The sequence below is a fragment of the Cetorhinus maximus genome, unplaced genomic scaffold (genome assembly GCF_964194155.1).
Source record: "Cetorhinus maximus unplaced genomic scaffold, sCetMax3.hap1.1 HAP1_SCAFFOLD_1345, whole genome shotgun sequence".
Taxonomy (NCBI): domain Eukaryota; kingdom Metazoa; phylum Chordata; class Chondrichthyes; order Lamniformes; family Cetorhinidae; genus Cetorhinus; species Cetorhinus maximus.
In genome coordinates, this window is record NW_027597286.1 from 18,399 (window position 1) to 89,000 (window position 70,602).

The window sequence follows — 70,602 nt, forward strand, 5'->3', positions numbered from 1 at the left end:
AGTACTTTTACTATCCCATCCTGGCTGTTGTTGGTGTCTCTGGTAAGTCTCTCTATTAACTCTGTCCACCATGTTTAACTGTATTACTGTTCCCATCATTTACTCTGCCCTCTTTGCTGCTGTTGCTGCTGGTGACTCTCTATAATCAGTTATTAACTCTATACCCCATTGCTAACTGCATTCCTGGTTTTGTAATTTTCTTTCACTTGTGTTGCAGTTGGTGTCCCTGATAATTCTGTAAACCATGATTCATTCTCTTATTCTTTCTCATTAAACTCTTGGGAAGACTGAAGTCAGTGTCATCGGTCCCCACTATAAACTCCATTCCATACGCATGAAGTGCATCCACTTCCCTGGCCAATGTCTGAGGCTGAACCAGGCTGATGCAACCTTTGATTTCTATTCGACCCTGAGCTGATTTATGACCCCATATAAACTACTGCTCATCCCAAACTCTGCTTCCCATGTCCTACCTCATACCGAATCCCATTCACTCATCATCCCTGTGCTCACTGACCTCCACCGATTCCTGGTCTTGCAGCTCCTCAATTTTAATATCCCCATTCCTGTGTTCAAACCTCCCCATGCCTTTTCCCCTCCATTTAGTTTCATTCCCCTGTTAATTTCCCATGTTCCTGCATATCTTTCCCTTCAAGTGTTTATCCAAACCTCTTTATAAAATCAGTTTCTTTCCTTCTCTTTCTTGGTCATGAATTTTGTCTCTCCAGCATCAACAATGTTCCAGAAGCCTTGATTCTAAGAATATTGTAAACTGCACAACCAGCCACTCCCAGGATGTGGACTTAGACAGCTTGAGTGAGTGGGCAAATACATTGACATGATTTCACTGTCTCCAGCTCCTTCTCTTGGACCACTCTATTCTTGTACAAGACCAGAAAGCACCTCCTCCCTCACTTCCCAGAGTTCAGCTCTCAGCCTCACTCCATTCAGACAAAGTTTCACCTTTGTACTACTTACTTCATGGGTCTGTGAAACCTCCTGTATTTATACCAGTTGAAATCCTAGTCAGCTGATTCAGCCACTTATGGCTAGGAAACTAGTTCTGACTAACTACCTAATTAACAAATTACAAACAAAGGCAAGTGGAGTGCAGCTGAGATAACTGAGTGAAGACTTGGAATTTGGTGGTTGGGCGTGCGGGGGTGTTAAAGTGTTAATTTTTACTCTTAAATTTTGTTCTTAAAAGCTAATCTAGTCTGTAATTAGCAGTAACTGGAAAGTACTGTGCAGGCAGGCTGAGTTCTTTCATTCTGGCAATTGAGACAAGGTAAACTCACTCTCAGCTGTAGGAGCTGAGTAGTTAACTAGCTACCTGCCTGAACCTGGTTACTGAAGCCGCAGTTCAGTCTACAATGGATTCAGGATTCTTTAGTGCAGCCAAGGCAAACGGAGTTCAGCTGAGCTAACTGAGTGGAGACTTGGAGATTGGTGAGAGGGGAAGTTCAGTGAAGCAGGGAAGGAGATGTTTATTTCCTCTTTCTATCTTTCTCATCCCATAGGAATTGGTTCTTGCTCCAGTCCAGGGAAAGGAGTGAGCAATTTGGCGAGTATCGGGCTAGTGAATAAGCTCCATTCTATCCCTAAGGCTTTAAAAGGTACACAAATGTGTGGTAAAGTTAATAAAATATACAAGGAAATGACATAGGTAAATGATTAATATAATTGAGTAATTATTTAAAACACATTAAGGATGGCAGGGCAGGTGGTGTGTCGAGGCTGCAGCATGTGGGAGCTCCTGAATAACATTGTGATCCAGGTCAAACACGTCTGCAGTAAGTGTTTGCAGCTTGAGGAGCTTTGGCTCAGAGTCATTGAGCTGGAGGCTGAACTGCAGACACTGCGGCACATCAGGGAGGGGGAAAGTTACCTGGATGCTTTATACCAGGAGGCAATCACACCTCTTAAGACAGGGTCTTCTGATTTGGTCAGTGGCCAGGGACAGGAGGGTATGACTGCGAGTGAGGAAGATAAGGGGACCCAGAGGGCAGGAGTGCAGGAGTGTGAGCCTCAGCAATTATTTAACAGGTTTGAGGTTCACTCAGCTTGTTTGGATGAGAGCAGAGACAGCAGTGTGGATGAGCAAACAGACCACAGCACCGTAGTACAGGAAGCCATTCAAATTGGGGGAGCAAAAGTGAACATAGTGGTAGTAGGGAACAGTATAGTGAGGGGGATTGACACTGTTCTCTGTAGCAAAGAGCGAGAGTGCAGATGGTTGTGTTGCCTGCCCGGTGCCAGGGTTCTGGCATCTGCTCAGGGTTGGAGAGGAACTTGCAGTGGGTGTGGTGGTTCCAGTGGTCGTGGTCCATGTGGGTACCAAGAAAAAGGCAGGATGAGGAAGGAGGCTCTGCATAGTCAGTATGAGGAACTAGTCACCAGACTAAGAAGCAGAACCTTAAAGGTAATAATCTCTCTGTGGTAATTATAGTTTGGATAAACTTAGGACTGTAGCTTTAAGAATGATCCTGTGTTGTAAGATCACATGATTTGTGTAAACCAACATCTCAGCAGCACAGGGAACCTCTAGGGGAGAGTTCTTCTTTAGTTATGGAGTATGATGCACATATGTAAGTTGCTGCTGCTGTCTTGTAAATAAAGTTCACTGTGTCCACTCAGAAAAGTTGTCTGGAAGATCAACTCTATAACAAACTGGTGATGAGGAAACATCAGATGCGCTGCTGTAACTTGCCCAGAGATTGTCGGTATCTAAGTTCATTAAAAAGAAAAGAAGATATTCTGATCTGAAATGCCACAGTTTGGCAGAACCAAACCCTTTGAACCAATCACAAACGATTATTCTCAATATATAGATCAACTTGCGTTCTACTTTCAAGCCAACAAAATCACAGAGGTGGGAAGGAGGAGAGCGATTCTCTTGAGTATTTGTGGAGGCAAGACCTACAGTTTAATTTGAAGCATGAAGGCCCCCAGTGCCCTGGATTCATAGACTTTCATTCAATTAATAGACCTCATTCAGGGACATTTTCAACCCAAGCCCTCAGTCACAATGCAGAGATTCCGGTTTAATTGATGGAATGGAGTCCCAGGAGAGTCCATTGCTATCTACATGGTGAAATTAAAACAACTAACGGAAGATTGTGAATTGGGTGAAACCCTGAATGACATGCTCAGAGATCGTTTGGTATGTGGCGTGCAGGAGGATGCTATTCAGCGAAGATTGCTGGCTGAAGTGGATCTTGATTTTAAGAAAGCGTTAGAAATAGCGCTGGTGATGGAAATCTCCGGAAGGGATTCACAAGCAATTCAAGGGGCACAAAATAGCACTGTCCTCCTAGTTGGGCGGGAACAGTCAGCAGAAAGTGGCGTGAAAAGCCGGAACTCTGCTACGAAGTGGGAAACAGCCCCTGCAAACCAAAAAATGCGAGGAAATCGCTCAGCAACAAAATCAAAAACGAATTTGTATCGACATGGAAACAATCATTCTTCTAGCGATTGGCAATTTAAGAAAGTCGAGTGTTATTTTTGTCACAGGAGTGGACACATATTGAAACATTGCAAAGTGAGATTTAAACAGGCCTCCAAACAACAATCGAAGTTCAATGAAGTCTGTAGTGTAGAAGAGCCGGAAAGAACCAATTCTGACATTTATTCATTATTCAACATGAAAGTTGGAAAGACAGAGCCAATTATTGTCACAGTGCAAATGAATGGTAAACAATTAAAAATGGAAGGAGACACAGGTATTTCTCCCACTGCTATAGGAGAACACACTTTCAGATATTTAAATAAAGGTGATCAACAATTAAATTTGGAACAAACATCTGCCAAGTTGAAAACATATGCAGATGAAGAAATCCAGGTAATAGGTATCACTAGAGCAACTGTTCATTCTAGACACCAATCGGCACAGCTACCAGTGATGGTGGTAGGAGGTGAAGGACCAAGCCTTCTAGGGTGTGATTGGTTGAAAGAGATTAAATTAAACTGGTCCGAAATCTTCCAGTTACGAGCAGGGAGACCACTCGAGCTGCTAATAGAATATGACACTGTCTTCAAGGATGAACTGGGAAAAATCCAAGGCCTACAGGCCAGGATTTATGTGGGCCCAGAAGCAACCCCTCGCTTCTTGAAAGCAAGACCGGTGCCATACGCCCTGAGAGAGAAGTTTGATGCTGTGTTGAACCGGCTAGAGAGGCTGGGTATCAAGATTGGTCCAGTTCTCAGAGTGGGCAGCACCCAAGGTCCCTGTCCTTAAACCAAACCAGACCATCCGGATCTGCGGGGACTATAAACTAACAATCAACGGAGCAGCCAAACTGGACAGGTACCCCATTCCCAAGATTGAAGACCTATAGTAGGAAGTACAACGTATACAAAGCTTGACATGAGTCATGCATATCAGCAACTGGAGTTGGAAGATGCCTCCCGGGAATTTGTGACCATAAATACCCACAAAGGGTATCAACATACATGCCTGCCCTTCGGTGTCTCCTCGGCCTGTGCCATTTTCCAAAGGACAATTGAGAGCTTACTACAGGGCCTACCTCAAGTAATGGTCTACCTGGACAACGTACTGATAACTGGGTTCACAGAAAAGGAACACTTGGCGAACCTGGAGGAAGTTTGGGAACGATTTATGGAAGCAGGAGTGTTCCTGAAGAAGGAAAAATGCACTTTTCAGGCAAACAAAGTCATTTATTTGAGCCTTTGGGTAGATGCCCAAGGGTTACACCCTGTTGTGGAGAAAGGTAAAGCAATAAGAGAGGCACCTGCACCTAAGAACATCTCTGAACTTAAAGCATTTTCAGGGATGGTAAATTATTATGGGCGATTTCTACCAAATTATTCCACAGTTCTAGCCCCTCTACATTCTCTGCTAGGAAAAAAACAGGGTTGGTTTTGGGAGTCACCCCAAGAAGAAGCCTTTGTGAAAGTAAAACAGCTCTTATACTCTTCAAATTTGTTAGTGCATTATGACCAGACAAAGGAATTGGTGCTAACCTGTGACGGGTCCCCCTATGGATTGGGAGCGCTCCTATCTCACAAAATGGATGACAGCACCGAGAGGCCATTAGGCTATGTATCCAGGACACTTATCACAGCTGAAAAAGGATATTCTCAGCTCCAAGAGGAAAGTGTGTTCATTATTTTTGGCGTAAAAAATTCCACCAATACGTGCACAGGCGACATTTCACGATCGTATTAGACCACAAACCACTTTTGGGTCTTTAGTGAGGAAAAGGCTATACCACTCATAGCGTCAGCACGAATATACAATGATGGGCCCTAATTTTGGCAGCATATGAATAACATTTGTACATAGACCAGGGATTCATATAGCAAATGCCGATGCCCTAAGTCGCCTTCCTTTACAAGAGAACAATGACCACATCCCAATTCCTCAAGCACTCATATTAGTGATGAATTTCCGAGATTCCTCGCCAGTCTGTGCCAGGCAGATAAGAAACTGGACGTATTGTGATCCAGTCCTGTCTCGAGTGAGAGACTAAGTGTTACATGGCTGGTCCCAGAAATCAGTCTCTGATGAATTGAAGCCATTTTGCAACCGAAGATACGAGATGAGCAGTCAAGATGGTATTCTATTATGGGGTGTACGAGTGGTAGTTCCTTCACAAGGAAGGGAACCACTCTTAGTAGAGCTACACATGCCCATCCAGGAATCTCACGCATGAAGACGATAGCGCAAAGTTATCTTTGGTGGCCGGGGATGGACGGTGATATTGGACGGGGGGTAAAGCACTGTGTGCAATGTCAACAGCTGCAAGAGTTACCAGTGGCAGTCCCGTGACACCCATGGGAGTGTCCTGGTAGACCTTGGGTGCAATTGCACAGAGATTACGTTGGTCCTTGCCTCGGAATCATCTTTCATTCCAAGCACTTAGACGTATTGTCGGAAAGGCAGATGAGCTTAGGGCGTGGATTGGCACATGGGATTACAACATTATTGCTATTAGTGAGACTTGGTTGCAGGTGGGGCAGGACTGGCAGCTCAATGTTCCGGGGTTCCGTTGTTTCAGACGTGATAGAGGGGGAGCGATGAAAGGGGGAGGAGTGGCATTACTAGTCAGGGAAAATATCACAGCTGTGCATAAGCAGGACAGCCCGGAGGGCTCGTCTACAGAGGCCATATGGGTGGAGCTGAGGAATGGGAAAGGTGTGACCACACTAATAGGGTTGTATTATAGACCGCCCAATAGTCAGAGAGAATTAGAGGAGCAAATCTGTAGAGAGATAGCAGACCGATGTAAGAAACAGAAAGTTGTGATAGTAGGAGATTTTAACTTTCCACATATTGACTGGGACTCCCATACTGTAAAAGGGCTGGATGGCTTGGAGTTTGTCAAATGTGTTCAGGACAGTTTTCTAAATCAATATGTAGAGGTACCAACGAGAGAGAATGCAATACTTGATCTCCTATTAGGGAACCAGACAGGTCAGGTGACAGAAGTATGTGTAGGCGAACATTTTGGGTCCAGTGACCACAATGTCATTAGTTTTAAGCTAATTATGGATAAGGATAGGTCTGGTCCTCGAGTTGAGATTCTAAATTGAAGAAAGGCCAATTTTGTGTGAATGAGAAAGGGTCTAGGAAGAGCGGATTGGCATAAGTTGTTTTCTGGCAAGGATGTGTTCAGTAAGTGGAAGGCATTCAAAGGCAAAATTTTGAGAGTGCAGAGTTTGCATGTTCCTGTCAGGATTAAAGACAAAGTTAACAGGCATAGGGAACCTTGGTTTTCAAGGTATATTGGCGATCTGGTTAAGAAGAAGAGAGAGGTGTATAGCAGGTATAGGCAACAAGAAGCAAATGAGTACTTGTAGAGTATAGAAAATGTTAGAAAATACTAAAAAAGAAAATCAGGAAGGCAAAAAGAAGACATAAGGTTGCTTTGGCAGATAATATGAAGGTAAACCCTAAGGGTTTCTACAAGTATATTAAGAGTAAAAGGATAGTAAGGGACACAATTGGTCCCCTTGAAGATCAGAGTGGTCGTCTATGTGTGGAGCCTCACGAGATGGGGGAGATCTTAAACAGTTTTTTTGCATCAGTCTTTACTCAGGAAACTGGCATAGTGTATAAGGAAGGAAGGGAAACAAGCAGTAGTTTCATGGAACATATAGAGATTAAAGAGGAGGAGATGCTTGCTGCTTTGCAGCGAATAAAGGTAGATAAATCCCCCGGGCCTGTCATGATATTCCCTCGGACCTTGAGGGAGACTAGTGTAGAAATTGCAGGGGCCCTGGCAGAAATATTTAAAATGTCCTTAGCCACGGGTGAGGTGCCGGAGGATTGGAGGGAAGCTCATGTTATTCCGTTGTTTAAAAAAGGCTCCAAAAGTCAACCAAGTAATTACAGGCCAGTGAGCCTGACGTCAGTAGTAGGTAAATTATTGGAAGGTGTTCTGAGAGATCGGATATATAATTATTTGGACAGCCAAGGGCTGATTAAGAATAGTCAGCATGGCTTTGTGCGTGGTAGGTCATGTTTAACGAACCTTGTAGAGTTTTTCGAGGAGGTGACAAAGAAAGTAGATGAAGGAAAGGCTGTGGATGTTGTCTACATGGACTTTAGTAAGTCCTTTGACAAGGTCCCACATGGGAGGTTAGTTCAGAAGGTTCAGACACTTGGTATCCATGGAGAGGTTGTAAACTGGATTTGAAATTGGCTGTGTGGGAGAAGACAGAGAGTGGTAGTGGATGATTGCTTCTCAGACTGGAGGTCTGTGACTAGTGGTGTGCCTCAGGGATCTGTACTGGGACCATTGTTGTTTGTTGTCTATATCAATGATCTGGATGATAATGTGGTGAATTGGATCAGCAAATTTGCTGATGACACTAAGATTGGAGGAGTTGTGGACAGCGAGGAAGGCTTTCAAAGCTTGCAGAGAGATCTGGACCAACTGGAAAAATGGGCCAGAAAATGGCAGATGGAATTTAATGTGGAAAAGTGTGAGGTGTTACATTTTGGAAGGTCAAACCAAGGTAGGACATACACAGTAAATGGTAGGGCACTGAGGAGTGCGGAGGAACAAAGGGATCTGGGAGTTCAGATACACAATTCCCTGAAAGTGGCGTCACAGGTAGACAAGGTTGTAAAGAAAGCTTTTGGCATACTGGCCTTCATAAATCAAAGTATTGAGTATAGGAGTTGGGATGGTGAGGTTGTATAAGACATTAGTGAGGCCAACTTTGGAGTATTGTGTGCAGTTCTGGTCGCCTAACTACAGGAAGGATATCAGTAAGATTGAGAGAATGCAGAGAAGATTTACTAGGATGTTGCCGGGTCTTAAGGAGTTGAGTTACAGGGAGAGATTAAACAGGTTAGGACTTTATTACTTGGAGCGTAGAAGAATGAGGGGAGATTTGATAGAAGTTTACAAAATTGTGAGGGGTATAGACAGAGTAAATGCGAGTAGGCTCTTGCCACTTAGATTAGGAGAAATAAACACGAGAGGACATGGCTTTAGGGTGAAAGAGGAAAGGTTGAGGGGGAACATTAGGGGGAACTTCTTCATTCAGAGAGTGGTGAGAGTGTGGAACGAGTTACCATCTGATGTGGTAAATGCGGGCTCACTCTTAAGTTTTAAGAATAAATTAGATAGATACATGGATGGGAGAGGTCTAGAGGGTTATGGACTAGGTGCAGGTCAATGGGACTAGCGGAATAGTATTTTGGCACAAACTAGAAGGGCCGAAGGGCCTGTTTTCTGTGCTGTAGTGTTCTATGGTTCTATGGTTTATGAGGTAAAATCACCAACGCCAGAACTTCGCCAACCATGGATTGCCAGAGGTAATTGTCTGAGATAATGGTACTACGTTTATGAGCGCTGAATTTCAATGATTTATCAACATCAATGATATCAACCACGTGAAGACTGCACTGGACCATCCGTCATCTAACGGACTGGCAGAAAGGGCAGTACAAACTTTTAAAGTGGGAATGAAAAAGTTAAAGTGAATCACTGGAAACTAGACTTGCTCATTTCCTATTTCACGACAGAACAACCCCCCCACCCCCCCCACTACAACAGGAGCAACCCCTGAGAATTACTGATGAGGCGTTGTCTTCGAACAAGATTAAGCCTGATACTTCCCAATTTTGGAGGGAAGGGTGGAGAAAAGTCAAGGAATCCAAAAAGAGATTCATGATTTGCATAATCGTGAGCTACAATTTACTGTTGGAGAAGCAGTATATGTAAGGACTTTCGGTCGAGGACTGAAGTGGATAGCTGGTAGAGTGAGCTCCGTCACTGAGCCATTATTGTACCATGTGGAAGTGGAAGGCCGGATCAGCAGTAAACATGTGGATCATTTAAGAAGAAGAGAGATACCCCAAAAAAAAATGTTCCACATGTAACCATTACTGAACCAGTGGTTCCTGTTGAAGTCGCTCAACCAAGGACAGACATGACCAATGCCTCTGTTAGAGTGGAAGACACTGAACTGCATGTGCCTAATGAGGTATCTGATGTTAATGCAGTTCCAGAGAATGTGTTCCCTGCAAAAGAATTGAAGTCGTGAAGCTATGGATCAGAAAACCACCTGAAAGACTGAACTTGTAATTTCATGACCTGTGTAAGTATTCTAAGTTCATGAGATAAATATCCTTGTAAATGCAAAATGTACAGAAATGTTAAAGGGGGAGGAATGTAGCAATTATAGTTTGGATAAACATAGGACTGCAGCTTTAAGAATAATCCTGTTTTGTAAGATCACATGACCTGTGTAAACCAATGTGTGAGCAGCACGGGGAACCTCTAGTAGAGAGTTCCTCTTTAGTTATGGAGTTTGATACACATCTGTAAGTAGTTGCTGCTGTCTTATAAATAAAGTTAACTGTGTCCACAAAGAAAATTATCTGAAAGATCAACTCTATTACACGCTGGATTATTACCTGAGCACATGCAAATTGGCCTAGGACAAGTAAGATGAGAGAAATGAATGTGTGGGACAAAGACTGGTGTGTGAGAAGTGGGTTCCGGTTTGTGGGGCACTGGCATCAGTATTGGGGAATGTGTTATCTGTACCATTGGGACGGTCAACAACTGAACTGTGCTGGGGCTGGTATCCTCGTGAGCTGCATAACTATGGAAGTAGAGATGGTTTTAAACTGAATAGTGGGGTCAAGGCATCAAATCTGGGAAAATGTGGTAAAGCAAAGAGTAGAGATAAGACAAGAGGGAAAGCTATTAATGTGGGAAATGATAAACCATCCATGACAGAAAGGGACAAAGAGTGCACTCAGAGTAAATCAGCAGATAAGGCTATACACTACAAAAATAATAAATGGACAAAACTAAAGTCTCTGTATCTAAATGCACGTAGCATTCAAAACAAAACGGATGAACTGATAGCGTAAATAGAAACAAATAAATACGATCTGATAGCAATTACAGAAACATGGCTACAGGATGATGTAAGATTGGGATCTGAATATTTAACAGTGTGTGACATTTAGGAAGGACAGGAAGTTAGGAAAAGCTAGAGGGGTGGATCTGTTAATTAAAGATGATATTAGCACATTAGAGAGGGATGACCTAAATTCAGGAAACCAGGATGTTGATGCAGTTTGGATTGAGAGGAGGAATGATAAACGCGAGAAGTTACTTGTGGGAGTGGTTTGCAGGCCCCCCACACAGTAGGACAGAGTACAAAGGAAGAGATAATGGGAGCTTGTCAGAAAGGTACGGCAATAATCATGGGGGATTTTAATCTACATATAGACAGGAAAAGTCAAATGGGCAAAGGTATCATAGATGAAGAGTTCATAGAATGTTCTCGGGATAGTTTCTTAGAACAGCACGTTCTGGAGCTAACCAGAGAACAGGCTATACTAGACCTGGTATTGAGCAATGAGATAGGATTAATTGATAACCTCTTAGTGAAGGCACCCCCTGGGTAACAGTGATCATAATATGATTGAATTTTACATCCATATTGAGGGACAAATGATTACGTCCAAGACTAGTATTTTAAACTTAAATAAAGGCAATTATTAGGCCATGAAAGCAGAGCTAGTTAATGAACTGGAAAATGAGGTTAAGGGATAGGTCAATAGAGGTTCAGTGGCAGACATTTAAAGGGATATTTCAGAATACACAGAATATATACATTCCAATGAGAAAGAAAAATTCCAAGGGGAGGGCCCACCATCCGTGGTTAATTAATAAAGTTAAAGACAGTATCAAACTTAAAGAAAAAGCATATAATTACGCAAAGATGGGTGGCAGCTTGAAGATTGGAAAGAATATAAAGAACAGCAAAGAATGGCAAAAAGATTAATAAGGATGGAAAAATTTGAGTATGAGAGAAAGCTAGCTAGTAACATAAAGACAGATAGTAAGAGCTTCAATAGGTATTTAAATAAGAAAAGAGTTAACAAAGTGAGCATTGGTCCTATAGAAAGTGCGTCTGAGGAATTGCTAGTGGAAAATAATGGATGGTGGATGAATTAAACAGGCATTTTGCTTCAGTCTTCACTGTAGATAAGACAAGTAACATCCCAGAAATAGCTGTGAATCAGGAAATGGAAGGGAGGGAGGAACTTGGGAAAATTACAATCACCAGGGAAGTGATATTAAGCAAATTGTTGGAATGCAGGATGACAAATCCACATGTCCAGATGGACTTCAGCCCAAGGTCTTGAACGAAGTGGCTAGTGAGATAATTGATACATTGGTTTTAATTTTCCAAAATTCCCAAGATTTGGGGAAGGTTCCATTAGACTGCAAAATAACAAAGGTTATTTATTTATCTTATTCAAAAAGGGAGGGAGACAGAAGGCAGGAAACTACAGGCCAGTTAACATCTGTCATAGGGAAAATGTTAGAAGCTATTATTAAAGATGTTACAGCAGGGCACTTAGAAAAAAATCAAGGCAATCAGGCAGAGTCAACATGATTTTGTAAAAGGGAAATCATGTTTCACCAATTTATTGGAGCACTTTGGAGGAGTCACATATGCTGTGAATAAAGGGTAGCCAGTGGATGAACTTTACTTAGATTTCCAGAAGGCATTTGATAAAGTGCCACATCAAATGTTATTGTGGAAAATAAAAGCTCATGGGGTAGGGGGTAACATATTGACATGGATAGAAGATTGGCTGACTAACCGGAAGCAGAGAGTAGGCATAAATGGGTCTTTTTGTGGTTGGCAGGATATGACGAGAGGTGTGCCAGGGATCAGTGCTGGGCCTCAACTTTTTACAATTTATATAAATGGCTTGGATGAAAGGACCAAAGGAATGGTTGCTAAATTTACTGATGACACAAAGATAGGTAAGAATGTAAATTATGAAGAGGACATGAGGCTACAAAGTGACATAGATCGGTTATGTGGGTGGGAAAAGATCTGGCGAATGGGCTAGAATGTGAGCAAATGTGAAATTGTTCATTTTGGCAGGAAGAATAAAAAGGAAGCTTATTAACTAAATGGTGAGAGAGGGCAGAGCTCTGAGATTCAGAGGGATTTTGGAATCCTAGCACATGGATCACAAAAGCTTAGTGTGCAGGTACAGCAGGTAATTAGGAAAGCTAATACTATGTTATCATTTATTGTGAGGGAAATTGATCACTAAAGTAGGGGGGTTATGCTTCAGTTGTACAGGGCATTGGAGGGACCACATCTGGAGCATTGTGTACAGTACTGGTCTCCTTATCCAAAGAAAGATGTAAATGCATTAGGAGCAGTTCTGAGAAGGTTTACTAGATTAATACTGGGAATGGGTGGGTTGTCTTATGAGGAAAGGTTGTAATTTCGAAGAGTAAAAGGCGATTTGCTTGAAACCTTTAAGACCCTGATGGGTCTAGACAGGGTGGATGTGGAGATGGTGTTTCCTCATGTGGGAGAATCTAGAACTAGGAGTCACTGTTTGAAAATAAGAGGTCGCTCATTTAAGATAGAGATGAGGAGAATGTTTTTCTGTCAGAGGGTAGGGAGTCTTTGGAACGCTCTTCTTCAAAAGGCGGTGGAAGAAGAGTCTGAATATTTTTAAGGCAGAGCTAGCTGGATTCTTGATTAACAAGGGGTGAAAGGTTATCAGGGGTAGGAAGGAATGTGGGGTTGAGGTTACAATCAGATCAGTCATGACCTTATTGAATGGTAGAGCAGGCTCGAGGGGCTGAGTGGCCTACTCCTGCTCCTAACTTGTATGTTCGTATGTAAAGCTACCTCTTAGTAGAGAGCTTGTAACATTCACTCCACACAAATGCCCACCATCTTCACCAAGAGAGAATCTAACCATCCCCCCTTGATATTCAATGGCATTACCATCACTGCACCCCCCGCCCCCCTCTATCAACATCATGGGTGGAATTTTCCCAGGATGGCACTAAGTGCGGTAGCGGGTGGGTAAAATGATGTTTTACCCATGGGCCTCGATGTCGGGTTTTCACACTGTATCATCCCAAACCCGGCACATTATTTCTGCATTCCTGGGAAACCGGCCGTTTCCATGGCGAACGGGCTCCCATTCACCCGCCTGCCATCACCCAGCCGCTGCATCTCGCCAGGCGCCATGTTTAAAGTCCAGCCACAAGCACATATCTCAGTTCATCCAGACCACCACTGCTGCATGGAAGACATGGCCCTGAAACTAAAGAGAACTGCAGCCCCAGATTCATCCACACGTTCCTCGCGAACCTTTTGGATGCCGTAGAGACCTGCCAGGATGTCCTCTACGCCCGCTCTGGCCACAGGATGGACAGCAACAGCAACAGGTGCTGAAGGTGGATAAAGGATCAGATACTTTAACAGTTTTATGGCTGCGTCTCTATGATATGACCCTGATCACAAAGAACAAGTGAGCTGCCCTCGGCCAGACAGGAGTCAGACATTCTTAGAGGCTGTGTGAAGATTTATGGAGTGTGCGCAGTGCATGGTCATCATCATCTTGCTGCAATTGAGTGACTATTAGGGCCTCCCCTGCGTCTCCATGACAGGAGCATTCTCACATTCTGCCATAAGCCAGACGGGAGTCAAACGTTCACAAGTGTGATGTGAGGGACTATGGTGTCTCCTCACTGCATGTCGTCATCATCCTCCACAAATCTAGCAACTATGAGGGCCTCCCGAGCGTGCCTGCCTCGTCTAGCCTGTGCGAGGTCTTCATCCCCGTCATCATCGCCTCCGAGGACCTCCTCAGCCTCATCCCCTTCAGCGTCCTCCTCATCGGAGGAGATCTGCAGCTCCTCCAGCTCCTCCTCAGTCAGCTCGTCTCCCTGTTGGAGCGCCAGGTTGTAAAGGGCACAGCAAACGATGACGATGTGTGACATCCTCTGTGGACTGTATTGCAAGGCTCCACCAGACCAGTCCAGGCACCGGAGCCTCACCTTCAGCATCCCGATGGTTACCTCCAGCAAGTTGCGAGCTGCAGCATGAGCCTCATTATACTGTCGCTCTGCTGCAGTCTGAGGCTGCCGCTCGGCATCATCAGCCATGGACTCTGCGGGGAGCCCTTGTCCCCGAGGAGCATCCCTGCAGCCTCAGTGGATCCTGGAAGACTCCAGGGATCTGTGACCGACTGAGGATGTAGGCATCGTGCACACTCCCTGGAAACCGAGCACACACCTGCAGGATGCGTTTCTGGTGGTCGCACACCAGCTGCACATTTAGCGAATGGAACCCCTTGCGGTTGATGTAGTCCACCGTGTGTTGTGACGGATATCTGAGCACCACGAGTGCAGTCGATCGCATCCTGCACCAGTGGGAAACCCGAGGTCTGGGCAAATCCATTGCTCTTGCATCCTGGCTTTCCTGGTCCCGGGCAAAATGGACAAAGTTGTGTGCCCTCGAAAAGATGGCATCCGTGACCTCATGGATGCATTTATGGGTGGAGGCTTGTGATGTCCCACAGAGGTCACCTGTGCAGCTCTTAAAGGAGCCACTGGCGTCGAAATTGAGCGCTGTGGTCACTTTCATGGCCACTGGCAGTGGGTGCCCTCCATGTCCCCGTGGTGCCAAATCCTGCAGTAGCTGGCAGATGTGACCAACCAGTTCCCTAGAAATGCACAGTCTGCGGAGACATTGGTTCTTGGTCATCTGCAGGAATGAAAGGCGGCGTCTATAGACCCTGGGTGTCACTAGGCGCCAACCAGCCAGGGCTCGCTCTGGCTCTTGGGCTGCGTGTGCGGGAGCCACAGCCCCACTTCTTCCTGAGGTTGCTGGTCCCCTCCTCTGCGCAGCCAGGAGCCTCAGTCACTCTCTCCTCCGTCGTCTTCGCTCTCTGTAGGCCATCAGGCATACAGCTAGTTCACCAGGCTCCATGATCCTAATGTACTCCTCCTGCTGGGTTAAAGAGAGAGACACCTGGTTAGCATGGGTGTACTAAGAACCTGTCCTGGTTAAGTGTGACGGCCCCTTAACATTTCCCGGAGAGAGCTGATCCCCACTTGGATGGCCAGAGATTAGTGCGCTGCATGGCTGCCCTGTTAGCTTGAACCATGGGGGAGGCTGGTCCAAACCGGGATGTTTACATTGCAAGAGGCTGTGAACACCTCCAGCAGTGACTGCTCCATGGCCAGCTTTAGCGAGGAGATTGTACAACGTGTGCAGTCCAACTGCTCTGCAGTCCACTAAAGTGCTCCTGAATGTGCAGTCTGTGCTGGGGGGAGCTCTGGAGAACTTGGTGGCTCTTTGATGCCTCTGCGTTGCTTGAGTGGGCAGATAAGCTCGGAGCCTGACCCCAATCATATCAATGTGGCTGTGCCTGAACTGTCTGAGTTTCAGAGGAATGGTCACTTCATACAGGTTTCCCTAATACGAGGTATTCAACTCCGAATTCCCCTCAAAGTGCAGCTGCCAAGTGCAGGTCGATTCTGTGCTGTTGTGAAACACGTCGGCGTGCTTTCCCAACGACCTGGACGCACAATCCAGCGGGAGAGGCGGTGGGGGAGGGTGATTCCGGCGGCTTAGCCGGAAAATGATGGGCTGATGTATGACAATGAGGTTCCCGATGTCCGATGGCGGGAAACACGGCCGCTGTCGGCAGGCTGAGCGGACGGTCGAGAACTGGTTTCCCGCCATCGTGGCCATATTGTCCGCTCATGCCACCGATCACGCCCAATGCCAGCGGGCATGGAAAATTCCACCCCATGGGCGGCTGACCATTGACTAGAAATTGAACAGGACCAGCCAAAAACATACTGTGGCTACAAGAACAGGTCAGGGGCTCGGAATTCTGCAGTGAGTAACTCACCACCTGATTCCCCAAAGCCTGTACCATCCACAAAGCACAAGTGCGGCGTGTGATGGAATACTCTGCACTTCCCGAGGTGAGTGCAGCTCCAACAACACTCAAGAAGCTGGACACCATCCAGGACAAAGCAGCCGGCTTGATTGGCACCCCATTCACCACCGTCAACATCCACTCCCCCCACCACCAACGCACAGTGCCCGCAGTGTGTACCATCTACAGGATGCACTGCACAAACTCACCAAGGCTCCTTCGACAGCACCTTCCAAACCCACAGTCACTAACACCTTGACGGACAAGGGCAGTAGATGCATAGAAACACCACCATCTTCAAGTTCCCCTCTAAGCTACACACAATTCTGATTTGGAACTATATTGCTGTTCCTTCACTATTGCTGGGTCAAAATCCTGGAACTCCCTTCCTTGTAGTACAGTGGGTGAAGCTACACCACATGGACTGCAGCGGTTCAAGAAGGCAGCTCAACACCACCTTCTCAAGGACAATTAGGGAAGGGCAATAAATGGTGGTCCAGCCAGTGATGCCCACATCCCATGAAAGAATAAATGACTAACACTGAAAGAAACTACAATTTTCTGTTACACTTAAGTTAAACATAATATGCAAACTCAACTAGATTTTAGAAAGGAATCAATCCTTAAAATTCTTTCACTTCCCAAATTCCCGGAGCTAAACACTTAAACTCGCTGCCCTCAGACAAAGCTTAATGCTGTGGACTCCTTGTGTGGCTCCAGTGTCACCTTTTGTTTAATAATGCTCCTGTTAAGAGTCTTGGAATGTTTTAATACACTGAAAGTGCTGTGTAAAGATGTTATTGTTGTTGAAATAGTCAGCATGGCTGGAAGAATCTATGGAGCGAGAAACAGAGCTAATGTTTCCGGTCCATGGATCTACATCATTACTGGGGGCACTTGGGGAATTTTAATTATTTTAGCCAGACATTGAAAGGCTGGAGAGGAGCATTTGGATCAACACTGACATCATCAACAATTTCAGTATCATCCTTTTAGCATTTAATCTGTCCTGCCTTCCATCATATCATAGACCTTCCCTTTGAAAGAACATTTGTTCTTTCAGGTACAATCATTTCAATGAAATGACAGCAAAATGCTGCAGATGCTGGAAATCTGAAATAAAAACAAAAACTGCTGGAAAAGCTCCGCAGACCCGGCAGCGCCTGTGGAGCAAGGAGCAGAGTTAACGTTTCGAGTCCGTGTGACTCTTCTTCAGAGCTGCTTTTTTTGTGAGGACTAAAGGAGGTGCTGATAGCGGCAGAATGTGTTAATAGCAGAACAAGGGTCAGCGCTCTGTGAAAGCACAACATAGAAACAAGTGACAGAAAGCCCTGTGGGAGCAGGGGTGGGGGGAAAAATCAATGAATAAATAAAAATAAATAAATAAAAATAAATAAATAAAAATAAAGAAGAAGAAAAATTGAAATTAAAATTGAAATAAAACAAGTGGGATTAATAAAGGATTAGAGATGGTTGAGAGAGTTTATGGTCTGAAGTTGTTGAACTCAATGTTCAGTCCGGAAGGCTGTAAAGTGCCTAATCAGAAGATGAGGTGATTTTCCTCCAGTTTGCGTTGAGCTTTACTGGAACATTGCAGCAGGCTAAGGAGAGACATGTGGGCATGAGAGCTGGATGGTGTGTTGAAATGGCAAGCGACAGGAAGGTCTGGGTCATAGAAACATTGAAAATAGGAGCAGGAGTAGGCCATTCGGCCCTTCGAGCCTGCCCCACCATTCATTATGATCATGGCTGATCATCCAACCCTGCTCCCGCTTTCTCCCCATATGCTTTGATCCCTTTCTCCCCAAGAGATAGATCTAACTCCTTCTTGAAAACATACAATATTTTGGCCTGAACTACTTTCTGTAGTAGCAAATTTCACAGGCTCACCACTCTCTGGGTGAAGAAATTTCTCCTCGCCTCAGTCCTAAATGGTCCACCCCGTATCTTCAGACTGTGACCCCTGGTTCTGGACTCCCCCACCATCGGGAACATCCTTCCTGCATCCACCCTATCTAGCCCTGTTAGAATTTTATAGGTTTCTATGAGATCCTCCCTCATTCTTCTGAACCCCAGCGAATATAATCTTAATCAACTCAATCTCTCCTCATATGTCAGTCCCGCCATCCCAGGAATCAATCTGGTAAACCTTCACTGCACTCCCTCTATAGCAAGAACATCCTTCCACAGATAAGGAGACCAAAACTGCACACAATATTCCGGGTATGGTCTCACAGAGGCCCAGTATAATTGCAGCAAGACATCCCTGCTCCTGTATTCGAATCCTCTCACTATGAAGGCCAACATACCATTTGCCTTCTTTACCGCCTGCTGCACCTGCATGCTTACCTTCAGCGACTGGTGTACAAGGACACGCCGGTCTCGTTGCACATTCCCCTCTCAGAATAAATAAAATTTATTAACTCATTCAACAGATTTATCTTTAAATCTGTCGCTAGGTTAAAATCCGGGTAGGGGGAGGGAAAGAGGATCTGATTCTCCCACTCCAACAACCTCCTATCCACCAGTCCTCCAATAGCCCAGCGTCCATCATGCTCCTCATCCTCCAGTCAATTTATCACCATTCAGGTAATAATCTTCCTTCCTGTTTTTGCTACCAAAGTGGATAACCTCTCATTCATCCGCATGATACTGCATCTGCCATGTATCTGCCCACTCACTCAGCTTGTCCAAATCACACTGAAGCATCTCTGCATCCTCCTCACAGCTCACCCTCCCACCCAGCTTTGTGTCACCTGCAAATTTGGAGATATTACATTTAATTCCCTCATCTAAATCATTAATATATATAGTGAATAGCTGGGGTCCCAGCACCGATCCCTGCGATATCCCACTAGTCACTGCCTGCCATTCGGAAAAAGACCCGTTTATTCTTACTCTTTGTTTCTGCCAACCAGTTTTCGATCCATCTCAATACACTACCCCCAATCCCACGCGCTTTCATTTTTCACGCTAATCTCTTATGTGGGACTTTGTCGAAAGCCTTCTGAAAGCCCAAATAAACCACATCCACTGGCTTCCCCTCATCAGCTCTGCTAGTTACATCCTCGAAAAATTCCAGTAGATTTGTCAAGCATGATTTCCCTTTCGTAAATCCATGCTGACTCTGTCCGATGCTTGTGGACAGGCCGAAGGTGTTCCGCAAAGCGGTCACCCAGTCTGCGTTTGGTGTCCCCAATGTAGAGGAGACCGCGTTAGCAGCAGCGAATGCAGTCGACCAAATTGAAGGAGGTGCAAGTGAAGCACTGTTTCACCTGAAAGGAGTGTTTAGGCCCTTGGACAGTGAGGAGGGAGGAGGTAAAAGGGCAGGTGTTGCACCTTCTGTGATTGCATGGGAAGGTGCCGTGGGAAGGGGATGGAGGAGTGGATCAGGGTGTAGGGAGGGAACGGTCCCTACGGAATGCTGATAGGGGGGGTGGGTGAGGGGAAGATATGTTTTGTGTTGGCATCATGTTGGAGTTGGCGGTAATGGTGGAGGATGATCCTTTGAATGCGGAGGCTGGTGGAGTGAAAAGTGAGGACAAAGGGGACACGATCATGGTTCTGGGAGGGAGAGGAAGCGGTGAGGGCAGAGGTGTGGGAGAGGGGTCGGACATGGTTGAGGGCCGTGTCAAGGAAGGGAAGGGAAGTGTCAGAATGGACCATGTGAAGGTGAGAGAGGGGTGGAAATTGGATGCAAAATCGATAAATTTTCCAGGTACCGATGAGAGTACAAACCGACACCGATACAGTCATCAATGCATCGAAAATAGTGATGTGGGAGGGGGCCTGAGTAGGACTGGAACAAGGAACGTTCCACATATCCCACAAAAAGACAGGCATAACTGGGGCCCATGCGGGTACCCACAGTATCACAGTATCTTTACAGTGTAGAAGGAGGACATTCGGCCCATCAAGTCTGCACTGGCTCTCTGAAAGAACATTCTACCTCTTCCCTCTCCCCTGCATTATCCCCATAACCTTGTACATTCTCTCTTTTCCGTTAGCAATCCAATTGCCTTTTGAATACCTTGATCGAACCTGCCTCCACCACCCTCTGGGTGAAAAAAATTTTCCTCACATCACTTCTACTCCTCTTGCCCATTATTTTGAATCTGTGCCCTTTGGGTCTTGATGTTTTCTTGAGTGGGAACGGTTTCTCACTATTTACCCTGTCCATATCCCTCAGGATCTTGAATACCTCTATCAAGTCTCCTCTCAGCCCTCTTTCTTCCAAGGAAAAGTGTCCCAACCACTCCAGTCTATCCTCATAGCTGCAGTTGTTCATCCCTGGAATCATTCTCATTAATCTCCTTTGTACTCTTTCCAATGCCTTTACATCCTTCCTCAAGTATGGTGTCCAGAATTGGACCCAGTACTCCAGATGAGGCCTAACTAGTGTCTTATGCAAGTTCAGCATGATCACCTGTACTCAATGTCCCTATTAATAAAGCCCAAGATACTATATGCTTTATTAACTGCTTTCTCAACATGCCCTGCCATCTTCAATGACCTATGTACGCATACACCGAGGTCCCTCTGTTCCTGCAGCTCCTTTAGGTGCTCTCCATCTTTTTCCTGCCACTTCTCTCTTCTCTGCATTGAACTTCATCTGCCACTTGTCTGCCCAATCCACCAACATGTCTATGTCCTTTTGAAGTTCAAGACTATCCCCATCACAGTTGACAACATTTCCAATCTTCGTATCATCTGCAAATTTGGAAATCATGCCCTGCACACCACAGTCTAGGTCCTTAATATATATCATGAAGGACAAGTGTCCCAACTCTGATCCTGGGAGACTTCACTACAAACCTTTCACAATCAGAAAAACCACCATTTAACACTACTCTCTGTTTCCCGTCACTCAGCCAATTTCTTATCCAAGTGCCTACTTTCCCTTTTATTCCATGACCTAGAATTTTTCTCACAAGTCTGTTGTGTGGCACTGTATCAAAAGCCTTTTTTAAAAATCCATATACACCACATCAACAGTGTTTCCCTTATCAACCTTCTCTGTTACTTCCTCAAAAAATTCTAGCAAGTTAGTTAAACATGATTTTCCCTTAATGAATCCATGCTGGCTTTCCCTCAATATCATGTACTTGTCTAAGTGACTATTGATTTTACCCCATACTGTAGTTTCCAGAAGTTTCCCTACCACTGAGGTCATTCTGACTGCTCTGTAGTTGCCGGCTTTATCCTTGCACCCCTTTTTGAACAAGGGTGTAACATTTGCAATTCTCCAGTTGTGTGGCACATCCCCTGTGTCTAAGGAAGACTGGAAGATTATCATTATTTACTCTGCAATTTCCACTCACTTCTCTCTGTACTCTTGGATGCATCTCATCCGGTTCTGGTACCTTATCTATTTTAAGTAAAGGTAGTCTTTCCAACACCTCCTTCCTCTTGATTGTAAGTTTTTCTAGTGTACCAGTTACCTCCTCTCTCACCTTGGCCTGGGTAGGATCCTCTTCCTTTGTAGAGACAGATGCAGAGTACTCGGACAACACCTGCACTCTTTCTCCAGCCTCCATATGCAAGTCCCTTTTTTGACCCTAATCAACCCTACTCTTTCTTTTACCACCCTTTTATTATTTACATGCTTGTAGAAGACCTTGGGATTTCCTTTTCTGTTCGCTGCCGGCCTCTTTTCATGCTCTCTCTTTGCTTTTCTTATTGGTTTTTAAATTTCCCCCCGGTCCTGCTATATTGAGGCTGATTTTACATTGTATTTTCGACCTGACATCTGTTGTGTGCGCACTTTCTCCTTTTCATCTTCTATCTCTCTCATCATCCATGGTTCTCTGGATTTATTTGTCCTAACTTTCCCCTTCAGGGAAGATCCCTTGACATTTGCTGCAATACTTTTTCTTTAAAGGTGGCCCATTGTCGGCCACCGTCTTTTCTGCCAACATTTGATTCCCACTCACTCATCTCTGATGCCTTCTCATCCCACCGAACTTGGCTTTCCCACAATTAATTATCCCCGCTCTGGATTGTTCCCTGTCCTTTTCCATGATTAACCTAAACCTTATGATACAATGGTCACTGTCCCCTAGAGGCTCTCCCACTGATATTTGATCCACTTGGGCCAACTCATTCCCCAGAACCAGGTCCAAAAGTACATGTCCTCTAGTTGGACTGGAAACATACAGATGCAGAAAATTATCTTGAACACATTCCAGGAACTCTTGCCTACTTTTCCCTTTGTACTATTCCTATCCCAGTCCATATTCGGATAATTGAAGTCTCCCATTCTGATTACTCTATAACTCTTGCACCTCTCCATAATTCCTTTGCAAATTTGTTTCCCCATATCCCTTCCACTAGTTTGTGGTCTGTGTCGTATATAATCAATGTTACTGCACCTGTTTCATTCCTTACCTCCAGCCAGAGAGATTCTGTCCTTGACCCCTCTGGAACATCTTCTCTCTCCAATCCTGTAATGCCATCTTTAACCAGAATTGCCACTTCCCACTGCCACCCTAACCCCCACCACCACATTTTCTTCCTTTCCTGTCTCTCCTGAACACCTTGTACCAGGAATATTTAACCCAGTCCTGCCTTTCTTTGAGCCAGGTCTCTGTTATAACAATAGTATCATAATTCCATTTGTTAACCTGTGCCTGCAGTTCACCAATCTTATTAACCACACTCCGTGCTTTCACACACATGCACAATAGTCCTGATTTAGGCTTTTTATCCTCTCCCCCTCATTCTGGCCCCATCTAATGACTTGCTGTTGCCTACTCTAGTTCTAACAAACTCTCCAAGGTTCTATTAACCTTGATACAACTGGCTGATATATCCTTGGTATCAGTTGATGCTTCCCTACTCCCCACTGCCAGTTTTTCTCCTCTCCACTCTGAATTTCCCCTCAGGGTCCCATCCCCATACCAATCTAGTTTAAACCCTCCCCAATAGCACTAGCAAAGCTCCCCGCGAGGACATTCGTCTCAGTCCTATTCAGGTGTAGATCGTCCAGCTTGTACAGGTCCCACCTCCCCCAGAACCTGACCCAATGCCTCAGAAATCTAAAGCCCTCCCTTCTCCTCCATTTCTCCAGCCACGTGTTGAACTGCTCGATCTTCCTATTCTTGTGCTCGTTGGCACGTGGCACTGGGAATAATCCTGTCATTACTGTTCTTGAGGTCCTGCTTTTTAATTATTTTCTTAACTCCCTAAAATCTGGTTTCAGGACCTCATCCCTTTTCCTACCTATATCATTGGTACCAATGGGGACCACAACCTCTGGCTGTTCACCCTCCCCCAAAAGCATGTTCTGCAGCTGCCCTGTGACATCCTTGACCCTGGCACCAGAGAGGCAACGTACCATCCTGGAGTCATGTCTATGGCCACAGAAATGCCTGTTTGCTCCTCTAACTATGGAATCCCCTACTACTTTAGCACTCCCGCCCTTCCTCCTCCCCTCCTGTGCAGCTGAGCCACCTGTGGTGCCATGAACTTGGCTCTTGATATCGTCCTCCGAGGAACCATCTCGCTCACCAGTATCCAAAATGGAAAAGCAGTTAGAGAGTGAGGTAGCCTCAGCAGATTCCTGCACTACCTGCCTGCTTCTCCTAGATACTCTGCCGGTCACCCATTCCCTCTCTGTGTTCTTCGAACCTGCTGTGTGACTACCTCTCTAAAAGTGCTATCCACGTAATCCTCGGCCTTGTGGATGTACTGCAGTGACTCCAGCAGCCACTCAAGCTCCGCAAATCAGAGCTCAACTTTCTGCCACTAGTGACGCTTCCTGCAGATATGATCATTGAGTCCACTCTGTGCCTGCACGACTTCCCACATCCCACAGGATGTACATTCCACATGGCCGAGCTGCGCTGACATACCTTAAACTTTGTATGAAGCATTTACTACGGTATTTATTTCATAATTTATTCTAAATTACTCATTTAAATCAATTATTTTCTTCATTAATTTGGAATATTTCCCACGTATAGTACAGTACTATGTTTATTAAAGGCTAGCATCACCCACAATTACAACTAAAAGTTACACATTCCTTAATTACACGGGAATGTGTTTTAAGTATTTATTTTAATTATTTTATTTTAGCTATTTTATTTTACTTATTTTGCTGTATATATATTTTTTATTTTAAAGTTTTACTTCTTGTTATTTACAAGACCTACTTTAACTCCTGCATTCTAAGCTGGCTTTTAACACACTAACCCTTACACCAAGCTCTTACCAGCCAATCAGCTTACTGGTTTCATGCGATGTCACAGTTGCTTTTACCACTCAGCTTCTACAGAAGCTGAAATTCTCCTGGTTCCAGACTTGCCTCTGCTCCGCTCTCAGGCAGGAAAGGCTGTGCTCTGAGCAGAAGTATCTATTTATGCTGATCCTGGTTCCTGACCGGCCTCTGTTCCGCTCCTATAGCCACACCTTTTAGTTGGAGGAAGTGAGACAAGTTAAAGGAAAAGTTATTCAGTGGGAGAACAAGTTCAGCCAGACAGAGGAGAGTGGTGGTGGATGAGGATTGTTTGGCCCTTGTTTCAATATATGACTGAATTCAATAACAAATGTTAAAACCGTAATAAGTTCTCAATCAAGCTAGCAACATTGCTCTCAACCTGATGTATTTTACCCCACTTTATTTTCCTTCTTCACAGTTAACTTAATGGCGATTCGAATACTGTCTCAGCAAAAGTGTGGTCTCTCCAAATGTGTTACTTGCTACCTGGTGGCCATGGCAGTGGCAGATCTACTGGTCATTATCCTGGACCTGATATTAAGACACATACCAATTGTTTATGGGGAGCAGTTCCGGTTCCTGTTTTCCATTCCCGTGTGTAACATACACGCTGTTTTCCTTTATGCAGCCACTGACTGTTCTGTCTGGTTCACTGTCACTTTCACCATTGACCGATTTGTGGCCATTTGTGTCCAGAAGCTGAAAAGTAAATATTGCACTGAGAAAACAGCGACTGTGGTTCTGGGAACAGTGACTGTGCTGAGCTGTTTAAAGAACATTTTCTGGTATTTTATGTTCATAGGTGAATATTTGCTGTTGAACGTCCCCTGGTTTTGTGATGTAACAGGGGGTATTCAGTATTCTCAAGTCTGGGGATCAATCGAGTTCCTCCATAATATTCTAAACCCAGCGGTCCCATTTGTTGTGATTTTGCTGCTCAACGTTTTCACTGTCAGACACATTTTAGTGAGCAGCAGAGCCCGCAGGAGACTCCGGGCTGACAGCAGTGGGGAGAGTCCCAGAGACCCAGAGATGGAGAGTCGAAGGAAATCCATCATTTTACTGTTTGTTATCTCGGCAAATTTCATCCTGTTATGGACGACGTTAATGGTTTATTCCGTGTGGTACCGGATGTGGGATTTGGGATATGGTTCTGTTTGGATTGATGAAGTTGTGCTGGAACTGGGCTTCATGCTGCAGCTCCTGAGTTGCTGCACAAACACTTGTATTTATGCCGTGACCCAGACTAAGTTTAGAGAACATCTGAAGGATATGCTGAAATATCCCTTCACCCAAATTGTTCGACTCATTCATTGATCAGAAAAACGGAATCATTGAGAGCTTCAAGCACCTTCTCATTTTATTTCACATTTCCAGCAGGGGCCATGTCCTGTTCCCCATGGTGATAGGGAATGGGGGTGGGTCCTGTTTCCCACAGTGACAGTGAAGTGAGGGTACAGCCTGCGGCCAATAGTGATGGGAGACTGAGGGTGGGGCCTGTTCCCTTGGTGAAAAAGCATTAGGGGAGAGGCCTGTTGCCAAGGTGACAGGGGACTGGGAATTGGGGGATTTCCACATGGTGACAGGACGTAGGGGAGGGTATTGGGTGATCTCTGGCACGGGATCAGCTCACTCAACGCAGGCCCGGGATGGAGCCAGGGCCCATCCTGCTCCGTGTGTGACTCAGTATCACACACAGGGGGATCAGCTCACTCAACACAGGCCCGGGATGGAGCCAGGGCCCATCCTGCTCCGTGTGGCTCGCTATCACACCAGGAGACTTCAGCTAACACAGCATAATCTGGAGCCTGGGCCTGTCCTGCTCTGGGGGCTCAGTAACAAACCCCATGAGATGAACTTTTAATAAACACTGCGGTGTATTTAACTCCTTGTCCAACACTGTGAGGCATCTTTCAGTTTTTAGGTTGATTTCACAGGCGATCTCCAGCTCTGAATTCCTCAGCAGAGAGCTTCTGATCTTCGGATAGTCGGAGTCCGGATGGATGTACCCCGGAAGATGCGCCATGGGACATTATCGGAAGTCCCAACGCACTGACTCTGCGGGAACTGCCAGGGAAGTTTGAACATCTGATGGGCAATTCACCTGCTCACTGGGACCCTCCGCAAAAGTCTCCAACTTCAGACAGTTCCCACGTACTTACCTGAATAGATACCCAGGAAATGTTAGACCGATGAAAACCTAGTCTAACTCCTGGGTAACTGCACAGCTGACCGACCAATCACTCACAATGTCCCCCCAACTTGACTGCCTCGTGACCCCCAACTACCCCCGACCCCTGACTCCCCATTGACCTCCCAAAACCCCCAACTCGACCTGACTAGCTGCTCCACCCGACTCCGCCGACGCACCCTATTCCCCCGACTCAACCTGACCACCCTTTGCCCCAGCTACCCGCTTACCCACCTGCCAAACTACCCACCTCACCCACCTGCCAACCTTCCCAGCTTCCACCTTACCTACCTGACACCCTATCCCCTTACCCATTTACCTCACACAACCTACCCCCTTGCCCGCCCACCCCTATTATTCACTTACCTTCTCTCCGTAGCTTTCCAAAGAAGCTTTGGGACATTTAAACTCTTTACTTACTGGTCAAAGTCCTGGAACTCCCTTCCTAACAGCGCTGTGCGTGTACCTACACCACGTGAACTGCAGTGGTTCAAGAAGGCAGCTCACCACCTCCCTCTCGAGGGCAACTAGGGATGGGCAGTAAATGCTGCCCCGGCCAGTGAAGCCCACATCAAGTGAATGAATAAAAGAAAATCCGGCAGCTGGTGTTGTAAAAAGGGGGCGTGGCCTGTCCTCTCCCAACGATCCGACGCTAGGAAGAAGCAGTTCCATTTCAGACTCGCTCCGCATTTCTGGAGAAGCCGGGATGGGAAGACCTGGTCAGGAACGCCGCGCTCCTGTGTGCTGGAGGAAAGTAGGAGTGGGGTGGCAATCCGACAGTGATTGACATTCCTCGGAAGACTCCGGCCTCATCTTTCAATTCGATACTTTACAGCCTTCCAGAATCAACACTGAGTTCAACCATTACAGACTGGAATCTCTGTCTCCATTTCTTTTCATGTTTCACTCTTACTCTTGTTCTCACATTCGGAATGCAGCACAACTGCTCGAGGCACATCTTTTGTTTCTTTACTTGTCCCATTTCCACTCCCTTTGACTCCGCACGACTAGCTCTTCTGTCATTTAATCTCTCCCTGTCTTACACCCAATCACAGAGCTTCCCTATTGTCCTTTTTCTCACCCTCCTGTTGCTTAAAGTCGATGACATTTCAAACTTGTCCAGTTCTGATGCCTGAAACGTTAACTCGATTTCTCTCTGTACAGATGCTGTCAGACCTGATGAGTATATCCAAGGATTTCTGAATGTATTCAGAGGAATTCTCTGTTACTCCAGCCCGGGATCACGGATGCAATGGATGTTATTGAAAACAAGTTCCCTGGGCCATTTTGTTAGAGCTTGGTTGCTTCTAAAATTGTATTTTTACTCTTCTGACATTGTCTCAAATTAACCATTAACCTTCTGACATGGATCCATGTATCCATTTAGCATGGGTGGATGATTGGACAATGGAGAAGTAGCAGAGAGTAGGGATAAACGGGACATTTTCGCTTTCTCAGCCGCTAACTAGGGGATTTCTGCAAGGATCAGAGCTGGGGCCTCAACTATTTACAATCCCTGTTAATGATTTAGACAAAGAGATCAAGCTGAGAGAAGTAGGGAAAGCGGAGGGGTGAAATCAAAAAGGAAATTAGGACAGTAAAGAGAGGGCATGAAAGAATATTGGCAAGCAAAATCAACACAAAGATGATTGATCAATTTAGAGTAAGAGGATCACGAAGGAAAGAATGGAGCTCATAAAACACCGAAAAGGTAACCTGTGGGTGGAGGCGGAGGATGTGGGTTTGGGTCTGAATGAATTCTTTGCGTCTGTCTTAACAAAAGAGGGGGAGAATGCTGACATTGTAGTTCAGGAGGAGGAGTGTGAAGTATTGGATGTGATAAACGTAGGGAGAGAGGAAGTATCAAGGGGATTAGCATCGCCAGAAGTGGATAAATCACCAGGGCTGGATGAAATGTACCCCGGGCTGTGTCCGCTCCAGTCAACAAGGATCTGACTACTCTAATCCCATTTTCCAATGCTTGGCACATAGCCCTGGAGGCTATGTCAACGCAAGTGAATATCTAAATACTTCTTAAATGTTACGAGAGTTTCTGACTCAATCACCCTTTCAGGCAGTGAGTTCTAGACTCCCACCACTGTCTGGGTGAAAAAAATATTCCTCAACACCCCTCTTAGCCTTCTACCTCTTACCTTAAATCTATGCCCCCTGGTTATTGACCCCACTACTAATGGAAAAAGTGCCTTCATATCCACCCTATCTATGCTCCTCATAATCTCATACACCTCTATCAGGTCCCCTCTCAACCTTCATTGCTCCTAGGAAAACAACCCCAGCCTATCCAATCTTTCCTCATGGCTCAGACACACCAACACAGGCAGCATCCTGGTAAATCTCCTCTGCGCCCTCTCCAGTGCAATCACATCCTTCCTATAATGTGGTGACCAGAACCGCACACAGTACTCCAGTTGTGGCCTAACCAGCGTTTTATACAGTTCCAGCATAACCTCCCTGCTCTTGTATTCTATGCTTCAGCTAATAAAGGCAAGTATCCCTCATGCCTTCTTAACCACTTGATCTACATGCCCTGCTACCTTCAGGGATCTATAGATATGCTCACCAAGGTCCCTCTGATATTCAGTGCTTTTCAGGGTCCTACCATTCATAGTGTATTCCCTTGCCTTGTTAGCCATCCCCAAGTGCATTACCTCACATTTTTCTAGGTTGAATTCCATTCGCCACTGCTCTGCCCACCTGACCAGTCCATTGATATCCTCCTGCAGTTTACGGCTATCCTCCTCGCTATTTACCACTCTACCAATTTTCCTCTTATCTGCAAACTTCTTGATCATACCCCCTACATTTAAATCTAAATCATTTATGTACACCACAAACAGCAAGGGCCCCAGTACCGAGCTCTGTGGAACCCCACTAGAAATAGACTTCCAGTCACAGAAACATCCCTCTACCATCACACTCTGCTTCCTGCCTCTCAGCCAATTTTGGATCCAACATGCCACTTTGCCATGGACCTCATGGGCTCTTACTTTCATGCCCAGTCTGCCATGAGGGACTTTATCAAAAGCCTTGCTAAAGTAAAATGCATTATCCTCATCAACACTCCTGGTTACCTCCTCAAAAAATTCGGACAAATTTTTCAAACACGACCTTCCCTTAACAAACCCATGCTGACTGTCCCCGATTAATCCTTGTCTCTCCAAGGCCAGATATATTCTGCCCCTCAGAATTCTTTCTAGTAACTTCCCCACCACTGAGGTTAGACTGACTGGCCTGTAATTTCCTGGTCTATCCCTTCCTCCCTTTCTTAATATTGGAACAATTTTAGCGGTCCTCCAGTCCTCTGGCATCACACCTGTGGCCAGAGAGGATTTGAAAATTATTGCCAGGGCCCCTGAAATCTCTTCCCTAGGCTCCCTCAACAGCCTGGGATATATCTCATCCGGGCCTGTGGATTTATCCATTTCTAAGGCCGCTAGACCTGCAAGTGCCCCCTCGCTCTCTATGTTAATTTCCTCTAATATTTCACAGTCCTCCACCCTGATATCTGTATCTGAGTCGTCCTTTTCCATTGTGAAGACCGACGTAAAGGATTCATTGAGGACTGCACCCATGTCTTCCGGGTCCACACACAGATTACCTCTGTTATCCCAAATTGGCCCTACTCTTTCCCTAGTTATTCTCTTACTCTATATATATTTAAATAACCCCTTTGAGTTTTCCTTTATTCTATCCACCAATGCTTTCTCATGCACTCTCTTAGCTTTCCTAATTTCCTTTCTAAGTTCCCTCTACACTTTTTACATTCCAGGAAGGACTCAGCTGTATTGAGCCCTCGGTATCTGCCATAAGCTTCTCTTGTTTTCTTCATCCTAACCTTTATGCCCCTTGACATCCAGGGTTCTTCAGGATTGGTTCCCCCCACCCGTTGCCTTTATGGGAACATAATTGCCCTGTGCTTTTGCTATTACCTCCTTGAAGAACCCCCACTGCTCTGACACAGTTTTATCTGCAAGTAGCTGCTCCCAGTCCACTTGTGCCAAATCGCATCTCATCTTAGTAAAATTAGCCTTTCCCCAGTTTAGAACTTTTATTCCTGGCCCAACCTTATTCTTTTCCATAACTATCCGAAATCTAACTGAGTTATGGTCACTATCTCCAAAATGTTCCCCTACTGATATGCCTTCCACCTGCCCGGGCTCAGTTCAGAATATTAGGTCCAGAACTGCCCCTTCCCTTGCTGGGCTTTCTACGCACTGTCTAAGAAAGTTCTCCTGGATGCAACTTCAGAATTTTACTCCCTCCCTACCTTGCACACTGAAACTATCCCAGTTAATATTTGGGTAGTTAAAATCCCCTACCATTACTGCCCTATTATTCTTACACTTCTCTGAAATTTGTCTACATATTTGATCCTCTATCTCTCCCTGACTGTTTGGGGGCCTATAGTACACAGGTCATATCTGACTAATTAGATTGAAGTTTTTGAGGAAGTAACAAGTAGGATTGATGAGGGTGGTGTAGTTGATGTGATACACATTGATTATAACAAGGCTTTCGACAAGGTTCCACATGGCAGACTGCTTAAAAAAATAACAGCCCATAGGATCCAGGGGAACGTAGCGAGCTGGATACAAAATTGGCTCAGTGGCAGGAAACAAAGGATGGATGTTTTTGTGACTGGAAGGCTGTTTCCAGTGGGGTTCTGCCGGGCTCAGTACTGGGCCCCCTGCTTTTTGTGGTCTATATTAATGATTTGGGCATAAAAGTAGAATGATCAAGAAGTTTGCAGACAGCAGAAAAATTGGTTGATAGCGAGGAGAGTTGCTGTGGACTGGAGGAAGATATCAATACACTGGTCAAGTGGGCAGAAAAGTGGCAAATGGAATTCAACCCAGAGAAGTGTGAGGTGATGCAATTGGGGAGGTCAAACAAGGCAAAGGATTACACAATAAATGGGAGGAAACTGAGAGGTGTAGAGGAAGTGAGGGGTCATAGAGTGAATGTCCACAGATCCCAGAAGGTAGCAGGACAGGTTGAGAAGGTGGTTAAGAAGGCAGATGGAATCCTTTCATTTCTTAGCTGAGGCATAGAATATAAGAACAGGGAGGTTATGCTGGAACTATATAAAACATTAGTTAGGCCACGACTTGAGTACTGTGTGCTGTTCTGGTCACCTTGTTACAGAAAGGATGTAATTGCATTCGAGAGGGAACAGAGGAGATTTACCAGGATGTAGCCTGGGCTGGAAAATTGCAAATATGAGGAAAGATTGGAGAGGCTGGGGTTGTTCTCCTTAGAACAGAGGAGGCTGAGGGGAGATTTGATTGAGATGTACAAAATTGTGAAGGGCCTGGATAGACTGGATGGGAAGGGCCTATTTACTTTAGCAGAGAGCACATTGACGAGGGGATATAGATTTTAAGAGATTGATAGAAAGATTAGAGGGGAGATGAGGAAAACCTTTTCTCACCTAGAGGATTGTGTGGGTCTGGAACTCACTGCCTGAAAGGGGAGTAGAGGCCGGAACCCTCAACTCATTGAAAAGGTGTCTGGATATGCACCTCAACTGCCGGAACCTGCAGGGCTACGGACCAAGTGCTGGAAAGTGGGATTTGGCTGGGGGGGTTCGTTCTTCAGCCGGGGCAGACACGATGGGCCGAGTGGCCTCTTTCTGTGCTGTAAACATTCTACGATTCTACGGTACATTCAGACGGTTGCTATGCAGCCATTCACACCTCATCTGGACACATCTTTTGTTTCTTTACTTTACCCATTACCACTGCCTCTGGCTTTTGTACCATGAAACCTTTTATCCTTTAATGTCTCCTGCCCTCCACCCTATCACACACCTTCCCTTTTGTTCATCGACATCATTCCCTCCCCAGACCAACTCCTATTGGTCCAAATAAAATCGGCCTTCCTGGTAATAAATCCATGAGTTCTGTCATTGGTGGAGATTGTGGAGATTGGGGCTGGTTAATTGGTTCAATGTTGCTGCTTCTGGTCTCACTGGTGTCAGGTGAGTGCGGCTTGTGTGTATAAAAGGTGCTGCTCGGTGGCTGAAGGGATGGTTGAGTTGTTTGGTATCATGGGGGATTTTGTAGTGAGGTCTTTGTTCCCAGGGCTGGTGTTAGTTGGAGCTGTTTGTGGCTCTGATCTTGGCAACTGTTTCTCGGCCAGAGGTTTCCATGGAGCAGAGTCAAAGCCACCCCTGTGCCTCAGACATTCTCTCCGCCTGGGCCTCCCTTTGGTTCCCATTTCCGTGTGTCTGAGGGTGGAAGTGTGTCTCCACTGCAGACTGTGATGGTGCAGTGTGGAGAGGACAAGCTGCTGCTCAGGGTCCAGCTGGATTTATTTGGAACCTGGCACCTGATCAAAGCTGCTGACCTGACCCTGGGGACAGCAGGTTGTTGGCCAACCAGGATCTACTCTCAGAACCACACTGTCCTCTTTGACTATGGACTCCATGAGTGTGGCAGCAGGTTGCAGGTAATGGGAATCCTCAGCTCTTGCTCTAAGCTTGGGCTGTAGGTTGTTCCCCACTCTTCATTCCAACACTGGGTGAGATGTCAATGATATTGAGGAGATAGCTGTCTCCTGCTTTATAAAACTACAAATTAGCTTTCTATCTTGTATTGTACTTTACTTTAACTGGTCCCTGAGTCTCTCCAACCTATGACATCAGCCCCATTGGTCTTGAACCTTCTCTTTGGATCCTCCAAGCTTTTCCTTTTGTTGTTTTGAGGATTTTCAGCTCTATTCCCCTCATTCAGATCAATCCAACTGGAGGTTTCAGTCCAGTTTAATCGAACCAGGTTTAGAATGAGATGTGATGAAAATTTGCTTTTTCATATAAATTTGGATAGCTTGAATTTCCAAGCAATGGTGGGATGTGACACCCAGCTTTCAGAAACTAAGCTGAAGTGTTAATTTTTTTCAAAAGGTTATTGATAAATTAGTACTAAAGTTTTATATTATGAAAAGTGAAGTTGCAACAAGATATGGGAACAATGGAATTTACCTGTAGAGAGGATGAGGCTGAGTCAGTATTGAAGACATCCTAAGATCTTTCATAAATGTGAGAAGCCTCCAGCCTCTGCATCAAGTTCCTGTCTAAAGGAACCAAGGATGTGTCAACTCGTATTGAATTCTCCTGTCCAGGTGGTGTTGCTTTGCCTGGGTCTGTACAAATCTGTTTTTTAACTGTTGCCTTAATGAAGGTGTCACTGGGAGCCAGATTAATCAGAATTTTGGGAGTTCTTATAGTAATTTGTAGACATAATGGATGTGCTTAATCTTTTCTTTAAATGTTTACATTTTTATCTAAACCTCCTGAATTTGTGGCAGTCTTTGCTGTTCCTGAATTCCGGGCACTGATCTCAAAATAAAATACTAATTGCAAAACAGTTGAGTGCCTAATCAAGTTTCCCTCGTGGATTTGATCCACCTGACTAGCATCATCTGCCACATCATAACATTCCCTTCATTCCCCAAAATAAATCCATCTGTCTCCAATGTACTCGGTGACTGAGCATTCACAGCTCTCTGGGATAGAATCCCAAACATTCACCACCTGCTGTATGAAGTAATTCCCTGTCACATTAATCTTAAGTGACCCCCTGACCTGAGATGCCTACCCCTAATAATCAACTCTCCTCCGGCTGGGGGGAAGCAGCCTCTTCACACTGATCCTGTCCATCCCCCTCAGAATTGTTTTCAGGGGATGGGATGACTTCATTGTTAGCCCCTGTGGAGAACATTCTCATTTCAGATCAGTTCTTCATTCCTTCACCTGATTCTTTCAGATGATTGGAGATTTCCTCATCTACACCACCCACCTGAACCACACCCCAGAGTATCATGGATCTGTCATTGTGAGAACAAATGGAGCTGTCGTTCCCATTGAGTGTCGTTATTTGAGGTGAGAATCTTTATTCGCTTTGTCAATAAGATCTACAGCTGCTGGTGGTCTCTGAAGATGTCCTAAAATGACTCCCCTGCCTTTCCAGGAAGGGCAATGTGAGCAGTGACCCCATCAAGCCCACCTGGATCCCATTCAGCTCCACCAAGTCTGGAGAAGGGCATCTGTCATTCTCTCTGCGCCTAATGAATGGTATGTGATGGGTGGATGGGGAGTGATTTCCTGTAGTCACTCACTGGGAGTTACAGCCACTGTCTCTAACCCTTGTCCTCTTGTACTTCAGGTGACTGGCTTACAGAGCGCACTTCGACTGTCTACTACCTGGGTGAGCTCATTCACATTGAGGCCTCTGTTTCAATGATCAACCACATGCCCCTGAAGCTCTACATTGACCGCTGTGTAGCTACACTGAGCCCAGACAAGGACTCCACCCGGAGATACAGCTTCATTGACCACAATGGGCAAGGATCTCTCTGCTTTCTCCAGCTGGTCCCATCTCAATGGCTTCACTTGATTCACTTCCTGTCCCTTTTTAATCTTTCTTCAGTTGCCTCCTGGACAGCAAAGCTGAGGACTCCTTTTCAACTTTTGTGTTGCCAAGAGACGAGCGGGAGCTGGACAAGCTCCGCTTTGACCTGGATGTGTTCCGTTTCCTTGGAGATGACCGTTCCTTGGTAAGAGGAAGCTGATCATTGGGGTCTCCATGTTGGGAGGGAGTCACTGAATCATGACTTGTGTTGAATGTGTCCCTCAGATTTTCATCACCTGTCACCTGAAAGTTGCTCCATTGGATCAGAGGGATTCCAGGAACAAAGCTTGTACTTTCCAGAAGGTGCAGAATGTGTCAGTTCCCCCTCTCTCTCCCTCAGGGATGTTGTGTGGGGATGTGATGCACAACCTGGTTGATGGGCTCTTTCTCTTGTTTAGCTGGACCCCATTGGAGGAATCGAGCATTGACATTTGTGCCTGTTGCCATGTGGTGCCACAAGGGAGTTGTGGTTAGGTCCCAGAGGAAGGAGAGATCTTGTACCTGAAGCTGGTGGGACATTGATCCTCTAGATGTTGGACGTCCCCCTTTCCCCTCTCTAACTGGAATGTTTGATGTTGCAGAGAGTGAAGCTGGATTGAAGTGGGAGGGTGAGGCCTCACTTGGACCCCTGCAGGAGATGAGAAGTGGTATCGCACACTCCTGCAGAAACAACAGGTCAGCTTTGACCTTGGCAAGGTAGTCCAAGGTCGCAACACATCGAGTAGTAGATTTAATGCTACGCACATTTCTGGATACAATCTTTACACCCATTTTAAAGCATTTAGTCTCTTACCAAACCTGTTGCCTCTGAGAGTCCCAGAACTTTGGTCTGCTCCTGCTTACCCATAGTGTTCACAAATTGCCTCACTTTGGATGGGCTGAGGAAACTGTCCTGAACCTCCCCATTGGAGATGTTCTGCTCAGGTGGCATCTGGGGATTCGTGTAGAGAACGGGATTTGAAATGTCCTCTGTTGGAGAAGCTTCTCCAATCCTCTCCCCCTCTTTGGCGTTGCTGCTCCCGGCTTCCCGGAGCTGGGGTGCGCTGAGCGCTTCACTGCTCCCAGATTGCTGGGGTTGGGGTGCACTGGCCTCTTCAGGTTGTGGGCAAAGTCGGGGTGCGCTGGTCTCCTCATTGTCGCCAATGTTCTGGAGCTCGGGTGTCTCGTCCTCCAACTCCCTAGAGCTTTTCCGCTTCTTCTGTAGGTGCCGCCCTTACCTTTCTTCGTCTGAAGAGCAGCTGTCCTTGTCATCCGTGTCGGATAGGAGACGCCTCTTGCCACTTGTCTGGGAAGTGGCTTGGTCCCTTCTTAGCCCCTTCTTCCTTTTGGCTCTCTTCACCAGCTGCCACTCCCCCTGCTGATTTTCCGCTGCTTCCTCCTCCATTGATTCGCTCTCCTGAGGAGTGGGAGGTTCAGGGGGTAGTGCTGTTGATTGGCTGTCTGCTGCCTCAATCTTATCCTCCACCTTGTCTCTCTCTGTGTCCTCCTTTGTCCCGTTGTTCTCACTGGGGGCCATGGTGTTTGGAGTGTTACAAGAGTCCTTGGTAGTAGTGACACGAAGCATTTCTTCTGCTTCCCCCTCATTGGCGTTGGCTGCCCGTGCATAAGTGAGGCAGCGTTTGGGGCAGGTCCTGTAGAGGTGACCTGCCTCGCCACACAGGTTACAGCACTTAGTCTGTTTTCAGTCCTTTGTCTGGTGCCCTTCCTGTTTGCAGTTCTTGCAGAGGGCGGCGCTGCAGTTGGCCGCCACATGACCAGACTTGCCGCATGAGTGACAAAGTTTGGGTTGTCCAGCGTAGACCAGGTAGCCACGGCTTCCCCCGATAGCAAATCTGGAAGGAGGGTGGAAGACGGCTCCCTTACCGTCGGTCTTGAGCGTGACCTTAACCTGGCGTTTGCTGGTCCAAATCCCGAAGGCGTCTCTAACCTCGGTGCAGCTCCCAACCTTGTCGACGTACCTGGCGAGGAAGGTGAACACGTCAGCGACAGGGACGTGGGGGTTGTAGAGATGCACCGTCACCACACGGTCCCGTTGCAACGGCAGAGCAAAGAGCGGCTCCACCATCAGGATCTTCATCTCCGGCTGGTCTCTCTTCTCCTCGAACACCTTCAGGAACTTGACGCAGGAAGCAACATTCCTGAAGGTCACGTCGAAATATCCAGCGCTGGGGAAGTCTTGCAGGGAGTAGCTCTCCTCCGCTTCCAATCCAAACGCCTTCAACAGGATCCGCTTGATGAGGAAGGCCCGATCCATGGGTGCTCCTCCTTCACTGTCCTTCACTGTCACCCGAACGGTGTTACGTACCCCCTGGTTTGGGGCTCCTTTGGTTTTAGCCGTCGCTTCACTACAACTGATCTTAGCCAAAAGGCCGAGAAGCGATAACCCAGAAACCCATGCACCCGTCCCGTCTTCCTCGGCCTCCGGCTTCACCGTCCGTTTTGCTGCGTGTGGCCGAACACGGGCTGAAGACCCGACAGCCAGCATTGAGCATCAGGACCTTTCTTGCTTGATGCTGCCTCCCTGAAGCAGCGCCTGCAACAGCTTCAAAACCCAACAGGGGGCATCGTCCAGTCCCGGGCTCCGCCCTGACAAGCAGCACAAGTGCACACCAGCAGCAGCCCTGCAGTTGTACCAATATCCAACAGGGGGCATTTTCCAGTCCAGGATTCCACCCTGACAAGCAGCACAAGTGCACACCAGCAGCAGCCCTGCAGTTGCACCAAAATCCAACAGGGGGCATCGTCCAGTCCCGGGCTCCACCCTGACAAGCAGCACAAGTGCAAACCAGCAGCAGCCCTGCAGTTGCACCAAAATCCAACGGGGGGCATCATTCAGATATAAAAACAAAGAACTGCGGATGCTGGAAATCCAAAACAAAAACAGAATTACCTGGAAAAACTCAGCAGGTCTGGCAGCATCGGTGGAGAAGAATAAAGTTGACGTTTCGAGTCCTCATAACCCTTCAACAGAACTGAGTAAAACTAGGAGAGGGGTGAAATATAAGCTGGTTTAAGGTGGGGGGGTGGGGGGAGAGAAGTCGGGCGGGGGGGGGTGTGGTTGTAGGGACAAGCAAGCAGTGATAGGATCAGATAACCAAAAGATGTCAGAGACAAAAGAACAAAGAGGTGTTGAAGGTGGTGGTATTATCTAAACGAATGTGCTAATTAAGAATGGATGGGAGGACACACAAGGTACAGCTCTAGTGGGGGTGGGGTGATATAAGACTAACAGGGCATAAAAGGTATAAATTTAAAAATAATGGAAATAGGTGGGAAAAGAAAAATCTATATAAATTATTGGAAAAAATAAAAGGGAGGGGGAAGAAACGGAAATGGGGGTGGGGATGGGGGAGGGAGTTCAAGATCTAAAGTTGTTGAATTCAATATTCAGTCCGGAAGGCTGTAAAGTGCCTAGTTGGAAGATGAGGTGCTGTTCCTCCAGTTTGAGTTGGGCTTCACTGGAACAATGCAGCAAGCCAAGGACAGACATGTGGGCAAGACAGCAGGGTGGAGTGTTAAAATGGCAAGCGACAGGGAGGTTTGGGTCATTCTTGCGGACAGACCGCAGGTGTTCTGCAAAGCGGTCGCCCAGTTTACGTTTGGTCTCTCCAATGTAGAGGAGACCGCATTGGGAGCAACGAATGCAGTAGACTAAGTCAGAGGAAATGCAAGTGAAATGCTGCTTCACTTGAAACGGGTGTTTGGGCCTTTGGACGGTGAGGAGAGAGGAAGTGAAGGGGCAGGTGTTGCATCTTTTGCGTGTGCATGGGGAGGTGCCATAGGTGGGGGTTGAGGAGTAGGGGTGATGGAGTGGACCAGGGTGTCCCGGAGGGAACGATCCCTACGGAATGCCGCCAAGGGGGGTGAAGGGAAGGTGTGTTTGGTGGTGGCAGAACTGTTTTTGAAGGTAGCAGCATCAGAACAGATGCGACGGACGCAAAAGAACTGAGAGAATGGGATGGAGTCCTTACAGGAAGCAGGGTGTGAGGAGCTGTAGTCAAGGTAGCTGTGGGAGTCGGTAGGCTTGTAATGGATATTGGTGGACAGTCTATCACCAGAAATTGAGACAGAGAGGTCAAGGAAGGGAAGGGAAGTGTCAGAGATGGACCATGTGAGAATGATGGAGGGGTGGAGATTGGAAGCAAAATTAATAAATTTTTCCAGTTCCCGACGAGAGCATGAAGCAGCACCGAAGTAATCATCGATGTACCGGAGAAAGAGTTGTGGGAGGGGGCCGGAGTAGGACTGGAACAAGGAATGTTCCACATACCCCATAAAGAGACAGGCATAGCGGGGGCCCGTGCGGGTACCCATGGCCACACCTTTTATTTGGAGGAATTGAGAGGAGTTAAAGGAGAAATTAAAGTTAAAGGGGGCATCACTCAGTCTGGCACCAATGAGCCTGTCCTGCCACTCAGCACAAGTTCAGTTCAACCAGATCAATGATGGAAAGCAGGACAATGCTCTGAATGACTTTTTCTTCTTTTCAGTTTCCCTTTCACCCTGTAGAGGGCAAAACTGCACCATTCCTGAAGACGCTGCAATACCAGGTCGATGTGTGGAATGGACGGAGAAAGATCCTGTTCCATCTCCCTGCTCCAAAAATAAATTTAATATTTGGTCCCCAGATAAAGGACGTATCGGATATTAAACTGATAAGAACAGATTTTTTTTTGAAAAATATACTTTATTCATAAAATATCTGGAGGAACATTCCAAAACATTTCAAAATCACCATCACAAAAGTACAATCAGATTCAACTTTTACACATTGATCACAAGGTGCATCGATACAATCAATGAATATTACAATCATTTCAATATGGTCAATGCAGACAATCAGACAAAAGTATTGGAGTTATCAACATACATCATGTTGCTCTCTGAGGTGCTTCAATATAATTAGTATTCACTGCAGACATTCATTTGGAGCTGTACAGCCCGAGGGGCTCTCAACATTTCCCAGTCCCTGGGTGCACTGTGGCAGAAAGGTCTTAGACAGCGACCCTTCCCCATTGCGCCTTTGCGGTGGCTGCCCCAAGCTTTAGTGCGTCCCTCAGCACGTAGTCCTGGACCTTGGAACGTGCCAGTCTGCAACACTCGGTCGGGGACAACTCTTTGCGCTGGAAGTCCAACAAGTTTCAGGCAGACCAAAGAGCGTCTATCACCGACGTCCAGACCTTCTTTGCAAAGGCACAACCACAAGGAAGTGAACAACGGTCTTGTCCCCACCACAGCCACCTCAAGGGGAACGTGCAGAGGGGGTGAGACTCCTGCCGTGTTGCGGAATCCCTCCCCAAATCTCATTTTGGAGAGCACATCCACCATGTTTGTCCAGACTCTCCCATGTACTGTCATCAAAGCCCTTTGTAATGGAGGACAGGAAGGACTGGGACTCCGTACTGTCTGTGGGCTTCACGTCATACAATCCGACATAAAAGGATTTGCTGATCCTCAAAATGTCGGACTGCGATGACTTTACTGAGCCGTCTTCTTCCTTCAGGCTGCTGATCACAGAGCTCTCTCTGTGTACCTTTTGGAAGAAGAAACGTGAGCACGTCTCATCCTGCTCCACGGAGCGGACTCTGGAATGGAAGATGATCTTGGAGGCCTCCGAGGCAAAGAGCGAGGCTTGCTGGCCCTTCACCTCTTGGAGTTCCTCCTTGACATCCACCCCCATCGACTGCAGCTGGAGCAGGTTTTTCTGGAGACAGGAAACGTTCCCCCAGCCTCTCCCTCTCTCTCTTGCCTTCTGAATACCTTTGAGGGTGAAAACCTCTTCATGTTACTAACAAAAACACATGAACATATGAATTAGCAACAGGAGTCGGCCTCTCAGCCCTTCAAGCCCACTTTGCCACTCAATAAGCTCCCGGCTGATCTGATCGTAACCTCATTTCCACATTACCCCCTACCCTCGATAACCTTTCACCCACTTACTTCCCAATAATTAAAAATATTCAACGATTCTGCTTCCATCGCCTGTTGAGGAAGAGAATTCCAAAGTCTCACGACCCTCTGAGAGAAAAGAATTTCCCCTCACCTCTGTCTTAAACAGTGGCCCCAAATACAAGATTCTCCCACAAGAGGAAACATCCTCTCCACATCCACCCTCTCAAGGCCCCTCAGCTTCTTGTATGTTTTAATCAGGTCGCCTCTTACTCTTCTGAACTACAGCAGATACAGGCCTAGCCTGTCCAATCCTTCCTCATAAGGCAATCCGCCCAATCCAGGTACTAGTTGGGTAAACCGTATCTGAATGGCTTCCAACGCATTGACATTCTTCCTCAAATAAGGAGACCAATAGTGTACACAGTGCTCCAGATGGGGTCACACCAATGCCCTGAATAACTGAAGCATCAGCTCTCTACTTTTCTATTCAACAGTGAGGCCCGAGTGCGCAGGCGCAACTGTTGCTGACGCCTTTCCAGTCAGCGGAAGGAGTTACAGTATTTTCAGTGGTAGCAATAGAATCAACATCAGTGCTGCCTCTATTAAATAGCTCAAGGAACGCTGCTTATGGAAAACAAAGAAAAGATTGCTTTCTATTATTCTGCCTGATTGCGTTGGTTGATCTTAGATTTTTCCTTTCTGATTGTGCAATTTAATTAACGGTAACTCGAAGCATAACCATACCAGTGCACTTTCAAACGCTATTTGGGCCCAATTTCCAGATGACAGTCGAACCGGAATTGTCCCGGCCTGTTTCTGTGCTGTAAACTTGTGTGCAGACGACTGAGATGATATTTACACCAGGGAATGGAAAGAAACATTAAAGAATTTCAAGACATCAGCAAAAAAAATGTCAATGTGAAAAGCTAAGACACTGATGTGAGGGGGGCAGTGAGACAACTGAAAACAAAGAGGACATGTCGCTAAAGTCTGAATTTAAAATAGAAAATTCTGGTCAAACAGGTTAGGGACAGTTGTAAAAAACAACACAGCTTCCCCCCCTCCCCCACCCACCCAGCCAAAAGCTGTTTACAGAATGTCTGTGAAAAGAGCTACGCAGAGATTTAAAGAGACACTCCATTCAGCTGACTAAAAGTATCTTCACTTACATCAGTATAGCTCCAAACTCACGATCCAGCTCCATTTACTGCTGTGCTTCACTTGCTGACTCTGTAGCCTCTCAAGCAGAAGGTTGTGGGTTCAAATCTCACTCCAGAGATTTGTGCACTTAATCCAAGCTGACAGTCCTGTTGGAGGAGATCGGAAATCAAGGCTTTAACAAGTAGCTGAAAAAGATCCCAGGTACGATTCAAGCTGGGGAATTCTCCCTGGTTTCCTGCTGAACATTTATTCTTCAACCAACATCAGTTAAAAGAGGTTATTTGTCATTATCCCGCTGTTGTATATGGGTCCTTGCTGGGTACAAAATAACTGCCACACTTACAACAGCAAAACACATTTCAACACTTCAAAAGTGCTTCATGGAGTAAAGTGTTTGGAATATTCAGTAATGAGCAGAAACAGAATATCTCTGTGATAATACACACAGAAAATGATGGAAATACACAGCAGGTTTTCAGCCTCTGTGTGGAGTAACAGAGTTAACGTTTCAGGTTGTGATGAAAGGTCATTCACCTGAAAAGTTCACTCAGTTTCTCTCTCCAAAGTGATCAAGGTAAGCATCAAGAGGTTTTTCATCCTCAAAGGCACCCAGAAAGCTAGAAAGGAACAGAGGGAAATGTCCCGACTCCAGAAAAACATGCAGAATCTGCTCTGGCTGCAGTCGATGGGGGTCGATGTCAAGGAGGAACTCCAAGAGGTGAAGAGCCAGCAAGCCTCGCTCTTTGCCTCGGAGGCCTCCAAGATCATCTTCTGTTCCAGGGACTAAGGCCCTTGAGTCCTTCGAGAAGAGTAAAACTCCTGGAAGCGACGGCTTGCTGGCGGAGTTGTATTCGGCTCTGTGGGACTTGATCGGCCCAGACCTGCTAGGAGTGTACGAGAGTATGCTCCTGGCCGGTAGTATGTCAGAATCCATGAGGAAAGGCATCATCACCCTCATCTACAAGCACAAGGGGGGAAGGGAGGAAAGGGAGGAAATTAGAAATTGGTGACCCATTTCACTGTTGAATGTGGACTATAAGCTTCTGTCCAAGGTCATCGTCAATCGGGTCAAATCCGCTCTGGAATTGGTGATCCACCCTGACCAGACCTGCACTGTGCCGGGCAGGAAGATCTTTGACAGCCTGGCGCTGCTCAGGGATACGATTGCCTATGTACAGGACAGGGGTGTGGATACCTGCCTCATCAGCTTGGATCAGGAGAAGGCCTTTGACAGAATATCGCACACCTACATGGTGGATGTGCTCTCCAAAATGGGGTTTGGGGACGAAATTCGCAACTGGATCCAACTGCTCTACACTAACATCAGTAGCGCAGTCTCAATCAATGGGTGGGAAACAGATAGCTTTCCGATGAAATCTGGAGTCAGGCAGGGCTGTCCTCTCTCGCCTGTCCTTTTCGTGTGTTGCATAGAACCCTTTGCCGAGTCCATCAGGAAGGATCCGGGCATAAGAGGAGTGACGATCCCAGGCAGTGGAGGCACTCAAGTCAAAGCCTCCCTGTACATGGACGACGTCGCCGTCTTCTGCTCGGATCCGCTGTCGGTGCGCAGACTGATCCACATCTGCGACCAGTTTGAACTAGCCTCGGGAGCCAAGGTAGATCGTGGGAAGAGCGAGGCCATGTTCTTTGGGAACTGGGCTGACCGATCCTTTGTCCCCTTCACCGTCAGGGCTGACGGCCTGAAGGTGCTGGGGATATGGTTCGGAGGGTCCGGGGCATGTGTTAGAAACTGGAAGGAATGAGTGGCAATGGTAATAAGAGCACTGGGCATGCACCCAAACCCATTCTTAGGAAGGATGAGTGCCCATGAGTAGCATGTTGGCATGGGTCAGTGTGGAGAACAGTTAGGGGCTGGCCATCCCCCATGGACCTCAGGGGTGTTACAGTCAGTGGCAGCTGCCAATGATGCCGAAGTTCGCCAAGGGGGTGAGCCCTGGCTGCATGGACTGAGTGCCTTGCGGGTCGAGTGCCACGAATCGGATGTGCCCTGCGAGATGGTCCTCAGCTGGGGTTGGACTGGCTGCAATGGCGCTGCAGGTAGAGAGTGGACTCACTGCTCCTCTATACTTTCAGGAGAAGACATCCCATAACAATATTGAGAGGTCACAGACTGGCGGGGAACCCCACACCTCCTCATCCTCACTCACTATAAGCAGAAGGCCTTGGAACTCGAGGGGCAGCAAGTACCTCGGTCAACCAGCCATGGTGAGGTTGGGGTATCAGACGAAGGTCAGAGTGCAGCGCACTGAGGTGAGAACTTCAGCTTGTGCAACCATTCTAGTGTAGCCTCTTCATTGATGTGCGCCTCGAACCTGGAGTCCCCATTGACAATCAAAAGACGAGGGCACCATGAAGCAGATCTCCGTTGTCTCACCAGGGTGCCTGGCATGTACAGTGAGAGTCTGATGACTTTCACTAACAACATGTTCATCTTCTCCCTTTTGGGTTCAGCAGCAGGCGCTCGCACTCAGGACCCTGAAGGGCCACCCCTGACCCCGGAAGATCACCATGTTCCCCACGCACCTGCCTCACACCCGCTCTGTCAAGCAGGCACCAGCGCAGATACCAGCATTAGATGGCCGTCCAGTATCTCAGTGCACATTGGTGAGGGCACTTCACACTCGTTTGAGGTGCAGGCGGAGGCAGAGAGTGCCCAGGGTGCTGGCAGTCGGAGGACTGCTGGAGACCAGGACGATGCTCAGTCGAAGGCTGATGATGAGCCTCTGGAGTCGTCCATTAGGAAGCAGATGCTGGACGTCCAGCGGGGTGTGCGGGAGGATCTAGCGGAGATCTATGAGGGTATGTGCGCCATGGTCTCCATTATGGAGGAGTCCATGCGGAGCATGACCACTGAGCGCACTGCCTCAGCCAAGGAGAGAGTGGTGACTGTCAGGGAGAGGCTGCCCCAGGGACAGGATCAGGGGTCCCTGGGGATACACTCGGACCTGCAAGCGCTCACACCGGCAATGACCTCAGGTGGTCAGTGTCCGTGTGTGAGATGGATGGGGTACCCAGTATACCAGCTAGGTGCCCGTCCATCAATGGTGAGCAGGGAGGTCCTGAGTGACCTCACGTTGGCGCACGAGCTGCCTGTTGTCTCTGCGGGCTCCTCTCAGGGCCCTACGGATGATGGCAGCAGCCCCTCTGCCCCTCTGCCAGTGACCGTGGCATCTGATGAGGCTGCGGCGACTGGGGAGATGGCAGCCATGGCACTGGCCGCTCCCTCCCAGGTGGGGACAGCACAGGCTCCACTGGCCAGAGGACGACCGCCAAGGTCACCCAGGCCAACAAGGCAGCAGAGTCAGCAGGCTGCCTCCAATGCCAGTGCCAGCGAGGGGGCAGCACCTAGACATAGCACCCACAAATGTAAATTTAAAGCACCTTAAGCACAAGATGGTCTTGTCACGGGTGATGTTTTGTTCCCCCATTTTGCTTTGAGTTTTTTAATGGTGTGACAAACAACACCGGTTAATGTTCAGTTCAGGAATCTGTCACCTGCAACATTAAATGACATTTGATTTTGTGTTATTGGCCTGAGTTTGCTTCATTTGTTCTGCAGGTGCAGCGTAGGCCAATATTTAATGATGCACCGAAATATCGCGAGAGTGCGCGTTGACGTTGGGACGCTCGGCTGATGTCAACATGTTTCATTTCAGGCTCGAGCGAATCGGACACGCGCCCGCCCACCAAGCCAAAAATTCTGCCCATTGAGTTCAGTCTTTAGCCTATTTTGGGCAGTGAAAGAAGTTGTTTTGGACAATGGAGCCCCAAATCCTGGAAAACCGTTCATACAAAAGCACCATTCACTTGCAAATACACCTCTCCACCACTCTCTCTCTCTCTCTCTCACTCCACTGCAGCTTTTACCTCACAACATTTTAAACCAGTTCTCTGCTGCCGCTGCTGATACCGCTCTTAAAAGTACAGCAAGCTCCCAGCTCAAAGCTCATAGACTTTACACAGCTGCTGACAAGCGTCTAAATTCACGATCACACAATGGTTACGGTGCGTAAGCAGGCCAATCGGCCCATCGTGTCTGTACTGGCTCTCTGAATGAGCATCTCAATACCCAGTGCCATTCTCCTGCCCTCACCCAATAACCCTACAGATTGTTTCTTTTCAACTAATTATCTAATTCCCTCTTGAATGCTTTGATTGAACCATACTCTCAGTCAGTGCATTCCGGACCCTAGCCACTCACGGTGTGAAATCGGTTTCTCTTATGTCACTTCTGCTTCTTTGACCCGTTGCTTTAAATCTGTATCCCCTCATTTTCGATCATTTCACAAGTGGGGACAATTTCTCCCTATCTACTCTCTCCAGACCTCTCATGACTTTCAATACCTCTATCAACTCTCTTCTCAGCCTTCTTTTCTCTCAGGAAAACAGTCTCAACGTCTCCAATCTTACTCCGTAACTGATCTTCCACATCCCTCTTCGGCACTCTCTCCAATGCCTTCACATCCTCCCTAAAATGTGGCGCCCAGAACTGTACGCAGTACTCCAGCTGTGGTCTAACTCGTGTCTTATACAAGCCCCTATTAATAAAGCCTAGGATACTGAATGCTGTGTTAACTGCTCTCTCAACTTGTCCTGCCACCTTTAATGACTTATGCAAATACACACCCAGGTCCATCTGTGTCGACGCCCCCTTTATTTTGTGCTGTCTCTCTATGTTCTTCCTACCAAAATGCATCAGCTCATATTTCTCCACACTGAACTTCATCTGCCACATATCCGCCCATTCGACCAACTAGTCTGTGTCCTTTTCAAGTTCTCCACTGCCCTCTTCACGGTTCACAGTTGCTTCCAAGTTTTGTATCGTCTGCAAATTTTGAAAAATTTTCCTCTACTCTAAGGTCTAAACCATTCATATATATCAGGAAAAGCAAGGGTCCAATACTGACCCCTGGGGAACTCCACTACAAACCCGCCTCCAGCCCTAAAATCATCCATTAACTATTACTCTCTGTTTCTTGTCACTCAGTCAATTTTCTATCCACATTGCTACTGTCTGTTTTATTCCATGAGATATAACTTTTCTCACAAGTCTGTGTGGCACTGTATCAAATGCCTTTTGGAAGTCCATGTACACCACATCAACAGCATCACCTTCACCAACCCTCTCTGTTACCTCTTCAGAAAATTTCAGCAAGTTAGGGAAACGCCATTTTCCCTTAAGAAATCCATGCTGGCTCTTCTTAATTAACCCGCATTTGTCCCTGAATTTTCCGTGCCCGCTGGTGGTGGGCATGATAGGTGGCGCGATCGGTTTCACGATGGTGGGAAGGCAGGTTGTGATTGTCCGCTCAGCCCGCCAACGACAGGCCGCGTTTCCCACCATCGGTCATCGGGAACCTCATTGTAATACACCAGCATATCATTATCAGGCCATCCCGCCAGGCTCTTGCACCCCCGCTGGATCATCCGTCCACGTCAGCGGGAAAGCACGCTGACGTGTTTCACAACAGCACAGAGGTGACGTGCACTTGGCGGCTGCACTTTGGGTAAACTGGAGGTGAGTGAACAGCTCACTGGGGTTGCCTGTTGCTTTCCAGGCTTCAGGGGCACAGGGGGGGTCGGGGGTATGTGCTGCCCTGCCTCGGAGGCGACTTTTGTGGGTGAGGGGGAGTGGGGGGCAAGTGCAGCCTTGCCGTTGAGGTGACTGGTGGCTGAGGGTCATCGTTTGCTGTGCCCTTTACTCTGGGTAGGAGACGGCAATGTCCATTTCGCCAAGAGTGGCTCGGTAGCACCACTACTGACCGAGCTGGCCGAGTCCTAAAGGACATAGCTGCTAGACTGGGTCTGTGGCAGGTGGTGAGGGAACCAACAAGAGGGGAAAGCATACTTGACCTCATCCTCACCAACCTACCTGCTGCAGAAGCATCTGTCCATGACAGTATCAGTAGGAGTGAGCACCACACGGTCCTTGTTGAGACAAAGTCCCATCTTCACATTGAGGATACCCTCTATTGTGTTGTGTAGCACTACCACTGTGCTAAATGGGATGGATTTCAAACAGACCTAGCAACTCAAGACTGCATCCATGAGGCTCTGTGGGCCATCAGCAGCAGTAGAATTGTACTCGAAACAATCTCTAACCTCATAAACCGGCAAGTTCCCTGCTCTGCCATTACCATCAAGCCAGGGGTTCAACCCAGGTTCATTGAAGAGTGCAGGGGGGCATGTCAGGAGCAGCTCCAGGCATACCTAAAAATGAGGTGTCAACCTGGTGAAGCTACATCACAGGACGACTTGCGAGCCAAACAGCATAAGCAGCAAATGACAGACAGAGTCAAGTGACTGACCTTGATATCAAGACAGCATTTGACCAAGTGTGGAGCGGAGCACATCAGTGTAAAAGATAAGGCTGAAGCACTTGCAATAATCTTCAGCCAGAAATGCCGAGTGGATGATCCATCTCGACCTCCTTCTGAGGTCCTCAGCATCACAGATGCCAGTTTTCAGCCAAAGCGATTCACTCCACTTGATATCAAGAAATGGCTGAAGACACTGGATACTGCAAAGGCTATGGGCCCTGACAATATTGCGGTAATGGTACTGAAACTTGTGCTCCGGAACATGCCGTGCCCCTAGCCAAGCTGTTCTAGTACAGCTACCACACTGGCATCTACCCGTCAATGTGGAAAATTGCCCAGGTATGTCTTGTACAGACAAATCAGGGCAAACGCAACCCAGCCAGTTACCGCCCCATCACTCTACTCTCGTTCATCAGTAAAGTCATGGAAGGGGGTCATCAGCTGCGCAATCAAGCGGCCATTGCTTAGCAATAACCTGCTCACTGACAGGTTTGGGTTTGGCCAGGGTCACTCAGCTCCTGGCCTCATTACAGCCTTGGTTCGAGCATGGACAAAAAAGCTGAACTCCTGAGGTGACGTGAGAGTGACTGACCTTGATATCAAGACAGCATTTGACCGAGTGTGGAATCAAGGAGCCCGATCAAATCTGGAGACGATGGGAAATGGGGGGAAGCTCTCCGCTGGTTGGAGTCATACCCAGCACTAGGGAAGATGGTTGTGGTTGTTGGAGGTCAATCATCTCAGTTCCAGGACAACAGTGCAGGAGTTCCTCAGGGTAGTATCCTCAGCTCAACCATCTTCAGCTGCTTCATCAATGACCTTCCGTCCATCAAAAGGTCAGAAGCGGGGACGTTCGCTGATGATTTCACAATGTTCAGGACCGTTCGTGTCTCCTCAGTTACTGAAGCAGCCCATGTCCAAATGCAGCAAGACCTGGACAATATCCAGGCTTGGGCTGACAAGTGGCTAGTAACATTTACGCCACATAAGTGCCAAGAAATTACCACCTCCAACAAGAGAGAATCTAACCATCACCCCTTGACATTCAATGGCATTGCCATCGCTGAATCACCCACTATCAATGTGCTGGGGGTTACCATTGACCAGAAAATGAACTGGACTACCATCTCAATACTGTGGCTGCAAGAGCAGGTCAGAGGCCAGAAATCCTGCGCCGAGTAACTCACCTTCTGACTCCCCAAAGTCTGTCCACTACCTACAAGGCATAAGTCAGGAGTGTGATGGAATACTCTTCAATTGCCTGGGTGAGTGCCGCTCCAACAACACTCCAGAAGTTTGACACCATCCAGGACAAAGCAGACCGCTTAATTGGCACCCCATCCACAAACATTCACTCCCAACACCACCAACGCACAGCGGCACCAGTGTGTACCTTCTGCTAGATGCACAGCAGGAACTCCCCAAAGTTTCTTAGGCAGCACCTTGCAAACCCACGACCACTACCATCTGAAGGACAAGGACAACGGACACATGGGAACACCCCCACCTACAGATTCCCCTCCAATCCACTCACCATCCTGGCTTGGAAATATGTCACCGTTCCTTCACTGTCGCTGGATCCAAATCCTGGAAGCGCTCCCTAACACAATGTGGGTGTATCCACAGCACATGGACTGCAGCGGTTCAAGAAGGCAGCTCAGCACCACCTTCTCAAGGGCAATTAGGGATGGGCAATAAATGCTGGTCTAGCCAGTGATACCCACGTCCTGTGTAAATGAATGAAAAAAGACTGGAAGAGCCTTTCTCACCACCGGCCAAGCCAAGTCTTGCTGGAAGCTGTGTAAAACCCCTCGGGCTGTATGTTTAACATGAAATGAATGCTGTAATGTAACCTGTAACTCTAAGTGTAGTGAGGCACCCTGTATGGAATGAAACTGATGTGTTAAATTTGAACTGTTCTGGAATGTAGCTTTACACATTTTATGAAACAAAATGTACTTTTTCACAAGCTTAGAGATCAACAGCAAATCAAGTACAGTGACTGTTGTTTACTGGGCTGAGGGGAGGAGTCAAGGTGTTGGGCTTCTCTCTGTCCCTGATATCTGATCGATTCAGCAGCCTGGAATGTTTATTCAAATTCAGTGTGAGGAAAAGACCAGACTAGGAGCAGTGAGCGAAGAGAGTAGCGGCATTTTAATTTTCGCATGGATGTTACTGATACAAGCCTTGATTGAAACAATCAAAGGTGAGCAGCCACTGCTGAGGACAGAAATACCGAGTGTTGATCTATCACGGAGCACTCACAAGAATTGACCAGCCCAGTGCATTGCCAGGAGGAACCTGAAAACTGTGCTAAGCACAAGAGACCAAGACAAATTCAATTGAAAAGAGGAAAGCTGAGATCTGGGAGAATTGAGCAGCAAAGACACTCAGGTAAGCATGCTAGTTTGAAGATCAAGTTCAAAATGTTGTGCAAGATGTATTTACAGCGCAGATAATTTTCACTTTCCTAGAACAAGCCTTTTCCTTTCTGCAAGTTGCTCAATCTGCACGGTTGTTCTTTTCTGCTGCCCCTTCCCACTCACCTTGCCTGTCGCACAGGGGCTTCATGAAATGATGGGGAGATGATTAAAAGTAAAGTGAGAGGAAATTGGTGCAACCTGGCAGATATTGTTCTGTGCTCACAAGTGATTTTGTTCCCAAGTTTGCCTTGCATTCAAATGCAGGTTGAGGTTGAAAAATTCCTAAAATGTTGTAGAAAATAACCTTGGAGAAGGACGGATAAACATTGTAAAAATGGAATCTCAAGTGATTGTGAAGGAAATAATGGTGTGACGGCAAAAGTTGATAATTTGTCTCATTGTATTGCACGGCCTCAATTGGGCTGAGCTGTGTCATGTTGCAGCTTCTGTAATTTTGAGATTGTTTTCCGAATGTCCGGCAGTAAAGCTTTTTTTAATAGTTTACTGTCGGCCCCACATGAAGCGTCTGGGTCCTGATTTGCACATGTAAGGGAGCCATCCACTCCAACAGGTCTTGTCTCGCTTTAGCTGTTGCCCCCATCCCCCACCAGGTTCCACCTCATGGCTAGGGGAGGGGTGCTGCTGAGGTGGGATTCTTTTGAAGAACTGAAACGTTTTTTGTGAAAAATATACTTTATTCATAAAATATCTGGAAGAACATTCCAAAATATTTCAAATTCACCATCACAAAAAGTACAGTCAGCTTCAACTTTTACACATGGATCACCAGGTGCATCAATACGATCAATGAATATTACAATCATTTCAATCTGGTCATTACAGACAATCAGACAATGGGGTTGGAGTTATCAACATCCATCAAGTTGCTCTCTGAGGTGCTTCAATACAATTATAATACAATTAGCATTCAATGCATTCAATGCATTGTGAGCTGGACAGCCCGAGGGGCTCTGATTTAAAGCAACTGGCAGAAGAAGCAAAAACGATTTGAGAGAAAGCTTTTTCACACAGAGTGGCTAGGGTCCAGAACGCACTGACTGAGAGTGTGGTTCAATCAAAGCATTCAAGAGGGAATTAGATAATTAGTTGAAAAGAAACAATCTGTAGGGTTACTGGGAGAAGGTAGGAGAATGACACTCGGTATTGAGATGCTCATTCAGAGAGCCAGTACAGACACGATGGGCCGATTGGCCTGCTTATGCACCGTAACAATTGTGTGATCGTGAATTTAGACGCTTGTCAGCAGCTGTGTAAAGTCTATGAGCTTTGAGCTGGGAGCTTGCTGTACTTTTAAGAGCGGTATCAGCAGCGGCAGCAGAGAACTGGTTTAAAATGTTGTGAGGTAAAAGCTGCAGTGGAGTGAGGGAGAGAGAGAGAGAGAGAGAGAGTGTGGTGGAGAGGTGTATTTGCAAGTGAATGGTGCTTTTGTTTGAACGGTTTTCCAGTATTTGGGGCTCCATTGTCCAAAACAACTTCTTTCACTGCCCAAATCAGGCTAAAGACTGAACTCAATGGGCAGAATTTTTCGCTTGGCGGGCGGGCGCGTGTCCCATTCACTCGAGCCTGAAATGACACATGTTGACATCAGCCGAAGGTCCCAACGTCAACGCGCACTCTCGCGATATTTCGGTGCATCATTAAACATTGGCCTACGCTGCACCTGCAGAACAAATGAAGCAAACTCAGGCCAATAACACAAAATCAAATGTCATTTAATGTTGCAGGTGACAGATCCCTGAACTGAACATTAATTACCGTTAATTAAATTGCACAATCAGAAAAGTAAAATCTAAAATAAACCAACGCACCAGGCAGAATAATAGAAAGCAATCTTTTCTTTGTTTTCCATAAGCAGCGTTCCTTGAGCTATTTAATAGAGGCAGCACTGATGTTGATTCTATTGCTACCACTGAAAATACTGTAACTCCTTCCGCTGACTGGAAAGGCGTCAGCAACAGTTGCGCCTGCGCACTCGGGCCTCACTGTTGAATAGAAAAGTAGAGAGCTGATGCTTCAGTTATTCAGGGCATTGGTGTGACCCCATCTGGAGCACTGTGTACACTATTGGTCTCCTTATTTGAGGAAGAATGTCAATGCGTTGGAAGCCATTCAGATACGGTTTACCCAGCTAGTACCTGGATTGGGCGGATTGCCTTATGAGGAAGGATTGGACAGGCTAGGCCTGTATCTGCTGTAGTTCAGAAGAGTAAGGGGCGACCTGATTAAAACATACAAGAAGCTGAGGGGCCTTGAGAGGGTGGATGTGGAGAGGATGTTTCCTCTTGTGGGAGAATCTTGTATTTGGGGCCACTGTTTAAGACAGAGGTGAGGGGAAATTCTTTTCTCTCAGAGAGTCGTGAAACTTTGGAATTCTCTTCCTCAACAGGCGATGGAAGCAGAATCGTTGCATATTTTTAATTATTGAGAAGTAAGTGGATGAAAGGTTATCGAGGGTAGGGGGTAATGTGGAAATGAGGTTACGATCAGATCAGCCGGGAGCTTATTGAGTGGCGAAGTGGGCTTGAAAGGCTGAGAGGCCGACTCCTGTTGCTAATTCATATGTTCATGTGTTTTTGTTAGTAACATGAAGAGGTTTTCACCCTCAAAGGTATTCAGAAGGCAAGAGAGAGAGGGAGAGGCTGGGGGAACGTTTCCCGTCTCCAGAAAAACCTGAACAAAAACAAAAATACCTGGAAAAACACAGCAGGTCTGACAGCATCTGCGGAGAGGGACACAGTTAATGTTTCGAGTCCGAATGACCCGTCAACAGAACTTCTCTGTTGAAGGGTCATTCGGACTTGAAACGTTAACTGTGTCCCTCTCCGCAGATGCTGCCAGAACTGCTGAGTTTTTCCGGTCTTTTTGTTTTAGTTTTGGATATCCAGCGTCCGCAGTTTTTTGCTTTTATCCAGAAAAACCTGCTCCGGCTGCAGTCGATGGGGGTCGATATCAAGGAGGAACTCCAAGAGGTGAAGAGCCAGCAAGCCTCGCTCTTTGCCTCGGAGGCCTTTCTAGATGATCTTCCGGTCCAGAGTCCGCTCCGTGGAGCAGGATGAGACGTGCTCACGTTTCTTCTTCCAAAAGGTACACAGAGAGAGCTCTGTGATCAGCAGCCTGAAGGGAGAAGACAGCTCAGTAAAGTCATCGCAGTCCGACATTTTGAGGATCAGCAAATCCTTTTATGTCGGATTGTATGATGTGATGCCCACAGACAGTACGGAGTCCCAGTCCTTCCTGTCCACCATTACAAAGGGCTTTGATAACAGTACATGGGAGAGTCTGGACAAACATGGTGGATGTGCTCTCCAAAATGGGATTTGGGGAGGGAATCCGCAACACGCCTGGAGTCTCACCCCCTCTGCATGTTGCCCTCGAGGTGGCTGTGGTGGGGACAAGATCGTTGTTCACATCCTTGTGGATTGTGCCTTTGCAAAGAAGGTCTGGAGAGAGATTTTTTTTGCAAAAATATACTTTATTCATAAAATATCTTCAATCACATTCCAAACCATTTCAAAAACACCATTACAAGGGTACAATCCAGGTTAAACTTTTACAAAATGTATCACCAGGTGCATCAGTACAAACAATATTACAATCATTTACAGCCTTTCATTTTGAGCTGTACAGCCCGAGGGGCTCTAAACAGTTCCCAGTCTCTCGGTGCGCTGTAGCACAAAAGGTCTTAGACAGCGACCCTTCCCCATTGTGCCTTTGCGGCGGCTGCCCCAAGCTTTAGTGCGTCCCTCAGCACATAGTCCTGGACTTTGGAATGTGCCAGTCTGCAACACTCAGTCGGGGACAACTCTTTGCGCTGGAAGACCAACAAGTTTCGGGCAGACCAAAGCGCCTCTTTCACCGAGTTGATGATCCTCCAGCTGCAGTTGATGTTCCTCTCGGTGTGTGTCCCTGGGAACAGCCAGCAGAGCACAGAGTCCTGTGTCACAGAACTGATCGGGATGAACCTCGACAGAAACCACTGCATCTCTCTCCAGACCTTCTTTGCAAAGGCACAATCCATAAGGAGGTGAACAACGGTCTCGTGCCCAACACAGCCACCTCGAGGGCAACATGCAGAGGGGGTGAGACTCCTGGCGTGTAGGAAGGATCTGACCGGGAGGGCGTTTCTCACCACCAGCCAAGCTACGTCTTGGTGCTTGTTGGAAAGTTCTGGCGATGAGGCATTTTGCCAAATGACTTTCACAGTCTGCTGGGGAACCATCCGACAGGATTCTCCCTTTCTTTTTCCCGCAGGGCCTCTAAGACGATATGTGCCGACCACTGCCTGATGGACTTGTGGTCAAAGGTGTTTCTCTGCATACATTTTTCCACCAGGGACGGGTGGTACGGCACGGTCCAACTACTTGGAGCGTTCCGCGGCAGCGTGGCCAGACCCATCCTTCGCAACACTGAGGACAAGTAGAACCTCAACACATAGTTACACTTGGTGTTTGCGTACCAAGGGTCTACGCATAGCGTGATGCAGCCGCACACAGTTTGAGGGCATGTTGGGAACGTATTCTCCCCCTTTATCCAGAGGCTTGTACATCACGTTCCTGCGGACACGATCCATTTTCGACCTCCAGATAAAGCTAAAGATGGCTCGGGTGATCGCCATCGCGCAAGAGTCTGGAATGGGCCAGACGTGCGCCACGTACAGGAACAGCGAGAGTGCCTCGCACCTGATGACCAGGTTCTTACCCGCAAATGAGAGGGAGCGTCGCTCCCACATGCCCACTTTTCTTTCCACTATTGATACTCGCTCTTTCAAGTTTCTAACACATGCCTCGGTCCCTCTGAACCATATCCCCAGCACCTTCAGGCCGACAGCCCTGACGGTGAAGGGGACAAAGGATCGGTCAGCCCAGTTCCCAAAGAACATGGCCTCGCTCTTCCCACGATTTACCTTGGCTCCCGAGGCCAGTTCGAACTGGTCGCAGATGTGCATCAGTCTGCGCACCGACAGCGGATCCGAGCAGAAGACGGCGACGTCGTCCATGTACAGGGAGGCTTTTACCTGAGTGCCTCCACTGCCTGAGATCGTCACTCCTCTTATGCCCGGATCCTTCCTGATGGACTCGGCAAAGGGTTCTATGCAACACACGAAAAGGACAGGCGAGAGAGGACAGCCCTGCCTGACTCCAGATTTAATCGGAAAGCTATCTGTTTCCCACCCGTTGATTGAGACTGCGCTACTGATGTTAGTGTAGAGCAGTTGGATCCAATTTCGAATTCCCTCCCCAAAGCCCATTTTGGAGAGCACATCCACCATGTAGGTGTGCGATATTCTGTCAAAGGCCTTCTCCTGATCCAAGCTGATGAGGCAGGTATCCACACCCCTGTCCTGTACATAGGCAATCGTATCCCTGAGCAGCGCCAGGCTGTCAGAGATCTTCCTGCCTGGCACAGAGCAGGTCTGGTCAGGGTGAATCACCAATTCCAGAGCGGATTTGACCCGGTTGGCGATGACCTTGGACAGAATCTTATAGTCCACATTCAACAGTGAAATGGGTCGCCAATTTCTAATTTCCTCCCTTCCCCCCTTGTGCTTGTAGATGAGGGTGATGATGCCTTTCCTCATGGATTCTGACATACTGCAGGCCAGGAGCATACTCTCGTACACTCCTAGCAGGTCTGGGCCGATCAAGTCCCACAGAGCCGAATACAACTCCGCCGGCAAGCCGTCGCTTCCGGGAGTTTTACTCTTCTCCAAGGACTCGAGGGCCTTGGTCAGTTCATCAGGAGTTAGCGGTTTGTCCAGGCTCTCCCGCGTACTGTCGTCTAAGACCTCCGTGGTAGAGGACAGGAAGGACTGGGAGGCCGTGCTGTCCGTGGGCTTCACGTCATACAATCCGGCATAAAAGGATTTGCTGATCCTCAGAATGTCGGACCGTGATGACTTTACTGAGCCGTCTTCTTCCTTCAGGCTGCTGATCACAGAGCGCTCTCTGTGTACCTTTTGGAAGAAGAAACGTGAGCACGTCTCATCCTGCTCCACGGAGCGGACTCTGCAACGGAAGATGATCTTGGAGGCCTCCGAGGCAAAGAGCGAGGCTTGCTGGCTCTTCACCTCTTGGAGTTCCTCCTTGACACTGACCCCCATCGACTGCAGCCGGAGCAGATTCTGCATCTTTTTCTGGAGTCGGGACATTTCCCTCTGTTCCTTTCTAGCTTTCTGGGTGTCTTTGAGGATGAAAAACCTCTTGATGTTTCCCTTGATCGCTTCCCACCAGTGTGTCAGGGACTCAAAGAGGGGTTTCACGGTTCTCCAACCTTTGTAATCCCTCTTGAGTTCCTTAATGTTCTCTGGGGTCAGCAGTTGCACGTGTAGCTTCCATGCCGCACTGCCCACCCTCAGGTCTTCCTCTAAGTGGCACTCAGCCAGTAGGAGGCAGTGGTCAGAGAAGAACACTGGCTTAACGTTGGTGGATCTGACTGCGAGTGCTCGGGACACAAACAGGAAGTCTATCCTGGAACGAATGGACCCGTCTGGCCGCGACCAGGTGTATCTACGCTGCGCTCCGTCTGCAGGGTTGCTGAAGACGTCGTGCAGCTTGGCATCCTTAACTGTTTCCATCAGGGATCTGGACGTAGCGTCCAATCTGCTGCCGGCCCTGCCGGCGAGTGTTGGGTGAGAGTGCGTGTTTTTTGTGTGTAGCTGCTGCGGGTGAGTGAGTGAGAGAGAGAGAGAGAGAGAGAGAGAAAGAAAGAAAGTTGGATTTTGGAACATGTACATGTTGAGAAGTAAAGAAAGCAGATGTTTGTAAGAAAACTATTTTTAGCATTGAAAATCCCCTGGAAAGGGGAGGGTGCACCGTTCCCAGAGATACTGCAATACCGGGTCGATGCGTGGAGTGGACGGAGCAAGCCCCTATTCCATCTCCCTGCTCCAAAAATCAATTTAATATATGGTCCCCAGATAAGGGACGTATCAGATATTAAACTGATAAGAACAGATTATTTTTTTTTTTTTGTAAAAATATACTTTATTCATAAAATATCTTCAATCACATTCAAAACCATTTCAAAAACAACATTACAAGGGTACAATCCAGGTTAAACTTTTACAAAATGTATCACCAGGTGCATCAGTACAAACAATATTACAATCATTTACAGCCTTTCATTTTGATCTGTACAGCCCGAGGGGCTCTAAACAGTTCCCAGTCTCTCGGTGCGCTGTGGTAGAAAGGTCTTAGACAGCGACCCTTCCCCATTGCGCCTTTGCGGCAGCTGCCCCAAGCTTTAGTGCGTCCCTCAGCACGTAGTCCTGGACTTTGGATTGTGCCAGTCCGCAACAATCGGTCGGGGACAACTCTTTGTGCTGGAAGACCAACAAGTTTCGGGCAGACCAAAGCGCCTCTTTCACTGAGTTGATGATCCTCCAGCTGCAGTCGATGTTTGTCTCGGTGTGTGTCCCTGGGAACAGCCCGTAGAGCACAGAGTCCTGTGTCACAGAACTGCTCGGGATGAACCTCGACAGCAACCACTGCATCTCTCTCCAGACTTTCTTTGCAAAGGCACAATCCACAAGGAGGTGAACAACGGTCTCTTCCCCACCACAGCCACCTCGAGGGCAACGTGCAGAGGGGGTGAGCTTCCTGGCGTGTAGGAAGGATCTGACGGGGAGGGCCTTTCTCACCACCAGCCAAGCTACGTCTTGGTGCTTGTTGGAAAGTTCTGGCGATGAGGCATTCTGCCAAATGACTTTGACAGTCTGCTCGGGGAACCATCCCACAGGGTCCACTCTCTCCTTATCCCTCAGGGCCTCTAGGACGTTACGTGCTGACCACTGCCTGATGGACTTGTGGTCAAAGGTGTTTTTCTGCATCAATTTTTCCACCAGGGACAGGTGGTACGGCACGGTCCAACTACTTGGAGCGTTCCGCGGCAGCGTGGCCAGACCCATCCTTCGCAACACCGGGGACAGGTAGAACCTCAGCACGTAGTGACACTTGGTGTTTGCGTACTGAGGGTCTACGCACCGCTTGATGCAGCCGCACACAAAGGTGGCCATCAGTATGAGGGCGATGTTGGGCACGTTTTTTCCCCCTTTATCTAGAGGCTTGTACATCGCGTCCCTGCGGACACGATCCATTTTCGACCTCCAGATAAAGCGGAAGATGGCTCGAGTGATCGCCGTCGCGCAGGAGTCTGGAATGGGCCAGACCTGCGCCACGTACAGCAACAGCGAGAGTACCTCACACCTGATGACCAGGTTCTTACCCGCAATGGAGAGGGAGCGTCGCTCCCACATGCCCAGTTTCCTCTTCACCATAGCCACTCGCTCCTTCCAGTTTCTAACGCATGCCCCGGTCCCTCCGAACCATATCCCCAGCACCTTCAGGCCGTCAGCCCTGACAGTGAAGGGGACAAAGGATCGGTCAGCCCAGTTCCCAAAGAACATGGCCTCGCTCTTCCCACGATTTACCTTGGCTCCCGAGGCCAGTTCGAACTGGTCGCAGATGTGCATCAGTCTGCGCACCGACAGCGGATCCGAGCAGAAGACGGCGACGTCGTCCATGTACAGGGAGGCTTTTACCTGAGTGCCTCCACTGCCTGGGATCGTCACTCCTCTTATGCCCGGATCCTTCCTGATGGACTCGGCAAAGGGTTCTATGCAGCACACGAAAAGGACAGGCGAGAGAGGACAGCCCTGCCTGACTCCAGATTTAATCGGAAAGCTATCTGTTTCCCACCCGTTGATTGAGACTGCGCTACTGATGTTAGTGTAGAGCAGTTGGATCCAATTTCGAATTCCCTCCCCAAAGCCCATTTTGGAGAGCACATCCCCCATGTAGGTGTGCGATATTCTGTCAAAGGCCTTCTCCTGATCCAAGCTGATGAGGCAGGTATCCACACCCCTGTCCTGTACATAGGCAATCGTATCCCTGAGCAGCGCCAGGCTGTCAGAGATCTTCCTGCCTGGCACAGAGCAGGTCTGGTCAGGGTGAATCACCAATTCCAGAGCGGATTTGACCCGGTTGGCGATGACCTTGGACAGAATCTTATAGTCCACATTCAACAGTGAAATGGGTCGCCAATTTCTAATTTCCTCCCTTTCCCCCTTCTGCTTGTAGATGAGGGTGATGATGCCTTTCCTCATGGATTCTGACATGCTGCCGGCCAGGAGCATACTCTCGTACACTTCTAGCAGGTCTGGGCCGATCAAGTCCCACAGAGCCGAATACAACTCCGCCGGCAGGCCGTCGCTTCCGGGGGTTTTACTCTTCTCGAAGGACTCGAGGGCCTTAGTCAGTTCGTCAGGAGTTAGCGGTTTGTCTAGGCTCTCCCGCGTACTGTGGTCTAAGACCTCCGTGATAGAGGACAGGAAGGACTGGGAGGCCGTGCTGTCCGTGGGCTTCACGTCATACAGTCCGGCATAAAAGGATTTGCTGATCCTCAGAATGTCGGACCGTGATGACTTTACTGAGCCGTCTTCTTCCTTCAGGCTGCTGATCACAGAGCGCTCTCTGTGTACCTTTTGGAAGAAGAAACGTGAGCACGTCTCATCCTGCTCCACAGAGCGGACTCTGGAACGGAAGATGATCTTGGAGGCCTCCGAGGCAAAGTGCGAGGCCTGCTGGCCCTTCACCTCTTGGAGCTCCTCCTTGACATCGACCCCCATCGACTGCAGCCGGAGCAGATTCTGCATCTTTTCCTGGAGTCGGGACATTTCCCTCTGTTCCTTTCTAGCTTTCTGGGTGCCTTTGCAGATGAAAAACCTCTTGATGCTTCCCTTGATCACTTCCCACCAGTGTGTCAGGGACTCAAAGAGGGGTTTCACGGTTCTCCAACCTTTGTAATCCCTCTTGAGCTCCTCAATGTTCTCTGGGGTCAGCAGTTGCACATTTAGCTTCCATGCCCCCCTGCCCACCCTCAGGTCTTCCTCCAAGTGGCAGTCCGCCAGTAGGAGGCAGTGGTCAGAGAAGAACACCGGCTTGACCTCGGTGGATCTGACTGTGAATGCACGGGACACAAACAGGAAGTCTATCCTGGAACGAATGGACCCGTCTGGCCGCGACCAGGTGTATCTACGCTGCGCTCCGTCTGCAGGGTTGCTGAAGACGTCGTGCAGCTTGGCATCCTTAACTGTTTCCATCAGGGATCTGGACGTAGCGTCCAATCTGCTTCCGGCCCTGCCGGATCGTCCAGCCGCATCGATGATGCAGTTGAAGTCCCCGCCCAGAATGACCGGCCTGGAGGTCGCCAGCAGCAGTGGGAGCTGCTGAAAAACCTCCAGCCGCTCAGCCCCTTGTGCCGGGCCGTACACGTTAATTAACCGGAGTGGAGCGTTCTTGTACATTACGTCTGCTACCAGGAGTCGCCCGCCCACCACCTCCTTGACCTCGGAGACGGTGAAGTTGCCTCCCCGCAGCAGAATACCCAGGCCGGAGGAACGAGAGTCCTTTCCGCCCGACCAGATCGATGGCCCGTGGGACCACCATCGTGACCATTGCCTGTAGGAGCTGAGGTGCGGTATCGCACACTCCTGCAGAAACAACAGGTCAGCTTTGACCTTGGCTAGGTAGTCCAAGGTCGCAACACATCGCGTAGTAGATTTAATGCTACGCACATTTATGGATACAATCTTTAAACCCATATTAAAGCATTTATTCTCCTACCAAACCCACTGTCTCTGAGAGTCCCAGACCTTTAGTCTGCTCCTTCATACCCGTAGTGAGCTCAAATTCCTTCACTTTGGATGGGCTGAGGTAGATCTCCTTGGCCGTGTTCTGCTCCAGTGGCATCTGGAGGTTCACGTAGTGAGCGGGTTTTGAGATGACCTTTGCTGGAGAAGCTTCTCCAAAACTCACCCCCTCTGGGGTGTTGCTGTTCCCGGCTTCCTGGAGCTGGGGTGCGATGATTGCCTCACTGCTCCCAGATTCCAGGGGCTGTGGTGCACTGGCCTCCTCAGGTTGCAGGCAAAGTTGGGGTGCGCTGGTCTCCTTGTTGTCTCCAATTTTCTGGAGCTCGGGTGTCTCGTCCTCCAACGCCCTGGAGCTTTGCCGCCTCTTCTGTCGGTGCCGCTCTGGCACTTCATCATCCGAAGAGCTGCTGCCCTTGTCATCCGTGTCGGATGGGAGACGCCTCTTGCCGCTTCTCTGGGAAACGCCTTTGCTTCTTCTTCGCTCCCTCTTACTTTTCTTCTTCTTCACCGTCCGCCACTCCCCCTGCTGCTTTTCCACTGCTGCCTCCTCCTCCATTGATTCCTGAGGACTGGGAGGTTCAGGGGGTAGTGCTGTTGATTGGCTCTCTGTTGCCTCAATCTCTTTCTCCACCTTGTCTCTCTCTGTGTCCTCCTTTGTCCCGTTGAGCTCCCTGGGGGCCTTGGTGGTTGGAGTGACACGGAACATTTCTTCTGCTTCCCCGTGGTCGGCTTTGGCTGCCTGTGCGTAAGTACGGCAGCGTTTGGGGCAGGTCCTGTAGAGGTGACTTGCCTCGCCACACAGGTTGCAGCACTTGGCCTGTTTGCAGTCTTTTGTCTGGTGCCCTTCCTGTTTGCAGATCTTGCAGAGGGAGGCGCTGCAGTTGGCCGCCACATGGCCAGCCTTGCCGCATGAGCGACAATGCTTGGGTTGCCCAGCGTAGACCAGGTAGCCCCGGTTTCCCCCGATTGCGAAACTGGAAGGAGGGTGGAAAATGGCTCCCTTACCATCGGTCTTTAGCATGACCTTAAACAGGCGTTTGCCTGTCCAGATCCCCAAGTCGTCTCGAATCTCGGTGCCGCTCCCCACCTTATCGAAGTACCTGGTGAGGAAGGTGACCACGTCGGCGACAGGGACGAAGGGGTTGTACACATGCACCATCACCTCACGTTCCCGTTGCAACGGCAGAGAGAAGTGCGGCTCCGCCGTCAGGATCTACATCTCCGGCAGGTCTCTCTTCTCCTCGAACACCCTCAGGAGCCGGACGCAGTCTGCCACTCGCTTGAACGTCACGTCAAAATAACCGCCTTTGCGGGAGTCGTGCAGGGTGAAGATCTCCGTAGCTTGGAAGCCGCACGCCTTCAACAGGATCCTCCTGGTGAAGAAGCCCCGATCCATAGGTGATCCTCCTTCGCTGTGGTTCACCGTGACTCGGACGGTGATAGGTAATCCACGGTATGGATTCGGATTGCGATTGGTTATCGCCCTTCCATCCCGACCTTGCCTTGGTAGGACCATGGTGTCTCCCCTGCAACACTTGATCTTAGCCAAAAGGCCGAGAAGCGATTCCATTTGCCTTCCTTGTTACCTGCTGTACCTGCATACTAGCTTTCAGCGATTCGTGCGCGAGGACACCCAGATCCCTCTGTGCTGAAGCATTTCTGAAGTTTCTCTCCATTTGAATAATAAGTCGCCTTTTTATTCTTCTGACCAAAATGGATAACCGCACACTTATTAAACTTATTTAACTTAGTTAAACTCCATCTGCCAAATTTTGGCCCATTCACCTAACCTGTCCATATCCATTTGTAAATTTGGACCCCATTGGGTCCCATTGGACCCCTCTGGCCGCGACCAGGTGTATCTACGCTGCGCTCCGTCTGCAGGGTTGCTGAAGATGTCGTGCAGCTTGGCATCCTTTACTGTTTCCATCAGGGATCTGGACGTAGCGTCCAATCTGCTTCCGGCCCTGCCGGATCGTCCAGCCGCATCGATGATGCAGTTGAAGTCACCGCCCAGAATGACCGGCCTGGAGGTCGCCAGCAGCAATGGGAGCTGCTGAAAAACCGCCAGCCGCTTGCCCTTTTGTGCCGGGGGGTACATGTTAATTAACCGGAGTGGAGCATTCTTGTACATTGCGTCTGCTACCAGGAGGCGCCCGCCCACCACCTCCTTAACCTCGGAGACGGCGAAGTTGCCTCCCTGCAGCAGAATACCCAGGCCGGAGGAACGAGAGTCGTTTCCTCCCGACCAGATCGATGGCCCGTGGGACCACCATCGTGACCGTTGCCTGTAGGAGCTGAGGTGCGGTATCGCACACTCCTGCAGAAACAACAGGTCAGCTTTGACCTTGGCAAGGTAGTCCAAGGTCGCAGCACATCGTGTAGTAGATTTAATGCTACGCACATTTATGGATACAATCTTTACACCCATTTTAAAGCATTTAGTCTCTTACCAAACCTGTTGTCTCCGAGAGTCCCAGAACTTTGGTCTGCTCCTGCATACCCATGGTGTTCACAAATTGCCTCACTTTGGATGGGCTGAGGAAACTGTCCTGAACCTCCCCATTGGAGATGTTCTGCTCAGGTGGCATCTGGGGATTCGTGTAGAGGACGGGATTTGAAATGTCCTCTGTTGGAGAAGCTTCCCCAATCCTCTCCCCCTCTTTGGCGTCGCTGCTCCCGGCTTCCCGGAGCTGGGGTGCGCTGAGCGCTTCACTGCTCCCAGATTGCTGGGGCTGGGGTGAGCTGGCCTCTTCGGGTTGTAGGCAAAGTCGGGGTGCGCTGGTCTCCTCATTGTCTCCAATGTTCTGGAGCTCGGGTGTCTCGTCTTCCAAATCCCTAGAGCTTTTGCGCTTCTTCTGTAGGTGCCGCCCCGGCACATCTTCGTCCGAAGAGCAGCTGCCCTTTTCATCCGTGTCGGATGGGAGACGCCTCTTGCCTCTTGTCTGGGAAGTGGCTTGGTCCCTTCTTAGCCCCTTCTTCCTTTTGGCTCTCTTCACCAGCTGCCACTCCCCCTACTGATTTTCCGCTGCTGCCTCCTCCTCCATTGATTCGCTCTCCTGAGGAGTGCGAGGTTCAGGGGCAGTGCTGTTGATTGGCTATCTGCTGCCTCAATCTTTTCCTCCACCTTGTCTCTCTCTGTGTCCTCCTTTGTCCCGTTGTTCTCACTGGGGGCCATGTTGCTTGGAGTGTTGCAAGTGTCTTTGGTAGTAGTGACACGAAGCATTTCTTCTGCTTCCCCCTCATTGGCTTTGGCTGCCCGTGCATAAGTGAGACAGCGTTTGGGGCAGGTCCTGTAGAGTTGACCTGCCTCGCCACACAGGTTACAGTACTTAGTCTGTTTGCAGTCCTTTGTCCGGTGCCCTTCCTGTTTGCAGTTCTTGCAGAGGGCGGCGCTGCAGTTGGCCGCCACATGACCAGACTTGCCGCATGAGCGACAAAGTTTGGGTTGCCCAGCGTAGACAAGGAAGCCACGGCTTGGAAGATGGCTCCCTTACCGTCGGTCTTGACCGTGACCTTAACCTGGCGTTTGCATGTCCAAATCCCGAAGGCGTCTCTAACCTCGGTGCAGCTCCCAACCTTGTCGACGTACCTGGCGAGGAAGGTGAGCACGTCGGCGACAGGGACGTAGGGGTTGTAGAGATGCACCGTCACCACACGGTCCCGTTGCAACGGCAGAGCAAAGAGCGGCCCCACAGTCAGGATCTTCATCTCCGGCTGGTCTCTCTTCTCCTCGAACACCTTCAGGAACTTGACGCAAGCTGCCCCTCGCTTGAAAGTCACGTCGAAATATCCAGCGCTGGGGAAGTCTCGCAGGGAGTAGATCTCCTCCGCTTCAAATCCACACGCCTTCAACAGGATCCGCTTGATGATGAAGGCCCGAACCATGGGTGCTCCTCCTTCGCTGTCCTTCACCGTCACCCGAACGGTGTTACGTACCCCATCATATGGGGCTCGGCTGGTTATAACCATCGCTTAACGACCTTGTCCTGGGAGAATGGCTTTTTTTGGAAAAATTTACTTTATTCGTAAAATATCTGGAAGAACATTCCAAACCATTTCAAAATCACCATCAGAAAAGTACAATCAGATTCAACTTTTACACATGGATCACAAGGTGCATCGATACAATCAATGAATATTACAATCATTTGCAGACATACATTTTGCGCTGTACAGCCCGAGGGGCTCTAAACAGTTCCCAGTCTCTCGCTGCACTGTGGCAGAAAGGTCTTAGACAGCGACCCTTCTCCATTGCGCCTTTGCGGCGGCTGCCCCAAGCTTTAGTGCGTCCCTCATCACGTAGTCCTGGACTTTGGAATGTGCCAGTCTGCAACACTCGGTCGGGGACAACTCTTTGCACTGGAAGACCAACCAGTTTCGGGCAGGCCAAAGAGCGTCTTTCACCGAGTTGAAGATCCTCCAGCTGGAGTTGATGTTTGTCTCGGTGTGTGTCCCTGGGAACAGCCCGTAGAGCACAGAGTCCTGTGTCACAGAACTGCTCGGGACGAACCTCGACAGAAACCACTGCATCTCTCTCCGGACTTACTTTGCAAAGGCACAATCTACAAGGAGGTGAACAACGGTCTCGACCCTACCACAGCCACCTCGAGGGCAACGTGCAGAGGGGGTGAGACTCCTGGCGTGTAGGAAGGATCTGACGGGGAGGGCCTTTCTCACCACCAGCCAAGCTACGTTTTGGTGCTTGTTGGAAAGTTCTGGCGATGAGGCATTCTGCCAAATGGCTTTGACAGTCTGCTGGGGGAACCATCCCACAGGATCCACCCTCTCCTTTTCCCGCAGGGCCTCTAAGACGTTACGTGCTGACCACTGCCTGGTGGACTTGTGGTCAGAGGTGTTTCTCTGCATAAATTTTTCCACCAGGGACAGGTGGTACGGCACGGTCCAGCTACTTGGAGCGTTCCGCGGTAGCGTGGCCAGACCCATCCTTCGCAACACCGGGGACAGGTAGAACCTCAGCACGTAGTGACACTTGGTGTTTGCGTACTGAGGGTCTACGCACCGCTTGATGCAGCCGCACACAAAGGTGGCCATCAGTATGAGGGCGATGTTGGGCACGTTTTTTCCCCCTTTATCTAGAGGCTTGTACATCGCGTCCCTGCGGACACGATCCATTTTCGACCTCCAGATAAAGCGGAAGATGGCTCGAGTGATCGCCATCGCGCAGGAGTCTGGAATGGGCCAGACCTGCGCCACGTACAGCAACAGCGAGAGTACCTCACACCTGATGACCAGGTTCTTACCCGCAATGGAGAGGGAGCGTCGCTCCCACATGCCCAGTTTCCTCTTCACCATAGCCACTCGCTCCTTCCAGTTTCTAACGCATGCCCCGGTCCCTCCGAACCATATCCCCAGCACCTTCAGGCCGTCAGCCCTGACAGTGAAGGGGACAAAGGATCGGTCAGCCCAGTTCCCAAAGAACATGGCCTCGCTCTTCCCACGATTTACCTTGGCTCCCGAGGCCAGTTCGAACTGGTCGCAGATGTGCATCAGTCTGCGCACCGACAGCGGATCCGAGCAGAAGACGGCGACGTCGTCCATGTACAGGGAGGCTTTTACCTGAGTGCCTCCACTGCCTGGGATCGTCACTCCTCTTATGCCCGGATCCTTCCTGATGGACTCGGCAAAGGGTTCTATGCAACACACGAAAAGGACAGGCGAGAGAGGACAGCCCTGCCTGACTCCAGATTTGATCGGGAAGCTATCTGTTTCCCACCCATTGATTGAGACTGCGCTACTGATGTTAGTGTAGAGCAGTTGGATCCAATTTCGAATTCCCTCCCCAAAGCCCATTTTGGAGAGCACATCCCCCATGTAGGTGTGCGATATTCTGTCAAAGGCCTTCTCCTGATCCAAGCTGATGAGGCAGGTATCCACACCCCTGTCCTGTACATAGGCAATCGTATCCCTGAGCAGCGCCAGGCTGTCAGAGATCTTCCTGCCTGGCACAGAGCAGGTCTGGTCAGGGTGAATCACCAATTCCAGAGCGGATTTGACCCGGTTGGCGATGACCTTGGACAGAATCTTATAGTCCACATTCAGCAGTGAAATGGGTCGCCAATTTCTAATTTCCTCCCTTTCCCCCTTGTGCTTGTAGATGAGGGTGATGATGCCTTTCCTCATGGATTCTGACATGCTGCCGGCCAGGAGCATACTCTCGTACACTTCTAGCAGGTCTGGGCCGATCAAGTCCCACAGAGCCGAATACAACTCCGCCGGCAGGCCGTCGCTTCCGGGGGTTTTACTCTTCTCGAAGGACTCGAGGGCCTTAGTCAGTTCGTCAGGAGTTAGCGGTTTGTCTAGGCTCTCCCGCGTACTGTGGTCTAAGACCTCCGTGATAGAGGACAGGAAGGACTGGGAGGCCGTGCTGTCCGTGGGCTTCACGTCATACAGTCCGGCATAAAAGGATTTGCTGATCCTCAGAATGTCGGACCGTGATGACTTTACTGAGCCGTCTTCTTCCTTCAGGCTGCTGATCACAGAGCGCTCTCTGTGTACCTTTTGGAAGAAGAAACGTGAGCACGTCTCATCCTGCTCCACGGAGCGGACTCTGGAACGGAAGATGATCTTGGAGGCCTCCGAGGCAAAGTGCGAGGCTTGCTGGCCCTTCACCTCTTGGAGCTCCTCCTTGACATCGACCCCCATCGACTGCAGCCGGAGCAGATTCTGCATCTTTTCCTGGAGTCGGGACATTTCCCTCTGTTCCTTTCTAGCTTTCTGGGTGCCTTTGCGGATGAAAAACCTCTTGATGCTTCCCTTGATCACTTCCCACCAGTGTGTCAGGGACTCAAAGAGGGGTTTCACGGTTCTCCAACCTTTGTAATCCCTCTTGAGCTCCTCAATGTTCTCTGGGGTCAGCAGTTGCACATTTAGCTTCCATGCCCCCCTGCCCACCCTCAGGTCTTCCTCCAAGTGGCAGTCCGCCAGTAGGAGGCAGTGGTCAGAGAAGAACACCGGCTTGACCTCGGTGGATCTGACTGTGAATGCACGGGACACAAACAGGAAGTCTATCCTGGAACGAATGGACCCGTCTGGCCGCGACCAGGTGTATCTACGCTGCGCTCCGTCTGCAGGGTTGCTGAAGACGTCGTGCAGCTTGGCATCCTTAACTGTTTCCATCAGGGATCTGGACGTAGCGTCCAATCTGCTTCCGGCCCTGCCGGATCGTCCAGCCGCATCGATGATGCAGTTGAAGTCCCCGCCCAGAATGACCGGCCTGGAGGTCGCCAGCAGCAGTGGGAGCTGCTGAAAAACCTCCAGCCGCTCAGCTCCTTGTGCCGGGCCATACACGTTAATTAACCGGAGTGGAGCGTTCTTGTACATTACGTCTGCTACGAGGAGTCGCCCGCCCACCACCTCCTTGACCTCGGAGACGGTGAAGTTGCCTCCCCGCAGCAGAATACCCAGGCCGGAGGAACGAGAGTCGTTTCCGCCCGACCAGATCGATGGCCCGTGGGACCACCATCGTGACCATTGCCTGTAGGAGCTGAGGTGCGGTATCGCACACTCCTGCAGAAACAACAGGTCAGCTTTGACCTTGGCTAGGTAGTCCAAGGTCGCAACACATCGCGTAGTAGATTTAATGCTACGCACATTTATGGATACAATCTTTAAACCCATTTTAAAGCATTTATTCTCCTACCAAACCCACTGTCTCTGAGAGTCCCAGACCTTTAGTCTGCTCCTTCATACCCGTAGTGAGCTCAAATTCCTTCACTTTGGATGGGCTGAGGTAGATCTCCTTGGCCGTGTTCTGCTCCAGTGGCATCTGGAGGTTCACGTAGAGAGCGGGTTTTGAGATGACCTTTGCTGGAGAAGCTTCTCCAAAACTCAACCCCTCTGGGGGGTTGCTGTTCCCGGCTTCCTGGAGCTGGGGTGCGATGATTGCCTCACTGCTCCCAGATTCCAGGGGCTGTGGTGCACTGGCCTCCTCAGGTTGCAGGCAAAGTTGGGGTGCGCTGGTCTCCTTGTTGTCTCCAATTTTCTGGAGCTCGGGTGTCTCGTCCTCCAACGCCCTGGAGCTTTGCCGCCTCTTCTGTCGGTGCCGCTCTGGCACTTCCTCATCCGAAGAGCTGCTGCCCTTGTCATCCGTGTCGGATGGGAGACGCCTCTTGCCGCTTCTCTGGGAAACGCCTTTGCTTCTTCTTCGCTCCCTCTTACTTTTCTTGTTCTTCACCGTCCGCCACTCCCCCTGCTGCTTTTCCACTGCTGCCTCCTCCTCCATTGATTCGCTGTCCTGAGGACTGGAAGGTTCAGGGGGTAGTGCTGTTGATTGGCTCTCTGTTGCCTCAATCTCTTTCTCCACCTTGTCTCTCTCTGTGTCCTCCTTTGTCCCGTTGGGCTCCCTGGGGGCCTTGGTGGTTGGAGTGACACGAAACCTTTCTTCTGCTTCCCCCTGGTCGGCTTTGGCTGCCTGTGCGTAAGTACGGCAGCGTTTGGGGCAGGTCCTGTAGAGGTGACTTGCCTCGCCACACAGGTTGCAGCACTTGGCCTGTTTGCAGTCTTTTGTCTGGTGCCCTTCCTGTTTGCAGATCTTGCAGAGGGAGGCGCTGCAGTTGGCCGCCACATGACCAGCCTTGCCGCATGAGCGACAATGCTTGGGTTGCCCAGCGTAGACCAGGTAGCCCCGGTTTCCCCCGATGGCGAAACTGGAAGGAGGGTGGAAAATGGCTCCCTTACCATCGGTCTTTAGCGTGACCTTAAACAGGCGTTTGCCTGTCCAGATCCCCAAGTCGTCTCGAATCTCGGTGCCGCTCCCCACCTTATCGAAGTACCTGGTGAGGAAGGTGACCACGTCGGCGACAGGGACGAAGGGGTTGTACACATGCACCATCACCTCACGTTCCCGTTGCAACGGCAGAGAAAAGTGCGGCTCCGCCGTCAGGATCTTCATCTCCGGCAGGTCTCTCTTCTCCTCGAACACCCTCAGGAGCCGGACGTAGTCTGCCACCCGCTTGAACGTGACGTCAAAATAACCGCCTTTGCGGGAGTCGTGCAGGGTGAAGATCTCCGTAGCTTGGAAGCCG

At 48.5% G+C, this 70,602-nt stretch overlaps 2 pseudogenes; both read right to left on the minus strand.

The window, feature by feature from the left end:
- Nucleotides 1-39,582: 39,582 nt before the first annotated feature.
- Nucleotides 39,583-39,753, minus strand: LOC144676083 (U2 spliceosomal RNA; annotated as a pseudogene).
- Nucleotides 39,754-57,708: 17,955 nt separating this feature from the next.
- LOC144676082 (U2 spliceosomal RNA) lies at nt 57,709-57,887 on the minus strand (annotated as a pseudogene).
- Nucleotides 57,888-70,602: the final 12,715 nt, after the last annotated feature.